This window comes from Ranitomeya variabilis, chromosome 1 (genome assembly GCF_051348905.1).
Source record: "Ranitomeya variabilis isolate aRanVar5 chromosome 1, aRanVar5.hap1, whole genome shotgun sequence".
Classification (NCBI taxonomy): Eukaryota; Metazoa; Chordata; class Amphibia; order Anura; family Dendrobatidae; genus Ranitomeya; species Ranitomeya variabilis.
The window spans coordinates 112,313,351-112,385,439 of record NC_135232.1 but is presented as its reverse complement, the minus strand read 5'-3'; positions in this window follow the sequence as shown (position 1 = coordinate 112,385,439).

The following is a 72,089-nucleotide window of genomic DNA, read 5'->3' as shown; positions in this document are numbered from 1 at the left end:
CTCGACGGAGCCTCCAACACCAACCGTCCGTGCTATGTCCAGCACGCAGGCTCTCCAGCCTGGAATGGTCACTGTGTGCTTCCAGGACGTCTGTCCCCACCTGGGACCGTCCAGCACACAGGCCACTTTGCAGTGTCCTGCCAGGACACACGGAAGTGTGTCCACCCTGACGGACACTTACCCACTAACACTCACATTCCACCATGTGCTCCACACACCTCCTTTACATAGGTGTAACCACACCCAGGTACCTGTCACATGGCTAGTCAGGTGAGCGTGACATCACCACAGGTCCTTGCACACCATATATATGCCTCAATGCATATCTCAAGGAGCACACACAGCGCCCCCTAGCTGCCACAGGGGTCGCTATACCACATATTCCCCCCCTCTGTTCAAAACCGTAGGGTTGAACACTTATCACACACCATGTTCATCATCACACCTTTGTCAAGTCTTTTCCCCGCCCCCAGCGGTCAACATGTCAACCCTGAGCTTTAGCCGACAAGTCACAACATTTTTGTAACAAGGTCTCCCACCAATGTCATGTCTGTAAGTTGGGATCGTCCACCTTCTTCCCCGGTCACGCCCAACCCAGGACCGTCAACCACAAGGGCACTCTCCGCACCAACCTCCATACCCAACAATTCATTTGCCCCAGACAACAGTCCGACTACATCACCCTTTTAGGATGCTCCGCCCCCTTTTGGGAAACCACCATTTGGCAGAACTCCACCCTTTTTTGGAAACCACCATTTGGCAGAACTCCACCCCTTTTTTTGGGAAACCACCATGTGGCGGAACTCCACCCCTTTTAACAACCATCTTTTGGAAACCATCATTTGGCGGAACTCCACCCCCCATTTTTGGAAACCGGCATTCCCCGGGTTACCGCTCCCTTTTGGGACTCCGCCCCTTTTAGGGACACCAGCTCCTTCCCTGGGGTACACCCAACAGTACCAGTTCACACAGTCCCGAGAAAAAAAACCATGTCTCTTTGGGTCGCACTGGCCCTTTAACCCCTTCACCCCCAAAGGTGGTTTGCACGTTAATGACCGGGCCAATTTTTACAATTCTGACCACTGTCCCTTTATGAGGCTATAACTCTGGAACGCTTTGACGGATCTTGGCGATTCTGACATTGTTTTCTCGTGACATATTGTACTTCATGTTAGTGGTAAAATTTATTCGATATAACTTGCGTTTATTTGTGAAAAAAATGGAAATTTGGCGAAAATTTTGAAAATTTTGCAATTTTCCAACTTTGAATTTTTATGCCCTTAAATCACAGACATATGTCACGCAAAATACTTAATAAGTAACATTTCCCACATGTCTACTTTACATCAGTACAATTTTGGAACCAAAATTTTTTTTTGTGACGGAGTTATAAGGGTTAAAAGTTGACCAGCAATTTCTCATTTTTACAACACCATTTTTTTTTAGGGACCACATCTCATTTGAAGTCATTTTGAGGGGTCTATATGATAGAAAATACTCAAGTGTGACACCATTCTAAAAACTGCACCCCTCAAGGTGCTCAAAACCACATTCAAGAAGTTTATTAACCCTTCAGGTGTTTCACAGGAATTTTTGGAATGTTTAAATAAAAATGAACATTTAACTTTTTTTCACACAAAATTTATTTCAGCTCCAATTTGTTTTATTTTACCAAGAATAACAGGAGAAAATGGACCCCCAAAGTTGTTGTACAATTTGTCCTGAGTACGCTCATACCCCATATGTGGGGGTAAACCACTGTTTGGGCGTATGGCAGAGCTCGGAAGGAAAGGAGCGCCATTTGACTTTTCAATGCAAAATTGACTGGAATTGAGATGGGACGCCATGTTGCGTTTGGAGAGCCCCTGATGTGCCTAAACACTGAAACCCCCTACAAGTGACACCATTTTGGAAAGTAGACCCCCTAAGGAACTTATCTTGATGTGTGGTGAGCACTTTGACCCACCAAGTGCTTCACAGAAGTTTATAATGCAGAGCCGTAAAAATAAAAAATCATATTTTTTCACAAAAATGATCTTTTCGCCCCAATTTTTTATTTTCCCAAGGGTAAGAGAAGAAATTGGACCCCAAAAAATGTTGTGCAATTTGTCCTGAGTATGATGATACCCCATATGTGGGTGTAAACCATTGTTTGGGCGCATGGCAGAGCTTGGAAGGGAAGGAGCGCCATTTGACTTTTCAATGCAAAATTGACTGGAATTGAGATGGGACGCCATGTTGCGTTTGGAGAGCCCCTGATGTGCCTAAACATTGAAACTCCCTACAAGTGACACTATTTTGGAAAGTAGACCCCCTAAGGAACTTATCTAGATGTGTGGTGAGCACTTTGACCCACCAAGTGCTTCACAGAAGTTTATAATGCAGAGCCGTAAAAATAAAAAATCATATTTTTTCACAAAAATGATTTTTTGCCCCCAATTTTTTATTTTCCCAAGGGTAAGAGAAGAAATTGGACCCCAAAAAATGTTGTGCAATTTGTCCTGAGTACGATGATACCCCATATGTGGGTGTAAACCATTGTTTGGGCACATGGCAGAGCTTGGAAGGGAAGGAGCGCCATTTGACTTTTCAATGCAAAATTGACTGGAATTGAGATGGGACGCCATGTTGCGTTTGGAGAGCCCCTGATGTGCCTAAACATTGAAACTCCCTACAAGTGACACCATTTTGGAAAGTAGACCCCCTAAGGAACTTATCTTGATGTGTGGTGAGCACTTTGACCCACCAAGTGCTTCACAGAAGTTTATAATGCAGAGCCGTAAAAATAAAAAAATCATATTTTTTCACAAAAATGATCTTTTCGCCCCCAATTTTTTATTTTCCCAAGGGTAAGAGAAGAAATTGGACCCCAAAAAATGTTGGCCAATTTGTCCTGAGTACGCTGATACCCCATATGTGGGTGTAAACCATTGTTTGGGCGCATGGCAGAGCTTGGAAGGGAAGGAGCGCCATTTGACTTTTCAATGCAAAATTGACTGGAATTGAGATGGGACGCCATGTTGCGTTTGGAGAGCCCCTGATGTGCCTAAACATTGAAACTCCCTACAAGTGACACCATTTTGGAAAGTAGACCCCCTAAGGAACTTATCTAGATGTGTTTTGAGAGCTTTGAACCCCCAAGTGTTTCACTACAGATTATAAGGCAGAGCCGTGAAAATAATTTTTATTTTTTTTCTCAAAAATGATTTTTTAGCCCCCAGCTTTGTATTTTTACAAGGGTAACAGAATAAATTGGACCCCAAAATTTGTTTTCCAATTTGTCCTGAGTACGCTGATACCCCATATGTGGGGGGGAACCACTGTTTGGGTGCATGACAGAGCTCGGAAGGGAAGGAGCGCCATTTGGAATGCAGCCTTAAATGGATTGGTCTGCAGGCGTCACGTTGCATTTGCAGAGCCCCTGATGTACCCAAACAGTACAAACCCTCCACAAGTGACCCCATATTGGAAACTAGACCTCTCAAGGAACTTATCTAGATGTGTTGTGAGAACTTTGAACCCCCAAGTGTTTCACTACAGTTTATAACGCAGAGCCGTGAAAATAAAACATCTTTTTTTCCCACAAAAATGATTTTTAGCCCCCCAAATTTTTATTTTCCTAAGGATAACAAGAGAACTTGGACCCCAGAAGTTGTTGTTCAATTTGTCCCGAGTACGCTGATAACACATATGTTGGGGTAAACCCCTTTTTGGGCGCACGGGAGAGCTCGGAAGGGAAGGAGCACTGTTTTACTTTTTCAACGCAGAATTGGCTGGAATTGAGATTGGACGCCATGTCGCGCTTGGAGAGCCCCTGATGTGCCTGGACAGTGGAAACTCCCCAATTCTACCTGAAACCCTAACCCAAACACACCCCTAACCCTAATCCCAACGGTAACCCTAACCACACCCCTAGCCCTGACACACCCATAATTCTAATCCCAACCCTAATCCAAACGTAAATGTAATCCAAACCCTAACCCTAACTTTAGCCCCAACCCTAACTTTAGCCCCAACCCTAACTTTACCTCCAACCCTAGCCCTAACCCTACCCCTAACCCTAAACGTGACTGAAATACGTGGCACTGAAATACGTGGCACTGAAATACGTGGCACTGAAATACGTGGCACTGAAATACGTGGCACTGAAATACGTGGCACTGAAATACGTGATACGTGGCACTGAAACACGTGGCACTGAACTACGTGATACGTGGCACTGAAATACGTGGCACTGAAATACGTGGCACTGAAATACGTGGCACTTAAATACGTGGCACTGAAATATGTGATACGTGGCACTTAAATACGTGGCACTGAAATACGTGGCACTGGAATACGTGGCACTGAAATACGTGGCACTGAAATACGTGGCACTGAAATATGTGATACGTGGCACTTAAATACGTGGCACTGAAATACGTGGCACTGGAATACGTGGCACTGAAATACGTGGCACTGAAACACGTGGCACTGAAATACGTGATACCTGGCACTGAAATACGTGGCACTGAAATACGTGGCACTGAAATACGTGGCACTGAAATACGTGGCACTGAAATACGTGGTACTAAAATATGTGGCACTGAAATACGTGATACGTGGCACTGAAATACGTGATACGTGGCACTGAAATACGTGGCACTGAAACACGTGGCACTGAAATACGTGATACGTGGCACTGAAATACGTGGCACTGAAATACGTGGCACTGAAATACGTGGTACTAAAATATGTGGCACTGAAATACGTGATACGTGGCACTGAAATACGTGATACGTGGCACTGAAATACGTGGCACTGAAACACGTGGCACTGAAATACGTGATACGTGGCACTGAAATACGTGGCACTGAAATACGTGGCACTGAAATACGTGGCACTGAAATACGTGGCACTATGTCAGAAAATGTTCATTAAACGGTTAGGGGTGAGGTTAGGGGTAGAGTTAGGGTTAGGGTTTGGATCCCTTTATCACCTTGATGGTGGTGGGTGGCTTTTCAGTGTGTTTTCTGTTTTTTTTCGATAAAAATGCATGCGTTTTTAACGCAAACAAACGCATGTGCTTAAAAACGCAAGAAAATACTGCAGGTTGTATTTCTGAAAATGAACGCATGCAGAAAAAAACCGCATGCGTTTGAAAACGCGACCAAACGCGTACAAAAAAACCGCATGCGTTTTCAATGTTAAATATAGGGAAAAAACGCATGCTTTTTTTGTGCAAAAAACGCTGCAGACAAAAACGCAAGTGTGAAACCAGCGACGCTTTTTATAGCAAAAAAGTTTTTGCGTCTCCACATTTTGAGACCTATAATTTTTCCACATTTTGCTCCACAGAGTCATGTGAGGTCTTGTTTTTTGCGGGACGAGTTGACGTTTTTATTGGTAACATTTTCGCACATGACACCGTTTTTGATCGCTTTTTATTCCGATTTTTGTGAGGCAGAATGACCAAAAACCTGCTATTCATGAATTTCTTTTGGGAGAGGCGTTTATACCGTTCCGCGTTTGGTAAAATTGATAAAGCAGTTTTATTCGTCGGGTCAGTACGATTACAGCGATATCTCATTTATATCATTTTTTTATGTTTTGGCGCTTTTATACGATAAAAACTATTTTATAGAAAAAATAATTATTTTGGTATCGCTTTATTCTCAGGACTATAACTTTTTTATTTTTTTGCTGATGATGCTGTATGGCGGCTTGTTTTTTGCGGGACAAGATGACGTTTTCAGCGGTACCATGGATATTTATATCAGTCTTTTTGATCGCGGGTTATTCCACTTTTTGTTCGGCGGTATGGTAATAAAGCGTTGTTTTTTGCCTCGTTTTTTTTTTTTTTCTTACGGTGTTTACTGAAGGGGTTAACTAGTGGGGCAGTTTTATAGGTTGGGTCGTTACGGACGCGGCGATACTAAATATGTGTACTTTTATTGTTTTGGTTTTTTTTATTTAGATAAAGAAATGTATTTATGGGAATAATATATATTTTTTTTTTATTATTTATTTAGGAATTTTTTTTTATTTTTTTTACACATGTGGAAAAAATTTTTTTTTACTTTTTTACTTTGTCCCAGGGGGGGACATCACAGATCATTGATCTGGCAGTGTGCACAGCACTCTGCCAGATCGACGATCTGCTGTGCAGGGCTGCAGGCTTACCAAGTGTCTGCTCTGAGCAGACACTCGGTAAGCCACCTCCTTCCCTGCAGGACCCGGATGCCGCGGCCATCTTGGATCCGGGACCTGCAGCCAGGAAGAAGGTAGGAGACCCTCGCAGCAACGCGATCACATCGCGTTGCTCCGGGGGTCTCAGGGAAGCCCGCAGGGAGCCCCCTCCCTGCGCGATGCTTCCCTATACCGCCGGTACACTGCGATCATGTTTGATCGCGGTGTGCCGGGGGTTAATGTGCCGGGGGCGGTCCGTGACCGCTCCTGGCACATAGTGCCGGATGTCAGCTGCGATATGCAGCTGACACCCGGCCGCGATCGGCCGCGCTCCCCCCGTGAGCGCGGCCGATCGCGTATGACGTACTATCCCGTCGGTGGTCATACGGGCCCACCCCACCTCGACGGGATAGTACGTCTGATGTCAGGAAGGGGTTAAGAGTCTGCACAGAGAAAAAAAAATGTTCTTTTTTTTTTTTAACACTTCACCTGCTCCTGCTGGCAATCACAAGCCGCTGCTGAACCTCTTGCTGCAAGTGCAGCCGCACTCCACAATGCTCTGCACGGCTCCACCGCAGACTTCGTGGACCCGCCGATCCACAGCAAGACGCTTGTCACCTTCGTAACCCCGCCGAGTTACAGCATTACAGCACAAACACATTTTGCTCACTGATCCCGATCAGTATCACACGGTTGTCAGACCGTTCGACTCCTCTGGCTTTGCCAGCACCGCCCATGTGCTTCTTAGGGAACCGTTTTGCCCGCATTCGAGCACCAATTGTAGCATAGCGCCTACTACGTGTCTTGGGGAACACTCGCTTGGCAGCAGAATCAAAGCACTCGGGCACGGTTTTCTATCAAAAACAGTCTTTTCGGTTTATTTCACATAATGTAAACCACATCCACAGGAACTTGGTAACAGTTTGAACACAGTCTGCATATATTCATCTTTACCACAGTTCATCTCTTACCCCGGTCAGTATTATACATGGTTTTCAGACCGTTACCCGTTGGCAACCTTTACGGGTTCCTGGACACCCCTTGGCCTCCGAGGTGCCCATACACAATGTCTCTCACTCTGACCCCGGTCAGTGTCACACGGTTCCTTCCCGTTACCTGTTGGTGCCGCACAGGTTTCCCGGATCCCTCTTCTCCACAGAGGTATCCATCAGACGTTTCTCACTCACACTGACTTCAGGTCAGTCCCAGGTCCTCAACACAGACCTCCCAGGTCTACGGTCTCCAGGTGCTTCCAGGACGACTCCACTCGCCGGAGCCTCCAACACCAACCGTCCGTGCTATGTCCAGCACGCAGGCTCTCCAGCCTGGAATGGTCACTGTGTGCTTCCAGGACGTCTGTCCCCACCTGGGACCATCCAGCACACAGGCCACTTTGCAGTGTCCTGCCAGGACACACGGAAGTGTGTCCACCCTGAAGGACACTTACCCACTAACACTCACATTCCACCATGTGCTCCACACACCTCCTTTACATAGGTGTAACCACACCCAGGTGTTGTGGATTCTGTTTGTGGGCTCCCTCTGGTGGTTACTGCTGGTACTGGGTGACTTTGGTGGGTTGCGGCCTTTGGTTTCCACCTGTCCATCAGAGGCTGGGTGTTTCCTATTTTACCTGGCCTTTCTGTCATTCCCTTGCCGGCTATCAATGTATTCAGATGTGCTCTGTTTGGTTCCTGCCTACCTGCTCCCAGATCTTTCAGGATAAGCTAAGTGCTGATTTTCAGTTGTTGGTTTTTTTGTCCAGCTTGCTTATTATGTCTCTATGCTAGCTGGTAGCTCTAGTGGACTGAGGTTCTCCCCATGTGCCATGAGTTGGCACATGGGTTCTTGTAATCTCAGGATGGTTTTTTGATTAGGGTTTTTTGCTGACCGCTCAGACCCCTTTTGTATCGTTCTGCTTTCTAGTTTACAGCGGGCCTCAATTTGCTGAACCTATATATATCATCTCTATGTGTGTGCCTTCCTCTCATTTCACCGTCAATACATGTGGGGGGCAACTATACCTTTTGGGGTTCATTCCTCTGGAGGCAAGTGAGGTCTTTATTTTCTCTGCAGTACTAGTTAGCTCTTAGGCTGGTGCGTGGCGTCTAGAACCAACGTAGGCACGCTCCCTGGCTATCTCTAGTTGCGTTTGTCAGGCGTAGGGCAGCGGTCAGCCCAGGTTCCATCACCCTAGAGCTCGTCCGATATTTTGTATTACTTTGCTTGTCCCTTGCTATCCCTAGCCATTGGGATTCATGACAGTATAGCCGGCCCACAAAGTGTTAATTGTTTGGGCTGAAGCAGGAGAAAAAGATGTGTTTAAGGGAAAGTGTTTTTTTTTTTTTTTTTTTTTTTTTTCGTCAGAGTTTTGCTGCCTAGCCCTTAATTGCTGTCTAGCTGCTTCTTACCTCCTCTTAACCCTTGAATGGCTCTGATATTAGCTGTTTAACATGGATGTCCAGAGTTTGGCTTCCAGCCTGAGTAATCTCGCGGCAAAAGTTCAAAACATACAGGATTTTGTTGTTCACACTCCCATGTCTGAACCTAGAATTCCTATTCCAGAGTTCTTTTTTGGAGATAGATCTACCTTCCTGAATTTCAGGAACAATTGTAAATTGTTTCTTTCTTTAAAATCTCGCTCCTCTGGAGACCCTGCTCAACAGGTCAAGATTGTAATATCTTTCCTGCGAGGCGACCCTCAGAATTGGGCATTTGCATTGGCACCAGGGGATCCTGCATTGCTCAATGTGGATGCGTTTTTTCTGGCATTGGGATTGCTCTATGAGGAACCCAACCTGGAGATTCAGGCTGAAAAGGCTTTATTAGCGCTCTCTCAGGGGTATGATGAAGCGGAAATATATTGTCAAAAATTTCGCAAATGGTCGGTGCTTACTCAGTGGAATGAGTGCGCCCTGGCTGCAAACTTCAGAAATGGTCTTTCCGAGGCCATTAAGGATATTATGGTGGGGTTCCCTATGCCTACAGGTCTGAATGAGTCGATGGCTATGGCCATTCAGATTGATCGGCGTTTACGGGAGCGCAAACCCATGCACCAGTTGGCGGTGTCTTTTGAACAGGCACCTGAGACTATGCAATGTGATAGAATTCAGTCCAGAAGTGAACGGCAAAATTATAGGCGGAAAAATGGATTGTGTTTTTATTGTGGTGATTCAGCTCATGTTATATCAGCATGCTCTAAACGCACAAAAAGGGTTGATAAATCTTTTGCCATTGGTACTCTGCAGCCTAAGTTCATTTTGTCTGTGACTCTGATTTTTTCACTGTCTTCCATTTCCGTCGATGCCTATGTGGATTCGGGCGTTGCCCTGAGTCTTATGGATTGGTCATTTGCTAAACGCTGAGGTTTTAGTCTGGAACCTCTGGAAGTTCCTATTCCTCTGAAGGGAATTGACTCTACACCATTGGCTATGAATAAACCGCAGTATTGGACACAAGTGACCATGCGCATGACTCCCGTTCATCAGGAGGTGATTCGCTTCCTTGTACTGTATAATTTACATGATGTACTAGTGCTTGGTCTGCCATGGTTACAAACTCATAATCCTGTCCTGGACTGGAAAACAATGTCTGTGTTAAGCTGGGGATGTCAGGGGGTTCATGATTATGCACCTCCGATTTCAATCGCTTCATCTACTCCTTCTGAGATCCCTGCGTTTTTGTCTGACTATAGGGATGTTTTTGAGGAGCCTAAGCTCAATTCGCTCCCTCCGCATAGAGATTGTGACTGTGCTATAGAATTGATTCCTGGCAGTAAGTTCCCTAAGGGTCGTTTATTTAACCTGTCACTGCCAGAGCATACTGCTATGCGGAATTATATTAAGGAGTCCTTGGAAAAGGGACATATTCGTCCATCTTCGTCCCCTCTGGGAGCAGGTTTTTTTTTCGTGGCAAAAAAAGATGGTTCCCTGAGGCCTTGTATAGATTATCGCCTTCTGAATAAGATTACAGTCAAGTATCAGTATCCATTGCCATTATTGACTGATTTGTTTGCTCGCATTAAGGGGGCTAGGTGGTTCACTAAGATAGATCTTCGCGGTGCGTATAATCTTGTGCGGATAAAACAGGGTGATGAGTGGAAAACCGCATTTAATACGCCTGAGGGCCATTTTGAGTATTTGGTAATGCCTTTTGGACTCTCCAATGCTCCGTCAGTCTTTCAGTCCTTTATGCACAATATTTTCCGTGAATATCTGGATAAGTTTATGATTGTGTATTTGGATGATATTTTGGTGTTTTCTGATGACTGGGAGTCTCATGTTCTACAGGTCAGGAAGGTGTTTCAGGTTCTGCGGGCCAATTCTCTGTTTGTGAAGGGCTCAAAGTGTCTCTTCGGAGTCCAGAAGATTTCTTTTTTGGGGTACATTTTTTCTCCTTCTACTATAGAGATGGATCCCGTCAAGGTTCAGGCGATTTGTGACTGGACACAGCCTACATCTGTTAAGAGCCTTCAGAAGTTCTTGGGGTTTGCTAATTTTTATCGTCGGTTCATTGCTAATTTTTCCAGTATTGTTAAACCTTTGACTGATTTGACTAAAAAGGGTGCTGATGTTGCTGATTGGTCTCCTGCGGCCGTGGAGGCCTTTCAGGAACTTAAGCGCCGGTTTTCTTCTGCTCCTGTGTTGTGTCAACCAGATGTTTCACTTCCTTTTCAGGTTGAGGTTGATGCTTCCGAGATTGGAGCGGGGGCGGTTTTGTCACAGAGAAGTTCTAATGGCTCGGTGATGAAGCCATGTGCATTCTTCTCTAGAAAATTCTCGCCCGCCGAGCGCAATTATGATGTGGGTAATCGGGAGCTTTTGGCCATGAAGTGGGCATTTGAGGAGTGGCGTCATTGGCTTGAGGGTGCTAAACATCATGTGGTGGTCTTGACTGATCACAAGAATCTCATTTACCTTGAGTCTGCCAGGCGTTTGAATCCTAGACAGGCTCGTTGGTCGTTGTTTTTTTTCTCGTTTCAATTTCGTGGTTTCATACCTGCCAGGTTCTAAGAATGTGAAGGCAGATGCTCTTTCCAGGAGTTTTGTGCCTGACTCTCCTGGAGACTCTGGGCCTACTGGTATCCTTAGGGATGGGGTAATATTGTCCGCCGTATCCCCAGACTTGCGACGTGCATTGCAGGAGTTTCAGGTGGATAAACCGGATCGTTGTCCACCAGAAAGACTGTTTGTTCCAGATGATTGGACCAGTAGAGTCATCTCCGAGGTCCATTCTTCTGTGTTGGCTGGTCATCCTGGAATATTTGGTACTAGAGACTTGGTGGCCAGGTCTTTTTGGTGGCCTTCCTTGTCTAGAGATGTGCGTACCTTTGTGCAGTCTTGTGAAGTGTGTGCTCGAGCTAAGCCTTGCTGTTCTCGGGCCAGTGGGTTGTTGTTATCCTTGCCCATCCCGAAGAGGCCTTGGACGCACATTTCCATGGATTTTATTTCTGATCTCCCGGTTTCACAGAAAATGTCCGTTATCTGGGTTGTGTGTGACCGCTTTTCTAAGATGGTTCATTTGGTGCCCTTGCCTAAGTTGCCTTCCTCCTCCGAGTTGGTCCCTTTATTTTTTCAGAACGTGGTTCGTTTGCATGGGATTCCGGAGAATATCGTTTCTGACAGGGGATCCCAGTTTGTGTCTAGATTTTGGCGGACGTTTTGTGCCAAGATGGGCATTGATTTGTCTTTCTCGTCTGCATTCCATCCTCAGACGAATGGCCAGACGGAGCGAACTAATCAGACCTTGGAAACTTATTTGAGGTGTTTTGTTTCTGCTGATCAAGATGACTGGGTTGCTTTTTTGCCACTGGCCGAATTTGCTCTTAATAATCGGGCTAGTTCTGCCACGTTGGTCTCTCCTTTTTTTTGTAATTCGGGGTTTCATCCTCGTTTTTCCTCTGGTCAGGTGGAGTCTTCGGATTGTCCTGGAGTGGACGTGGTGGTGGACAGGCTGCATCAGATTTGGAACCAGGTGGTGGACAATTTGAAGTTATCTCAGGAGAAGACTCAGCAGTTTGCTAATCGCCGTCGCCGCGTGGGTCCCCGACTTCTTGTTGGGGATTTGGTGTGGTTGTCTTCTCGTTTTGTCCCTATGAAGGTCTCTTCTCCTAAGTTCAAGCCTCGGTTCATCGGTCCTTATAGGATCTCGGAGATTCTTAACCCTGTATCTTTTCGTTTGGATCTCCCAGCATCGTTTGCTATTCATAATGTGTTCCATCGGTCGTTGTTGCGGAGGTATGAGGTGCCCGTTGTTCCTTCGGTTGAGCCTCCTGCTCCGGTGCTGGTGGAGGGAGAATTGGAGTATGTTGTTGAGAAGATCTTGGATTCTCGTGTTTCCAGACGCAAACTCCAGTATTTGGTTAAGTGGAAGGGTTATGGTCAGGAGGATAATTCCTGGGTGGTCGCCTCCGATGTTCATGCGACTGATTTGGTCCGCGCCTTCCATAGAGCTCACCCTGATCGCCCTGGGCGTTCTCGTGAGGGTTCGGTGACCCCTCCTCAAGGGGGGGGTACTGTTGTGGATTCTGTTTGTGGGCTCCCTCTGGTGGTTACTGCTGGTACTGGGTGACTTTGGTGGGTTGCGGCCTTTGGTTTCCACCTGTCCATCAGAGGCTGGGTGTTTCCTATTTTACCTGGCCTTTCTGTCATTCCCTTGCCGGCTATCAATGTATTCAGATGTGCTCTGTTTGGTTCCTGCCTACCTGCTCCCAGATCTTTCAGGATAAGCTAAGTGCTGATTTTCAGTTGTTGGTTTTTTTGTCCAGCTTGCTTATTATGTCTCTATGCTAGCTGGTAGCTCTAGTGGACTGAGGTTCTCCCCATGTGCCATGAGTTGGCACATGGGTTCTTGTAATCTCAGGATGGTTTTTTGATTAGGGTTTTTTGCTGACCGCTCAGACCCCTTTTGTATCGTTCTGCTTTCTAGTTTACAGCGGGCCTCAATTTGCTGAACCTATATATATCATCTCTATGTGTGTGCCTTCCTCTCATTTCACCGTCAATACATGTGGGGGGCAACTATACCTTTTGGGGTTCATTCCTCTGGAGGCAAGTGAGGTCTTTATTTTCTCTGCAGTACTAGTTAGCTCTTAGGCTGGTGCGTGGCGTCTAGAACCAACGTAGGCACGCTCCCTGGCTATCTCTAGTTGCGTTTGTCAGGCGTAGGGCAGCGGTTAGCCCAGGTTCCATCACCCTAGAGCTCGTCCGATATTTTGTATTACTTTGCTTGTCCCTTGCTATCCCTAGCCATTGGGATTCATGACACCCAGGTACCTGTCACATGGCTAGTCAGGTGAGCGTGACATCACCACAGGTCCTTGCACACCATATATATGCCTCAATGCATATCTCAAGGAGCACACACAGCGCCCCCTAGCTGCCCCAGGGGTCGCTATACCACAATATTTATTTACAGAAATGACAAATTAATATAAAAAACAGTAGAGAAGAGACACACAGGGAATACCAGGAACAGATACCACCACACCATGACCAGACCGCATTTTACCGCCAAATAGTAATCGAATAATACTACATACAGAGGACAAATACTGCCACACTGACCAAACCACATAATACCACCACATAGTGACCAAATAATACCACAAGCAAGGAACAAATACCACAACACCATGACCAGACCACATAGTGACACTTTATTTGAAAGTGATGCAGAACAAAAAACGTTTGGCGTGTCCGAAGAAAGGTCTGAATGATTATGCCTTGCAGCCCGCCCAACCCTATGTTGGGGTTTGGAACGAGTCCCCCATATTACTGTTGTTGGTGAGAAGCTGTTGGTGCATCTAAGCTGCAATATCATCAGCCCCAGAGGACCCCTTTAAGCAGAGTCGGCCACCGCTACCACAGCTGGCGTCACGAACATTACTACATTAGACTTTATTCCCATCCCATTTCCATTAACTCTCTTTTTGCTGGACGCCCAGGGCCACGGATCGGGTCACTGCCACCATGACCACCCCTTTCAGAACATAACGGGCCCAGTACCGAGTACCCCACGGTCCTAGCGGGCACTCCATCTCCTCACATATGCACTATATTTTCCTTTGAAAAAGAAAAGGAAAATCCAGTCCTGTTGAGCCAGACTCCAATTTTTTCTATTATCCTTAATGTGAGGCCAGAGTGAGGCCAGTGTCTGAGCACCAGGTGGATGAGCATAGAGCAGCTAGGTGAGCTAGTACCAAGTTTTTATAATTGCTACTGCTGGATGCCACCCTGGGGTGGTACCTGGCAGTTAGCTGCTGCACAAACTTGACCTCACCACTAGGTTCTCCAGTGAAGGTCAAGATAGCTGCTTAGTCACGCACATCTGGGATAAGTCTGGTCTGTGACACAATGGGTCCACGATCTACGCTCGCACTAAAAAGTCAGAGCGCAAGCGTAAGGCTGGTTTCACATTTGTGATTGTGTCAGCAGTGTTTGTGCCGCAATTTTCCGCATGTGTCGTGTATTCCTATCTTTAACATTAGGGACGCAGGTGTCTGCGATTGGTTGCGTTTTGCCATGTTTGACGACGCATGCGTCGTTTCGTCGTCTGCGGTTTGGCACGGTAAATGCTACATGTAGTAATTTTAGAGGCGTCAATTTGCCGCCTAGAAATGTATGCGGTTGTTAGTGCAGCGCCCCAGAGTCCTGGTCGTTGCAGTAACGTCGCTCTGCCGCTAAGGGGAGTGATGTTGCGTCTGATTGCACTAAGGGAGTTCACCTGACCAGGTGTCACACACTACACTTCACACTCCAGCCACCAGGGGGGGTGGTTCTATCTAGTAGGCCACTCCTCACACTGTGGTAAAACTGGGGGTTGGACAGGAAGACAGAGTGAGAAGTAACTGGGAAGAGCTAGAGAGAGGACCTGTCAGGGATGGGATCCTGGCAGACTCCTAAGAGAACAACGCAACAAGTGAGCAACGGGAATACAGCAAAGAGGCAATAGGACCAGAAGGAGTCGTTCTGAAAGATCGAGGCGCAAACAGTCGGTGGCCAGAACGCCGAGAAAGTAAGAGACTTTAAGCATTACTTCAAACCACGGCAGGACAGCCAATTATAGGTTGGCTGTCTCACTTAAACACCTAAGCAGACAACGGAGGCAGCTGTGGGAGAGGGGCGACTCTTGAGTCCCGGAAGAACTCCAGGCCTACCCCATCATATGGGTGCGTCCTAGCCATATCATCTGGGGGACGGAGAGAGAACGAACATCAGAGGCAGACAGAATCAGTTGTGAGGACTATCCCGGGGTGCTCAGCAGGGAAGGACTACAACACATAGGCGCTAGCAGGTAGACGCTGATTCTCACCTGTCAAGGGAACTCCTAATGTGCCTTTGGACCGGCCGGTCTCAGACAGCCCTGTTAACAGGGCTCTGGATTGACTATCTCGAAGCCTTCAGTAAAGAGGTAAAGAGACTGCAACCTGGTGTCCTCATTATTTACTGCGACCTGCACCGCACCACCACAACATCATCACCATCCACACCTTTCATTGGACGCCCCTCAGCAGGGTCACGGACCGGGTCTAGCCACCGTGGCAACCCCAGAACAGAGACTCAGAGGCCCGGTACCGGGTACCCCTCGGCCCTGCGGCAGTGGGGGCGCTCCATTAGCGGAAGGAATGCGGCAAAAAAACGCATTACGGTCTATGTGAACGCATGCATTCACAATTACATGCGTTTGCTTGCATTTGTGAATGCATGCATGCACCACAGGAAAACATGTCTAGACAGTGATTAGCCACCCCCCACATACAAACTGATGAATGGAGGGAGTGGGCATTGGCAGGTCAGTACACAGCAGACTAATAAGCAGACCAGATGCAGGAAAGCACCTTGGAGGAAACAAGACTCTGAACAATGTGAGTATATCAAAGCCAATGTCTTTATTTTCTATTTTCTGTCTCTATATGCCTTCATTTCTGCCATTTTTTTCTTTCTGCATGCATCAGAATGTCATCTTCCTCTTCTGAGGAGCAATGGCCTGGGCCTGCACAAGGGGAAAATGTCAGTGAAGTGAGTACTCACCTCTTCAGATTGGTAAGTATTCACTGTTACATCTACACATGTGACAATTTTTTTTCCTTTTTTTAGAGCAGTTCTTCCACTGCGGCAGAGGCTGAGCAGGAGCAGCGGGGACACATTCGGGTGGCAAGGCGGCAGCGTGTACGTATACCTGGCTGACTGTTTATTGTATCCTGACTTTACAATTCTTGAATGTTCATTTCTTTACTTTCCTCTTTCTTTACCTTTTTCTTCTTGACTCCTTTTTTTTTTTTTTACTTTCAATATTCATGCCAGTTTTCTGTCTCTGTTTTCTTTCTTTTCCTTATGTTAATGTCTCCAACATTAATGTCTTGATTTATTTTTTAGGCTCCAGAACTGGATGAGGACTTCATTGAAAATGACCTCCTAATCTCCCTGGTCCATGAGCGAGTCCCGGTGCGGGACACCCGGGTTCCGCAGCACTCGGGCAACATGACGATCCGGCGGCTATGGAATGAGGTGGCCAAAGCAATGTGGGATGGCTGGGACAATGCCCCGACTCGGGTCCGAAATGCATTTTGTAAGTATTGCAATGCAGTGTGTTGCAGCAGTGACCTCTCAAGAGTTTCTCTCATCAAACACAGTTGTGTGATCACGGTCAAAAGTGCATTGTCTAACCATTATTTATATTTTTCAACAGTGCTCAAAGTCAAAACACGTTGGCATTTGATGAAGGATCGCTTCAACAAGGACCTTCATCAAGAGAGCCGGGTTCCTAGTGGTTCTGGAGCAAGGATCCGCAAATACAAATATCACCGCATCCTTGCATTTTTGAGACCGATCCTTGCCCAGAGAACGTAAGTATTTTTTGTGGTGTAATGGGTTGTGTTGGATTGCCTAATCTGTATTTTTCTATTCCACAGGAGTTGGCGCTTTACTATTGTAAATGTTTTGCATTAATGTATTTTTTTCTTCTTTTTTCACAGCACATGGAGCAGCACTCTTGACCCTGGTTCTTTAGCAGTCCTTCATCAAACAGCAACGGACCCGTCCCAGCCTTCCAGCAGCACTGCAGCAAGTGGGCCTGCCACACAGACTGGAGACTAGGAAGCTGGTCCATCAGGTGTTCCCCTGTCCCAGTCCTCTGCCTCTTTTTTTGGGGCTCTTCCCGGCAGTTGCAGAGGGCCTCAGACAGGTCACTCATGCCCGAATTTTTGCACTTGAGCTCGGTCATTCATGATGGACTCAAGGCGTTGGGTGACCGACTGGATAGTGCCATAAATCATATGAATACACTTATCCAGGAAGTAACCAAAAGCCTTGACCAAGAGAAAGCCAACCTCCAGAGGCCAGCACATCATTTTTTCAATCAAATAGAGACGGGCATGTCGGAACACCTTACTCCTGATCTCCAGCTTAGTGTCATGCAGGCCTGCAATGCTGCTTAAGTGCAGGCTATGCAGCAGAATAGGTATTTTCAGCAGACAGTGGCGGCATATCCACCTGTGCCAACACTGTCACGCTTGACCTCAATGCCGAGCTCTGCTGCATACCACTGCACAGCCACCTCCATTCCAAGCCCTACCAGACACCACTACAGCACCACCACAATGCCGAGTGTTGTTGGACAGCCCACCGCCGCCACCATGTCAACTGCTGCTCCAGCTTGGACCTCCTCCACTGCCACCACCATGCAGCAGCAGGACTCTGGCATGGCCTTCCGCTCCACCACCACCACCACGATGCAGCAGGACCCAGGCATGGCCTTCCCCACCACCATGCAGCAGCAGGACCCTGGCATGGCCTTCCGCTCCACCACCACCACCACCACATTGCAGCAGGACCCTGGCATGGCTGTCTGCTTATGAGCACAATGGACTCTGGCATGGCTGTCCACTCTACGAGTACAATGCAGCAGCTGACCCTGACAGGTCGCCCACCATGACCAGGCCGCAACAAATGAGCCCACCGAGGCTCCCCAGACCACGTAGATCCCAAAAAGGGAAAAAAATAAAAAACAGCTTACTATCTGTATTCCTCCCCCATCACCTCCCAATGTGTCTGTAATGTCAGGTTTGTCTCACCCTTCCAGTGTGTCTCAGGCCTCTCATGTGTCAAGCCCCATTCCCGAACTCCCAGATCCCACTACTTTAATTGCCCCTTCTCCTGCCACCCCTGCGTCATCCACACTTAGCCAGGCCTCACAGCTACACATCCCTGGTTCCGTCTCTCTACCCCAAGCAGGCGCAGTTAAATTTTTTTATTGTTAAAAAATAAATAATAATGTTTTTTGCCCCCAATAATGTAATCTGTGTATTTCGCAGCCGGCAACACACACCGTGCGCCTAATAAAACACTGCGCCGCACACTTTATTTTTTTGCCAACTCATAGCTCCAGTAGTTAAGTACAACACTGCAGCTTTGTGTGTTTGTTATAGAGCTATGAGGTGGCAAAAAAAAATTTAACTTGTATTTTCTCTATAATCTCTTCAGTCTGATTAATCTGTGTCGCAGACTGAAGAGAAAATGGTGGTAATGCAAAGCAGAACTATATTCAACAGGTCATGTGTCATAAATAGTGAGTTCATGATGCACAAAACTCTGCGTCTTGAACTCATTATTTATGACACCTGACCTGGTGAGTAGAGAACTACCTTGTATAACCTCCATTTTTTCTTCAGTGTACGTAATCTATTTCACACAAACTGAAGAGACGATGGAGGTCATACAAGGCGTATCTATACTCACCTAGATGTTGTGAATTCTGCTCTTGGGCTCCCTCCGGTGGTTATAAGTGGTAGCGCTGCTGTCTTTGGATCGCTGCATTCATCAGGTGTGTCCACTTATGGCAATTCTGACTGGGCTATTTAGTCTTGCTTGACCCTTTAGTCAGTGCCAGTTGTCCATTGTTCCTGTAGGATTCACATCCCTGCCTGGTCTCTCCTGCTTTGCTGTTCATTTCAACAAAGATAAGTTCTGGCTTTGTTTTTTGCAGTCCACATGCTGTGGGCCTTATTGTTCAGTTCTTTTCCATGTTTTGTCTTGTCCAGCTTGGTCTGTTTAAGGATTTGCTCAGCCAAGCTGGTATCTCTGGAGATGCAGATATACCCTCCATATCTTTAGTTAGATGTGGAGATTTTGTATTTTCTGTGGTGGATATTTTCTAGTGTTTTAATACTGACCGCATAGTACTCTGTCCTATCCTTTCTATTTAGCTAGTAGCGGCCTCCTTTGCTAAATCCTGATTTCAGTCTGCGTATGTTATTTCCCTCTCCTCTCACAGTCAATATTTGTGGGGGGCTGTCTATCCTTTGGGGATTTTCTCTGAGGCAAGATAGTTTTCCCTTTTCTATCTCTAGGGGTATTTAGTCCTCCAGCTATGTCGAGATGTCTAGGGAGTGTTAGGTACATTCCACGGCTACTTCTAGTTGCGGTGTTAAGTTCAGGGTCTGCGGTCAGTACAGGTACCACCTTCTCCAGAGTACGTCTCATGCTGCTCCTAGGCCACCAGATCATAACACCTGGACTTGTGTCAGAAATAGTGAATTCATGAGGCTGTTATTTGTGCATCATGAATTCATTATTTATGACACCTGACTTGATGAGTGTAGATCTGCTTTGTATTATACCTCCATCGTCTCTTCAGTCTGCGTCCAATAGATACTGCAGAACAGAATCAGGACGTAATGGCATCAACTACCTTATCACTAGCAACCTAAGTAGTTTTTAGAGGAAATACATAGGAGACTCGGTCAAGATATCAAAGCACGATGTTTATTAACAAAAAATATTAGTAACATTTAAAACATAACTGGTACAGACCCAAACCCAACAGGACATTTTATACAATATTGTCTTTCCATGCCACACGTCCAATATCAGAATCAAAATAGGCAGCAAATTGGTCCCGCATGGCCAACTTCAACAGTTGACCGCAGCGGGTGATGCTGGTAATCTGGCAATGGGTTTGCAACTGGTTCATCCAGTTCAATGTTGGGTCGCTCCTTAGCCATTAGGTAATTGTGGAGAACCACACAGCCTTTGACCACCTCATCGACTGTCTCTATTTTTAGATTAATGGCTGTCCCAAGAATGCGCCATTTTGAGACTAGAATCCCAAAGGTACACTCTACTGTTCTTCGGGCCCTGGTCAGTCTGTAGTTATAAATCATTTTATTGTGGTTCAAGTCCCGACTGGAATATGGCTTCAGTAGGTTTTCACACATCTCATCCCCAACCATAAAAATGGCATCGGTGGGCCTTGAGTGTTGGGGAGAGGTCGTGACAGTGGAAAATTTAAATTTTTGCCATACACACATCGGCCCATATCAGAGTTCTTGAAAGTCTGTGAGTCATTGCCAAGGCCAAAAGCTCCAATGTCCACAGCGATGAAGTGACAGTCCGCATCTGCTATTGCCATGAGCACAACAGAAAAATATTTTTTGTAGTTAAAGTACTCCGATCCAGTTCTGGCGGGTTTGATAATGCATATGTGCTTTCCATCCACCGCTCCCAAACAGTTGGGGAAATCACGCACTCCAGAATTCTTCTGCAATTTCCATCCACATGTCCTCCATGGGTAGGGGTATAAATTCATCTCGAAGAACGTTCCACAAAGCCCGACATGTCTCCGCAATTATTCCAGACAGGGTGGAAATTCCAAGCCGGTACTGAAAGTGGAGGGATGATAAGCTCTCTCCGGTTGCCAGAAATCTGAAATAAAATGAAAAAATAAAATTACAATCAATTCCATTTATGGTGGTGTTTAGCTAAAGCCATAAAGGAAAATACAAATAATACATGGCAGACCAACAATAATTATGCCAGCCATTTGTTTAGTATTATTACGTATCTTAATGCATCCAGGAGACGTTCCTCTGCTAGAATCGCTCTACGGAGCTGGGTGTCCTGTCTCTGGATGGCTCCTTGGACACGACCAAGCAAATTCCGAAAAGAGTCTTGAGACATCCTGGTATATTCCGGGAACTTGTCCGGGTTGGCATTAAAGGGAACCTGTCACCTGAATTTGGCGGGACCAGTTTTGGGTCATATGGGTGGGGTTTTCGGGTGTTTGATTCACCCTTTCCTTACCCGCTGGCTGCATGCTGGCCGCAATATTGGATTGAAGTTCATTCTCTGTCCTCCGGAGTACACGCATGCGCAAGGCAATATTACCCAATAACTGATTACCCAATAACAATATGACCCAAAACTGGTCCCGCCAAATTCAGGTGACAGGTTCCCTTTAAGTTCACCATGTAGTGTGTGATAGGCTCCACGGCTCTCCCGGAGTTCAATAATGGGGTGTCTCCAAAAACGCCTACACCGTGTCCTTCTCTGTCGTTCTCTATTTCTTTGTTGCTCCCAAGCAAACGCACAGGCAAGAAACAGCTTGATACTTAAATCCAGGTTGAAATAAAAGCTCTCCATGTGAAGATCCATCATGACACAGGATACAGTAGCAAACTGTTAAGATTTCAGCAGTCCAAGGGTCTATATATAGATATCCCATAATACACGCCCTCTGTAGTCCCATTGGCGGTGTCTGTTTAGCTAGATTTTTCTCCTGTTAAATTTTCCACCATGCGCACGGAAAACGCAAACGCATGCAAAATGCATAAAAAGCATGTAAACGCCGTGTTTTTTTAACCGCATTCGTTACCTTATGCGTCTAAAAAATGCTGCGTTTGTACGCATTTGCATGTGGTTTTTCGTGCGTTTGAGGTTGCGGATTAAACGCTGCTGATTGTAACGCAAATGTGAAACTAGCCTAACACAGAGATTTTAAAAAAAATATAACAAACAGACCAAAATGTGACACATCACTGTACTCTGAGGCTCTGCTTCTACATCATGCTGCTCTCAGATATGGTAGCAAAACTCGATGACATATTCCCTTTAACAATAAGCCTATGCCATATACCGCTTAATTGTAAAGTGCTGAGGAATATGTTGGTGGTAGATAAATAAAATTATTATTTATTTATAATAAGATCTATGAAGCAGACCCATGTGGTTGGTATAATTTGGAACCAGTAATGTATTCTTTTGTAAAGAAGCAAGATAAGGCAGTGGAGAGTGGAGACATCAATCATGACTTCTACAAGCCTACAGAAGAGTTCACATGCTGAGGTCCACTGTGTCCATACTAATCTGGCAGAAAGCATCTATAGCTCACTACTCACACCAGAGAATAAAATCACATTGTTTCTTTGTGGTAATCCATCACTTTGCATTTTTTGCATTTGTCTTTAAATCATGAAATTATATGAATATTCACATTACTACTGTATATTACTGTACCACTAGTCTGGTTTTGCAAATGTAGCATGAAATAAATAAAGCAGAATATTATCCTTATTCTGAAAGATAATAAAATATCAGGAGCACAAGCTTCTATAATGTGTTTGTTATTAATTTGAACACTTACATTTTATTTTTTTTCCTATTAAAGCAACTTTTTGGCTTCAGTCACAACCGAAAACCTCAAACCAGAAACCAGAGTGGATCCAAAACAATGGTGGAATCAAAACCAAAAGCAAATCACAAGGGTTGTAAAATGTGGACGCATAACTTTCTGGGACCTCCATTTAGCAAGAAATGTGTCCTGGTGTAATGTAATGGAATACTTACAGTAATTCATTCCAATACATTTGGCATAATAAAACTGACAGCTGATACGCAGAGCAGTAATGGAAGAATGAATGAAGACTTGTGCTCTATACTCCTAGTGAAATTTGAGGATGCATTCACATGGTCTCATGTAGTTTTATTCTGGTCCGCTATTATTTGTGGCTTTACCCTGTGTATTATTCACATAGCATCACAGCTGACATTTAATAAGATTTTGATTGCAGCAGTTGTAGGGACATATTCTATCTGAAGTGTTGCCCAGCGCTGCTTCTTTCTTGTAGCAGATCTGTACACTATTGCGGGTCTACCTCATAGCTCATACTACGGTTCACATTCTTTTATTTCCTGTTCATGTTATTTCCTACATAATGAGTAAACCCATATGAAACCATAAACTTATACTGTGTGTAATAACAGCTATGTTAATAATGGTGAGTTAGGTAGAAAAATATATTTATAGATGGGTATTAGAATGGGATATTCATTAAAAAAAAGAAATTGATCACATTTTATTTTAGAGGGCATCATTGTTTAGAAACTTACCTGGCCACTATCCAGGGGAAACTATAGGACCACATCTGATGAACAGAGCTTGGTGGCACACACATGGTACCACTAATAGACACAGACAGAAAAGGGCCGCTGTGCAAAGACAGTATTTGGATCCTTTCCAGTCCAATAACTCATCATAATGCACATTTCCTATAGAGAGAAATGGTCCGTCCTGGATACCCTGAAGAAGCAATATGCGAAACAAGCTTAAGGGCAATAAGGAGTGTGAAGTGATACATCTATTATAGGAAAGCTCCGAAATTGAGCTATACACTCACTGGCCACTTTATTAGGTACACCATGCTAGTAACGGGTTGGACCCCTTTTGCCTTCAGAACTGCCTCAATTCTTCGTGGCATAGATTCAACAAGGTGCTGGAAGCATTCCTCAGAGATTTTGGTCCATATTGACATGATGGCATCACACAGTTGCCGCAGATTTGTCGGCTGCACATCCCTGATGCGAATCTCCCGTTCCACCACATCCCAAAGATTTCATGTTGTTTACGCCAAATTCTGACCCTACCATCCGAATGTCGCAGCAGAAATCGAGACTCATCAGACCAAGCAACGTTTTTCCAATCTTCTACTGTCCAATTTCGATGAGCTTGTGCAAATTGTAGCCTCAGTTTCCTGTTCTTAGCTGAAAGGAGTGGTACCCGGTGTGGTCTTCTGCTGCTGTAGCCCATCTGCCTCAAAGTTCGACGCACTGTGCGTTCAGAGATGCTCTTAGGCCTACCTTGGTTGTAACGGGTGGCGATTTGAGTCACTGTTGCCTTTCTATCAGCTCGAACCAGTCTGCCCATTCTCCTCTGACCTCTGGCATCAACAAGGCATTTCCGCCCACAGAACTGCCGCTCACTGGATTTTTTTTCTTTTTCGGACCATTCTCTGTAAACCCTAGAGATGGTTGTGCGTGAAAATCCCAGTAGATCAGCAGTTTCTGAAATACTCAGACCAGCCCTTCTGGCACCAACAACCATGCCACGTTCAAAGGCACTCAAATCACCTTTCTTCCCCATACTGATGCTCGGTTTGAACTGCAGGAGATTGTCTTGACCATGTCTACATGCCTAAATGCACTGAGTTGCCGCCATGTGATTGGCTGATTAGAAATTAAGTGTTAACAAGAAGTTGGACAGGTGTACCTAATAAAGTGGCCAGTGAGTGTATACTACAATAGATTGTATCAGGAAATTGTGTACAGTAGCCACGTTTGTGTTATTCTGCAATACCTCACATGCTTGCTATTCTATTGCGTGATTTGGGTGCAATATAGTGTCATCTTTAAAATATGAATACACTGACATTGTGCACTACTCTTCTACTTGATCCCTGTTTGTCACTGTAGTTTGAATGTGTTCTGAATAAAAGTTGTTTTATATGGTAGTTTTGTGGTGGATTACAAATTCTCTCTTTTTTTTAAACGTAGTAATAGTTTTGGAGATCCCACTGATGATTGTAAATTATTAAGGTAGGACTATGCACTCTTCAAATGCTCCTAACTAGAGATGAGTGGTTTAATCCACAGAGGATCGATTTCAAGACTAATTTCCTGTTCCATGTGAATTCAAACACTTGAGCGCAAGAGCTTTGAAAGTTGTAAAATATTTCCAAATGAGAAGCTACAGAAAAAATTCCAACTTTTGGTGTTTTTATGCCACTTTAGATCAGTTCCAATGAAATGGGAGGAGCAAGGGCAGGATGGGGCATGGCCACGTTCACCTGTCCGATTCATGAAAAGTGATGATGCCTGAAATGCTACTCCAATCCCTGACTGTAGTAACATTTCTGGCGCTGCACATACAGGCACTTTGCACTTGGAAATAGTGTGGAATTCATTAAGTAGCGTGCATCTCAATGCATTTGGTGCCTCTTCTGCTTCATCAAGACTGTTGTAGCATGCGCTATGCCAGTCCAGATGAATCGGCCGCATGGAGATACTTTTCATGAAGTGGGCAAAGAAAAAAAACTTGTCTGGGAACATTTTACACATTCCTGAAGCATCAGAGAGCAGGCTAATGATGTTTTGTGTTGTCATTTGGGCTTCCCCATAATGCTCTTTAACTGTGGCATCACATGGTCAACCCCAGCCTTTCCAGTGGTTTATCAGACCTTGTCTCCCTGTAGCTTCCTATATGTCCTTAGCATCCCTGGGATTAGAGACTAGCATGTCCCAGTGGGACACAGCTGGGCACAGGACATGCAGTTTGCACGGCAGAGTTGGATTCCATCTCCAGATTCAGCGAGATGGCAAAATCATTTACTGAAGTTGAGAAAGTCCATTATACTTCATTTGGCTTTGAATTGTATACTTGTTGGGGTCTAATTACCAAAGGCCTGATTTTTGTGTTTCCTTCTACACCCTTACCATGAGCTTTGAGCCATTTACCCACTTTTTACATAAAAGTAGTTTCTCGCCCAAGTTTTCCAACCATATAGCAAAGAGCAAACGACCAAACAGGTAATGTCTTCAAAAGCCTCTTAATATCTACATGATCTGCAGGAGTATTGGTCTCTCTAAAAAGAAAAAAAAAACATGAAAGCTGCTCCCAAAAAGAAATCATAGACACCCAGTATATAATAATAGTACGATTATCTTTATTTTACTCTGTTCTATATTTTGTATTTCTATTTCTTGCTGGCATTACAGAACCTCCAGTGAAAGCACAACAAAGTCTTCTACACCACGAAAGGTTCCGTCTGAACGCAACTACTCCACTGGTAATGCAAGATACATGTCCATTGCATTTTATGCTATTATAATGTACCCATGTGACCAGGCCATTGAATGTATGGACAACACCCATGGGAGAAATCAATGTTTTAATTGTTTCAGTCTTGGTGATTCCTCTGTATATGGCTTCACTATATATTTGTGAAAACTAGAAGGTTTTCTATCCTATGTCTCCCATGGGCGCCAAATCTAGATCTGATTTCAGATGGCTTAATGAGAAACAAGCTTCTGTCAACATTGTTTAAGGAACATGATTAATTGGCACAAGGAGAGTGGCTGTGCAAAGCCTGTCCTTATTACCGAGGCTTGAGAAGCATGGATCAGTGAGTTGGATTCGTAAGCACACTCTCAGTCGTGTGACTAGTCTGAAATGAGAAAATAAATTCCCCTAATCCTCAAATCCAGCAAATAGGCAATTACGAGGCACGGCTCCATGCGCTTGTTCAAATTTCAAGTTGGGGATTAACTTTGTTTTTACCTCCACGTTATTTTGTAAGAAATGCCACGTTTAACCAGTTTCTGTAGCAGCAGTAGAGAAGACTGACAATATTGATTATATAAAATGTCTTTTTTATGCTTTTTCTTTGTAGCTTTTATAAAGAAAGTCCTGTGATTAATACAAGAAATGGTGGCTTAGGATGAAGATAATAAAATTATAAATTTCACGTTTCCTACTTAATTTAGGTAGATTCAATTATACATTTTATATCTGGTTATGCCTATCTTCTTCATGTTCATGTATATACAATTAATTGCATCCAAAGAAAAGTTGCTACAAAAATGTCTCTAAATTGCAATCTTTATTAATGTATAAAGAGTACGAAGGAAAAAAATAAAGAAAAAAGCAAACCAATAGAAAAGCTATTTATAATAAACTTACATAATGTGAGCTTAGAGCCCTGCCAGTGTGTAGTCTGGCATCCCAACGTGTGTTTCACTCAGCTTCATCAGGGGGCGTGACACTAGCAGGGCTCTAAACTCACATTATGTAAGTTTGTTATAAATAGCTTTTCTATTGGTTTGTATGCAACCCTCTGTGGACTACACCATAACAATGTGCCTTAATGTGTTTATGTTCTTTCCTGTATTATAATATAATATGCTCTTTAGCCCCTCAGTGTTGTTTCTTAAGCTCTTTATTGAGCTACTCTGCTTTTTTGTTTATTTCTTTCTATGTAATTTTTATACATTAATAAAGATTGTTATTTAGAGACACTTTTGTAGCACCTCTTCATTGGTTTTAATTGCATGGTATGAAGGTCCAGCATTTGGAATGAAGTGGTAGTTCCAGCTCCTTAAAATTCAAAGTCTTTATTTTCAAAGTTAAAACTTCATAGTCATCAAAGAATCCTTGTACATCATGGATGCATAGGCAGAAAAAAAGAAAGGTATAAGCAACGCGTTTCGATCAAATAAGATCTTTATCACAGCTTAATCCTACATCTACCTTCTAGTTCTTATAAGGTGTTCCATCTACTCTTAGGGTACCGTCACACATTGAAATTTTCATCGCTGCGACGGCACGATCCGTGACGTCGCAGCGATCGTATGAATATCGCTCCAGCGTCGTAGACTGCGGTCACACGTTGCAATCACGGCGCTGGAGTGATGCCGAAGTCCCCGGGTAACCAGGGTAAACATCGGGTAACTAAGCGCAGGGCCGCGCTTAGTAACCCGATGTTTACCCTGGTTACCAGCGTAAACGTAAAAAAACAAACAGTACATACTCACCCGTCGGTGTCCTTCAGGTCCCTTGCCGTCTGCTTCCTGCTCTGAGTGCAGCCGTACAGTGAGCAGAGCGCAGCACCGCTGTGATCTGCTCTCACTTTCCGGCCGGCACTCAGAGCAGGAAGCAGACGGCAAGGGACCTGAAGGACACCGACGGGTAAGCATGTACGGTTTGTTTTTTTACGTTTACGCTTGTAACCAGGGTAAACATCGGGTTACTAAGCGCGGCCCTGCGCTTAGTTACCCGATGTTTACCCTGGTTACAAGCGAAGACATCGCTGGATCGCTGTCACACACAACGATCCAGCGATGTCAGCGGGTGATCAAGCGACGAAAGAAAGTTCCATACGATCTGCTACGACGTACGATTCTCAGCAGGATCCCTGATCGCTGCTGCGTGTCAGACACTGCGATATCGTAACGATATCGCTAGAACGTCACGAATCGTAACGTCGTAGCGATGGAAATTTCAATGTGTGACGGTACCCTTACACAGCTGATTTGATCACCTGGTATTAATTACAGAGTCTGCACCTACCAAAATTTCACAGAAAAATTACAAATCTTTAAAACATCATAATACATATAAATGACATAATACATACAACTATTTACAAATAATGGTACAATAATAATGGTACAATAATAACCAGAGAGGCATTTTGGATTTATAATCTAGAAACAAGATATCCAAATGGCCTGAATAGGAGAAATGAATTAATGTACCATTATTTGTAAAGAGTAGATGGAACACCTTATAAGAACTAGAAGGTAGATGTAGGATTAAGCTGTGATAAAGATCGTAGGCCGGTTTCACATTTGCGGTTGTGTCCGCAGCGTTTCTTCCGCAATTATCCGCATGCGTTGTGTTTTCCTATATTTAACATTAGGGACGCATGAGTCTGCGATAGGTTGCGTTTTGCCTCGTTTGACGATGCATGCGTCGTTTCGTCGTCTGCAACATGTAGTAATTTTAGAGGCGTCAATTTGCCGCCTAGAAACATATGTGGTTGTTAGCGCAAGGAGTGCGGCAAAAAAACGCATTACTATCTATGGGAACGCATGCGTACACTTGTCTTTGCGTACGCATGCGTTTGATGCGCTTGCGTACTTCGGACTGCGCATGCCCATTAAAAACACACCCTCCTGGAAATATCAAACGCATGTGCATAAAAAGTGCAAACACATGTAAAAACGCATGCAAACGCTGCGTTTTTTTACCATCATGCGTAAGCTGATGTGGATAAAAAATGCTGCGCTATCAGGCGTTTGCATGCGTTTTTGCATTTTTTTTGCGGTTGCGGATGATACGCTGCGGATTCTAACGCAAATGTGAAAGTAGCCGTAGTTAATCGAAACACGTTGCTTATACCTTTCTTTTTCGCTGCCTATGCATCCATGATGTACAAGGATTCTTTGATGACTATGAAGTTTTAACTTGGAAAATAAAGACTTTGAATTTTAAGGAGCTGGAACTACCACTTCATTCCATATATTGTATCCACTGTACGTCAGGTCAGGACGAGTTCCGCGCACCTGTGGTATCGGTGAGCTGGCAGAGGCTTAGGCTACTTTCACACTAGCGTTTTTCTGCAGACGTCCAAATGCGTCGTTTTGTGGAAAAAACGCATCCTGCAAAATGTCCTGCAGGATGCGTTTTTTCCCCATAGATTTGTATTGGCGACGCATTGCGATGGATTGTCATACGTCGTGTACATTGTACGACGGATGCGTCGAAAATTGGCGACAGTTCGTCGGGGAAAAAACTTTGATTGTAAAGTTTTTTGTCTCCGCCTAAAAAACGTGTCGCAACGCATCCTGCGGCATGCGTCGTTGGCTACAATGGAAGCCTATGGATGCAGGATCCGTCGAGACACTTCGTACGACGCAATGCAGCACTGCAATACGTTGTTTTTTTAAACTGAGCATGCTCAGAAGCAGGATTTTGTAGCCAATTGGCCAGACACCCCCAAATCTATATAAACCTGGCCTGGGCCTTCAACCCCGCATATGCCAGCAAGAAGACAAAGAGAGAAGACTGCCAGCAAGCATCTGCCCAGCATGGAAGACTCAGGCCTGCCAGGAAGACTCCGGCCTACAAAAAAGACTCCAGCCTGCCAGCTAGACTCCTGCCACACCCAGACTCCAGCCTGCCAGCTAGACTCCTGCCACACCCAGACTCCAGCCACCATAGAGCCAGTGTGAGTATTGCCATTTTTGTGTGCGTCTGTGTGCATGTCTGTGTGTGCATTTGCATTTGTGTCTGTATGACGTACTGACCACAGCAAGAGCTTAAAACCTGAATATAACCAGAGGCCTGCCATCGTCCTGCAACAGCCAGTGCCCTGCTAGAGTCCAGATCCACCCTGAGGCCAGCCACTGTGAAGACATCCAGCTCCAGCCGGAGGACTGCCAGCCTTTTTTACGTGTGTATGTGTGCGTGTGTGTATGCATCTTGTGTTTGGGTCCGCCTGTGTGCTTTTGTGCATCAGTGTGTGTTTGCATAAAGCCTATGTGCTCTTGTGTGTGTGTGCATCTGTGTATTTTCATACGGCTGTGTGCTTTTGTATGTATGCCTTCACCTGCCTGCCCCTTATGCCTTCGCTAATCTTATGCCTGTTCATGTGTTATGCTTGTGTTAAGCCTGCGCCTGTGTGCTTTCAGGCATGTTTGTGTGCGTCTTGGTGATTGCATGTGCATGCGTCCATGCCTTTTAGTTAATTCCCTTTTTCTGATGTATTTACCAAGTATAGTGGTCTGTGCAGCATGTGGTTTCAATGTGTGAGCGTGTGTCTTGCATTTTTTTTTGTTTCCCTTTAAAATTGTTTTTCTTTTTTTTAAATAGGATGTATTTTTACCAAGTATAGTGGTCTGTGCAGCATGTGGTTTCAATGTGTGAGCGTGTGTCTTGTGTGTGGTTTTTTTTTCTATTTAAAATTGTTTTATCTTTTTTTATTACTGTTGAAACCACCCAGTTGATATACTTGTATTTAAAATAAAGAGCATTTTAGCTCCTTTGTTATGTTTTAACCAAAAAAAAAGGAAATAAAAAATAAAATAATAAAATGTTTAATAACAAATGTCCGTAGTATCATTTCAGAAAGGAAAATGTAAAAATGGTGTATGTACAAATGGTAACACATGCAATACAGAGTTGGTTGAGGGCTTATTTTTTAATAAAGGTAATACTTTAAAGTTTTTTTGGGGGAGGTGAATTTTTCAAGGGATTTTTGGAAATAAAATATGTGGTAAATATCTTTTAACATGGTGGGTTCACATTTCAATTTAATTTTTTTTTTTTTTTGGGACATGGAAATGGTTAGGTGCATCGGGTGTATTTGTTTTTGGGTTTGGGTGTTCACCTTCCTGAACATTGCTCACATCATTTTAGCAGGGTGGTTATCGTTAAACATTACCTAGTTCGGGGGGTTGTCTAACTATAAATTCATTATACTTACAGATACACCAGGTACCAAAACAATCCTACAGGGACCACCAAAACCCACCCAGACGTGCCCACATCAGGAAATTTTTCTAAGTAAGTTTTGAAGACCCTAAATCTGCGACTTCAATGTGTATAGCAGGTTGCAAGTGTCTTTTTACTTACAGAGCCACCAGGGACCACAGCCACCTGCCATCCCACCGGGACCACAGCCACCTGCCATCCCACCGGGACCACAGCCACCTGCCATCCCACCGGGACCACAGCCACCAGCCATACCACAGGGACCACATCTGGAATTTTTTCTAAGTAAGTTTTGAAGACCCTAAATCTGCGACTTCAATGTGTATAGCAGATTGCAAGTGTCTTTTTACTTACAGAGCCACCAGGGACCACAGCCACCTGCCATCCCACTGGGACCACAGCCATCTGCCATCCCACCGGGACCACAGACACCTGCCATACCACAGGGACCACCCAGTGATCCCACAGCCACAATGTCCTCTTCTGACAGCCCTCCTCCACAGCAACAGCGTGTATCGGTAAGTTAACCAAAAAATTTTAAACATTTTTTTTTTTACATTTTTGTTAATCACTACATGCATTAATTATGTTTAAACAGGAAGCTGAATCAGATGAGGAGCTATCAGAAGGGGACGAGATGGGTGGAGAGATGCAAGTTGCGGAGGAACCAAGTGTAAGTAGTGGCGAAACAGTTGCTTCACACATCACACTGCACCAAACACAAAACAGATCTTCATACATAACTAAACACATAAAACATGCGTACATTATAGATAATTATTTTCCTTTTTTTCAGTCTCCTGCTGCTGCACATTCACAACATCGTGAAGGTTCTCCCAGCCGCTCCCAGAGTCGGCGTAATCGTCGCCGCGGTTGGCCATCAGTTAGTTGTAATTTTTTTGGGATTCTATTGGTACTTTTGTGTTTCAGTGTACTAATTTTCTTTTTATTCTTCTTTATTTTCACAGTCTTCACAGCGTGCTCCCGCCGAAGACCTTGACGACACCATAGATGTGGACTGCCTCATTGAGGAGGTTCGCGAGCGGGAGCCGCTGTGGAACATGGCTGACCGCAGGCATGCTGATACCCATGTCACCCATCGGCTCTGGGAGGAAGTATGCCACAACGTTTTGCCAAGGTGGGAGGACCTTCATCCACAGCAGCAGAGTAAAGAATGTAAGTATTCACTTTTCAGTGATGTTTTGAGCTGAATGTAATGTATTGTATTTAGCAATTTTTTTTTCTTTTCATTCTTGTCTTCACAGGTGGAAAGGTTAGGAAGCGGTGGCGGTCACTGAGGGATCGCTTCAAGAGGGAGTTTAACCTGGAGATGCAGGCCCCGAGTGGCTCAGCAGGAAGGAGAAGGACTAAATACAAGTATGGCATGGCCCCCCTCCTTCCTCAGGCAAACCATGCTGAGTAGAGTGTAAGTATTCTACAGCCCACTAAATAACCATGTTAACCTGTCTAACTTTGTTTGGTTTCAGTCAGGGCTTTTTCCTATCAATATATTAATTGTTTTTGTTTTTTCTTTCACAGCACCTTCTCCAGCCATCGGGCGCCTGCATCTACCTCGGCGCCCTCTGGAGCGATCTCTCAAGATTCCGCCACCGAGGGCCACGTCGGTAGGCCCCACACCTCTGACCCCTCATCTGACCCCTCTGTCCCCTCCACTTCAGCCGCCCCAAGTACTGGAGCATCATTGCAGCCTTCCTTACTTGAATCTGATGCTCAACAGTTAGCGTTCCCTTTACCCCACCCCTCTGATCCTGCCACCTCTAGACCACCATTAGGTTTGTGGCGGCAGCGACAGAGGGGTCAGGAAAGGAGCTATGCTCCTGAGTTCTTACAACTGAATGCAGCCTTCCAAAGCTCTTTCAAAATTTTGGGAGAGCAAGTGACTGCTGGTTTCAACATGGTGCAATCACGCATCAGTGAAACCAGCCGTGAAACCAGCAGTCGCTTGGATAGGCTACATTCAGATGTAAGTCAATCTCCAGCCAACCTTTTGTTCCAATCCATGCTCAGGAGCATGGAAAAGCTTTCTTTTGAGCAACAGATGCGGGTAATGAATAGCTGCAATGATGCTCTACTTAAGGCCCTGTCCGAATCCCAAACTACCCCCACACCTCCCCACACAGCCACTACATTTCCACCCCAGGCCCCACACCAGGCCCCATTTCCACACCATGCCCCACCCCAGGCCCCATTTCAACACCAGGCCCCATTTCCACACCAGGCCCCCCATTACCAAACCCATTCCCAATACACACGGCAATCCCAATACCCAAGCCAGTCCCAATACCCAAGCCAGTCCCATTACCCAAACCAGTCCCAATTCCCATCCCGGCCCCCAAACCAAATGTCTTCCCCACTGTTTTCTTCCTTGCCCATTAAGTATTCCACCTACCCCAACACCACCCCCCTCTGGTCAGCCTCCTGCTTTTACCCCCCCTTCCACTGCACCCCAACCAAGTAGGCTTTCCCCACCTATTGACGTGGTCCAACCTTCCAGCCCCTCATCCGCTCGTATCTCCACCCCACACTTTGAAGACTTATTAAAAAAAATGTGTTGTATTGAAAAAATGTTACAGTTTTTGACAAGTTAATAAAAAAACAAAGTTGAAAAGAACAGAAAAATATATATATTTTTATTACCAAAAACAAAATGATTTTTTTTTTAAAAAAATTTCAAATAAAATTCAGTTTGATTTAAACTCTACTCTTTGTGTCTGTACATTCATTTAGGTAATATGGTAACTAAAAAAAAGGTCAAAAAAATATTAACACCACACGTTTAAAGGTATAACATATTGGGTTTATTACCAAGAAAACCACACTTTTGGAATCTTTTTTTTTTGGGGGGGAAACACAATTTGTACATAAACATACATCCATGAAACATGGAATAAACATTTCACACAATGGTGTCTTGCCATGGAACCCGCCCAACAGGTGACACAAAATACTCCGCAAAGTGGTCCCTCATTCTGGTAACAGAACCTGTGGACCGAACAGAGCTGCTGCGGTAATCCCACAAGGTTGTCTCCAATTCTTCTTCATCAACGGAAACAGGCTCCTTGGACAGTATAAAGTTATGGAGCACCACACAGGCCTTAAAGAGACTCTGTCACCTGAATTTGGAGGGAACAATTTTCAGCCATAGAGGCGGGGTTTTTCGGGTGTTTGATTCACCCTTTCCTTACCCGCTGGCTGCATGCTGGCTGCAATATTGGATTGAAGTTCATTCTCTGTCCTCCATAGTACATGCCTGCACAAGGCAATCTTGCCTTACGCAGGCGTGTACTATGTACTCAGAGCCTGTTCCTGCCGGTTTAGCAATCCTGATGTGTTTACCGTCGACGGCACCAACACAATTTGGGAAATGGCACATTTGCTCAAACTGTTCGGCACTTGTCAGCCAGATGTTCATTGTTGGTTAGGGGATATACTCCTGCTGTAAAGTATCCCAGATAGCCCGACAGGTATCTTTCAGTATTCCGGAAATTGTAGAAATGCCAAGCCGGAATTGATAATGGAGTGAAGTCAGGGATTCACCCGTAGCAAGGAAACTGTGGGAAAAAAAAAATATGTTAGAAAAAATTGCACAGACCAACAACATTTTAAATTTTTTTGTTTCATGGTAAAGTTTCAATAAATGGCGCTGTGGAAATTTTTGTTCTGACGGGACGCACAATAAAAACTGCATGAAACAGGTGTAAAACAGTGTAATGACCACAAGCAATAAAAAAAAAAATTGCATGCTGCATAAAATGCAACGCAATGTTTCAGTGCAGTATTTTCTGTAGTATGTTATATGATATTACATATGAGCAATGACATAATAAAAAGGCAGTGGAATGGCCACAAACAATATAAAATTAACATGCTGCATAAAATGCAACGCAATGTTTCAGCGCAGTATTTTCTGCAGTATGTTATATCACATTAAATATAAAAAATGACATAAAAAAAGAGGCTTACCGCAGTGTAACCATCAGCCGCTCCGCCGGTGTGATGGCAAGCTTCATCCGTGTGTCCTGCCTTTGGATGACATCCCCAAGTTTTTCCAGCAAATAATCAAAATGTTCCTTCCTCATCCATACATAATTGAAAAATTTGTCTGGGTTGTGCCGCAACTCCAGGTAGAGAGTTGACTGGACACCCCTGGTCATCCGCAGTTCATTTATCGGATGTATCTATAGTCGTCTCCGTCGACGTTGCTACAGAAGAATCCTCCGTCTTTCTGCTGCCGCCTCCTTCTCCCACACTATAATATCCAGGCGATTTGTCTCAATTATCACATCAGTTACCACACTTGCAATCCTACCAAGTACTCCTTCCATCTCTGCCACTAAACTAAAACCCTCAAAGATGGGCTGGAAAAACAGTCAGTATATAGTTTTCCCTATTTTATAGTAGCCAATCACATTTGGATGCAACGGATGGTAAAAACGGATGCAACGCATACAGTATTTCGACGGAACCGTTTAGCGGATTTGCGACGGAGCCGTCGAAATGCTGTATGCATAGCATCCGTTTTTCACTATTTTTGACGCATCCATTCTTTACACAAAACGACGCATTTGGACATCTGCAGAAAAACGCTAGTGTGAAAGTAGCCTTAGCCTCTTTTTCTTTTGTTTTATTATACTATGAAGGTCCAGCTGTTACATAGACTTTAGGACTTTAGCTGATCTTAAGTCTTGTGCTGATTGGAGATGTCTAGAGTCCTTATGATTTAGTGTCTCCTTTCTCTCTTGCATCTATCTATTTCATGTCTAGTATCTGATAACTAGTATTTTAATATCCAGTACATGATGTCCAGTGGTGCCCTCTATCAATAGCCAACTCAGGAAGTCTGAGCAAAGGTGCCACTTCTAAACTTCTGATGTAAAATAAAAGGAGTGCCATCTCAGGTGGTCATTACTTGTGACAGAATGGAAGATGGCAAAGACTCAGTTATGGTTCCTCACATAGTAATCAGCATACTGCATATGCAGAGTCTGCAAATCTGTCATAGGTAAATTAATTTATTTTCCAAACTGCCTTAATATTGTAGGTCAGTGTATACATGGATTAAGCTAAGACAAATATCAGAGAGAATATTCGTAGGGCAGCTGGATTTAAATCCCACCAGAGACAACATCTGCAAGGAGTTTGTATGTTCTCCTTGTGTTTGCATGAGTTTCCTCTGGGTTCTCCAGCACCCCCTCAATCCAAAGAAACACTGGTAGGAAATTTAGGTTGTAAGCCCCTATGGGGACAGTGATGATGATGTCTGTAAAGTGCTGTAGAGTATGATGGCACAATATAAGTTGAATAAAATAATAGGTGGACACCACCAAGAAATTGTAGAATAACAGGAACGAGGAAAGGGGGAAAAAGGAAATAAATATTTACTTTTATTAATTTATTAGCTAATATGTTTTAAAAACCATTAAAGTCACATACATCCAAATGAGGATGTATACTGAGTCACAGATGAATGAGTTGTGTAATTGCAGCGCCCCAGAGTCCTGGTCGCTGCAGTAACGTCGCTCTGCCACTAAGGGGAGTGATGTTCCGTCTGATTGCACTAAAGGAGTTCACCTGACCAGGTAACACACACACACTACACTTCACACTCCGGCCACCAGGGGGAGTGGTTCTATCTAGTAGGCCACTCCTCACACTCTGGTAAAACTGGGGGTTGGACAGGAAGACAGAGAGAAGTAACAGGGAAGAGCTAGAGAGAGGACCTGTCAGGGATGGGATCCTGACAGATTCCTAAGAAAGGACAAAAAGTGAGAAAACGGGAATACAGCAAAGAGGCGATAGGACCAGAAGGAGTCGTGCTGTAAGATCGAGGCAACATCCTTCTGCGGCGCAAACAGTCGGTGGCCGGAACGCCGAGCAAGTAAGAGACTCTAAGCATTACTGCAAACCATGGCAGGATAGCCAATTATAGGTTGGCTGTCTCACCCAAATCACCTAAGCAGACAACGGAGGCAGCTGTGGGAGAGGGGCGACTCTAGGGTCCCGGAAGAACTCAAGGCCTACCCCGTCATACGGGTGCGTCCTAACCATATCATCTGGGGGATGGAGAGAACGAGCATCAGAGACAGACAGAATCAGTTGTGAGGACTATCCCGGGGTGCTCAGCAGGGAAGGACTACAACACACAGGCGCTAGAAGGTAGACGCTGATTCCCACCTGTTAAGGGGACTCCTGATGTGCCTTCGGACCGGCCGGTCTCAGACAGCCCTGTTAATAGTGCTCTGGATTGAGTACCTCGAGACCTTCAGTAAAGAGGTAAAGAGACTGCAACTCTGTGTCCTCGTTATTCATCGCACCCCACACCCCAACATCATCACGTTCTATCTTCGCTGGACGCCCCTCAGCAGGGTCACGGACCGGGCCTAGCCACCGTGACAACCCCAGAACTGAGACGCAGTGGCCCGGTACCTGGTGCCCCTCGGCCCTGCGGCAGTGGGGGCGCTCCATAATTATCACAACTGTGATCCACTAAAGTCCAGATATAGGTTGCAGAAATATAATTATTTGTAATAGGATCCCTGACTATTGTCCCTTATTAATTATAGGTCAGCTTTCATAGAATCCATATTGAATTAGGGTCATGAATTTTACAAGAATTATCAAATATCTGCGTGTCTTAGAATTTGAATAACTAAATGGCATACTGCAGTAGAATCAAATTCGATAGGCATTGCTATGTATTGCCTGTGTATTTTTATATTATCAATTTTATCATAGAGATAGATCAATTTAATCTACATCCAGCTGGTATAAGATGTAAATTGCACAGTAAGTCTAATGCAGTATGTCTATGTTACACACATACTCAGTATGTCTGTGATAATTAGTTAACAACAACTCAGCCATGACAGCCTCACTTGGATGTATGTGAATTTAATGATTTTTTAAACATAATATCTAATAAACTAATAAAAGTAAATTTTTATTCACATGCCATTTTTCTCTTTCCCCTTTCCTACTATTTTATAAGTTAAATAAATAAATAAATAAATGAACTCTTAAAACATTCAAAATTAAAACAATACAAAAAATGCATCAATGTAATGCCTTCTAAACCATCTTTACCTTTATGGGAAACTCACCTCCAAGAAATGCTGAATGTCTGTTTCCCAAACCACCTAATTCTACCTCCACTATCTCTATCTGTCCTTATTGCTATACTACAATTTTTGGTCATAGGTGATTTGATACATTGTACTCCATAGCATGCCTGTTTCTTTCTACCATATACTGCTCTCCTGTTACAATCACAGTAGACACCCAAATCGTCTCCTCCTTACATTTATTTTAATTGGTTGCATTAACTTCCGCTCTCCATCTGATTGACTGGTCTGTGGGCGTTGTTATTCCGCATGTCTTAGCCCAGTATCCATAGCGCGCTCTCCCTGTCTTCTGCTTTCAATGCCCGTAAGCTCACACTGGAAACTGGACTGTGACGTGTGGAGAAACACCACCCACAATCAATCAACTGGAGTGCGTACAACTGGGTCACACCTCGGTGATGTTAGAAAGTCCGGAAGTTGACATGACATCAGCGGATGGCAGTGGCGGCTGCAGCCGAGCGTCACATGATTGGGACTGAGTGAGCAGTGATAGGAACAATTGGTATTTGCAAAAATATTTATTTTACATTGTAGTGGACCACCTCTTTAACCCACAGTTGGCCAGAGCCTATATGCAGTCTGGGACGAAGGGCTCCTTCTTTATGAAAGGGTTACATGTGAGTGCACTTGGAATTCTTATACCTTTATGTGAATATTTTTGAGATTTATATATAATTTATAGTGCTAAGAAAGCATTAGGTGTTATAAGTGACATACTGCATTGTTGTTTTTTTATAGGCTAAGTCCTGTCAACTTACTAGTTGGTTCCGACCCTCCTATAGATGCAGGCTTTACCTTGATATTAGCCAGAGGTAAGTGTTCACACTAGGCAGTCAGGTCAGGGACCCATCCGATCCATGAGATTACCTTGACGTTTGGTGGATGGGCTCACATTTTTTGGCCACATTTTGTGCTAAGCATCTCATGTGTTTTTTCATAGATTTCATGAGCCATTATGTTATTCTCATTTCATGTATCGCACATTCCCTTGCTTTAGTACAGTTGAGTGCAGCCATTCATCTATTTGCTATGTAAGTTGTTTTTTGGTTATGCACCAGTTCAGACTAGTTTGCTGTTCAGTCAGTTTACCATTATTTGCGACTTACTAGGTGGAGTCTAACGCACCAAATAATCTGCCCTTACAAGCTTCAGACATGGAAATCTGGTATTACATAAATACAATGCGCTGAGCTGGCAGCCGAAACTAATCTATAGTCTATAAGGCCAGTCTCACGCGTCCAGATAATTCCGGTACCGGAAAAATCAGTACCGGAGTTATCAGTGTCCGTGTGTCCGTGAGCTCACGTAGGCCATCCATGTGGCACACGTGCGGCAGCCGTGTGCCGCCTGGGTACCACACAGACCATGCAGGAGACAGCGCTAGAGATAAGCGCTGTCCCCTGCATCTGGTGCTGAAGCCGCCATTTATATCTTCTCTCCAGCAGCGTTCGCTGGAGAGAAGATATGAAAAATCCTTTTTTTTTTTTTTTTCCCGTGTTTAAAATAAAGATCCCTATCCCCACCCCCTGTGCGCCCGGCCGCCGGCATTAAAATACTCACCCGCCTCCCTCGAAGTGTCCTCTCCGCCCCGCAGCTTTTCCTGTATGAGCGGTCACGTGGTGCCGCCCATTACAGTTATGAATATGCGGCTCCACCCCTATGCGAGGTGGAGCCGCATATTCATCAACTGTAATGGGCGGCACCACGTTGGGGGGACAGCGCTTACTGTAGCGCTGTCTCCTGCACAGCACACGGACTGCACACGGACAACATCCGTGTGCGGTACGTGTTTTACACGGACCCATTGACTTTAATGGGTCCGTGTAATCCGTGCGCTCCCACGAACACTGACATGTCTCCATGTTTTGCACGCGGACACACGGTCCGCAAAAACACGCTGACGTGTGCAGAGATACATTGATTTGAATGTCTACGTGAGTCAGTGTCTCCGGTACGTGAGGAAACTGTCACCTCACGTACCGGAGCCACTGACGTGTGAAACCGGCCTAATACAGTTTTAGTTGTACTACTACAGTGGGGCAAAAAAGTATTTAGTCAGTCAGCAATAGTGCAAGTTCCACCACTTAAATAGATGAGAGGCGTCTGTAATTTACATCCCGCGCTAGTGGGTTGCTTTTGCCTTTGCCGGTTCCTGAGAGGCCTTGGATGCATATTTCTATGGATTTTATTTCAGATCTTCCGGTTTCCCAGAGGATGTCGGTTACAGTGGGGCAAAAAAGTATTAAGTCATTCAGCAATAGTGCAAGTTCCACCACTTAAAAAGATGAGAGGCGTCTGTAATTTACATCATAGGTAGACCTCAACTATGGGAGACAAACTGAGAACAAAAAATCCAGAAAATCACATTGTCTGTTTTTTTATCATTTTATTTGCATTTTATGGTGGAAAATAAGTATTTGGTCAGAAACAAAATTTCATCTCAATACTTTGTAATATATCCTTTGTTGACAATGACAGAGGTCAAACGTTTTCTGTAAGTCTTCACAAGGTTGCCACACACTGTTGTTGGTATTTTGGCCCATTCCTCCATGCAGATCTCCTCTAGAGCAGTGATGTTTTTGGCTTTTCGCTTGGCAACACGGACTTTCAACTCCCTCCAAAGGTTTTCTATAGGGTTGAGATCTGGAGACAGGCTAGGCCACTCCAGGACCTTGAAATGCTTCTTACGAAGCCACTCCTTCGTTGCCCTGGCGGTGTGCTTTGGATCATTGTCATGTTGAAAGACCCAGCCACGTTTCATCTTCAATGCCCTTGCTGATGGAAGGAGGTTTGCACTCAAAATCTCACGATACATGGCCCCATTCATTCTTTCATGTACCCGGATCAGTCGTCCTGGCCCCTTTGCAGAGAAACAGCCCCAAAGCATGATGTTTCCACCACCATGCTTTACAGTAGGTATGGTGTTTGATGGATGCAACTCAGTATTCTTTTTCCTCCAAACACGACAAGTTGTGTTTCTACCAAACCGTTCCAGTTTGGTTTCATCAGACCATAGGACATTCTCCCAAAACTCCTCTGGATCATCCAAATGCTCTCTAGCAAACTTCAGACGGGCCCGGACATGTACTGGCTTAAGCAGTGTGACACGTCTGGCACTGCAGGATCTGAGTCCATGGTGGCGTAGTGTGTTACTTATGGTAGGCCTTGTTACATTGGTCCCAGCTCTCTGCAGTTCATTCACTAGGTCCCCCCGCGTGGTTCTGGGATTTTTGCTCACCGTTCTTGTGATCATTCTGACCCCACGGGGTGGGATTTTGCGTGGAGCCCCAGATCGAGGGAGATTATCAGTGGTCTTGTATGTCTTCCATTTTCTAATTATTGCTCCCACTGTTGATTTCTTCACTCCAAGCTGGTTGGCTATTGCAGATTCAGTCTTCCCAGCCTGGTGCAGGGCTACAATTTTGTTTCTGGTGTCCTTTGACAGCTCTTTGGTCTTCACCATAGTGGAGTTTGGAGTCAAACTGTTTGAGGGTGTGCACAGGTATCTTTTTATACTGATAACAAGTTTAAACAGGTACCATTACTACAGGTAATGAGTGGAGGAAAGAGGAGACTCTTAAAGAAGAAGTTACAGGTCTGTGAGAGCCAGAAATCTTGATTGTTTGTTTCTGACCAAATACTTATTTTCCACCATAATATGCAAATAAAATGATAAAAAAACAGACAATGTGATTTTCTGGATTTTTTTTTCTCAGTTTGTCTTCCATAGTTGAGGTCTACCTATGATGTAAATTACAGACGCCTCTCATCTTTTTAAGTGGTGGAACTTGCACTATTGCTGACTGACTAAATACTTTTTTGCCCCACTGTATATAACAAAGCAAGTCAAGGTAAGTCGGGTACTTTTTTCTTTTTTTAAAGGCTTCTGTTTAGTCTTCATCATATAAAATGCAGCATAGAAGAGCAGTCCAAAGCGTGAAATTGGACACACATTTCTTTTCTAAACTTACAAAGTCGGCCTGTTTTACTTCTTTTCAAAGAGGCCAGAGAAATCCCAAGTTTTCTATCGCCAGCTTGTTACAGCTTTGATGATGAATAACAAGTTTCTACATTAAAACTTTTTACCTCTGAACTTTTCTTCTTGTTGCTCCTAATAAGAGCTGTCTAAGGAAAAGTGATAGCAAAGGAAAAATGACCCAACAGCTGAAATAGAAATCTCTAAGATGAAGGAAAATTACACATAGAACAAATTACTGAAATGTCTCACTAGAATTCACTTTATTCTTTTCCGGTCATGATAATAGAAAGAGTTCCTAATATAGATAATACGACATTTGATGTCTAACCTTTCCCAGCTGGCATCAAACCCAGTCATTCTGGGCTATATTTGTGCTACAGAGAATATGGCAAGAAAGTGCCCATAAACTTATATCAAAGTCCTAAAGAGTAGTCACCTACACTTTTCTTTACTAAAGGATCTTGCAAAATAATATCCAGTGCAGTATATATATATATTTTACATCTGAACCAATAGCAGATATATAACTCTAAAGGCATACAGTTATATATCTCTGTACATTATATATAAAACAAAATTTAGAATAATGTTTCAGGATTGCCTTTTTAAGCACATTTACAAGTGCTAACCAAGGACCCTGCTATTGTTGATAGCCAGCCATGATAAAGCTGACAGCTTAGGGTTGCTCCTTGCAACTGTCACTTTTGCCATGCTGGTCATCAAAAATACAGGGAAACCCACGCCATATATATTTTTTTAATTAATTTAGTTACAGCACAGGTGCCAGCTGATGAATACTCCCATCAGCCATTGCCTACACTCACTGTTATCAGCGATACCAGCTGCAGGCTTATGGGAGTAGTACACACATCAGCCATTTGGAGTAGAATTCAATTCCACTTGAAAAAATTCACCCATCATGAATTATTATTATTACAAATATTGGTGCCTGGCTACGACTTTCAACACCAGGCTGTATCAATTGATTTTTCTTTATTTAGCTAGAGTAAAAGAATTCACTACAGACCACAGCTCGGCATCAGACCTGGAAAGTTTGGGGTTGGTGGAACGTGTTAAAGCAGTTAAAATAGCTAATTGAAAGAACATTCCCAAAGTGTTGAACCAGAAAGCAGGAGTCAGATTCCAGCCAAATATTTATGGAGAAGTTATATTGGTAAATAATGAATTTTGCCCGGCCACACTTCATACTCACCCTGTCTGTGTACTCGTGAGCCCACATTTCACACTTCGAACATGCTGAATTGATCTTCTTTGTATCACATAAACAGATAATTTACTACTTTCATACAACTGCACTGTCAATTGGGACTTGCTGGAAAATCAAATTGTTCATTTAACGTGTAATCAGTGAGGCAGCCTGCACCAATGTATAGTCCATAATATACATCTCCATCAGGTTGTCAATACAAATACAAATTGTTCCACAACATCAAACGATATCATGTTTTAAAAAAACAAAATGTGCCATTTATATGTGGATTGTTTTGGTTATATGCTGTGTCAGATAGATGAGTGCCATTCCAGTCACAGTAGACCCTACCGAGGAAAAAAATGTAAGAAAATGACATCTGAATTACACTTTTATTATGAATTATTTTCTTTAGATTTTTTTCTGCCTTCTTTTTGGAACAGGTCTTATAAAAGATCAACTAAATAATCAGTTTTCACTTTAGCCATTATAGCACACAATAAATTGACATTTTTTGGTATATTTAGCAGACGAAGAGTAAATATGTTTTTCATTAATTTTTTACATGTTTTAGATCCTTTACTTCTGAGCGGATTGGTGGGTGTCCTGAGACCCCCATTAATTTCTCAAAAGACCTTTAAGATGTGCACAGCTCCTGCCTGAGTGTAACACTGCAGACTACAAAAGCAATAGAAAGGCATAGGCTTTTACACTTCTAAGAAATATTTCAAAAGATGGGGCTCTCAGGACCCGGACCACCACCAACCTACTCATAAATAACCCCTTCACGACCTTAGATGTATCCATATGATCAGGTTGCAAAGTACTTCCCAACCTTGGACGTTTGGATACATCCTGGCGATTTTGCGCATGCAGAAGCTGTGGCCACGTGATCGCCGCTGGGTGTTCAGCTGACATCACACCTAGCACTCATTGCCAGGAGCGTTGACCGCACCACTCCCTGCAGATTAAACCCCTAAATGCTGTGATTGATATTGATCTCAACATTTAAAAAGCAGGGAGAGGGAAAGGGCTCCCTCCGATCGCTGATTGGTGTCCCCATGACATTATCGTGAGGGGATGATTGTTGTCATTCTTGCCATTATTCCCCTTATTTTTATTCTCCATTTCTATTATGATATATTTTTCATTTTTTTTTAAATGTCGTTTAAAAATAAAAAAATTAACATCTCTTTTCTTTTTTCTGAAATAAAATTTAAATAAAATGCAATTATCTATTTTTAATATTTATAATGATGTGCCTAGATATTAAAACTATGATGACCATATGTTGCCCATTTATCAATCCAATTACCAGCTCCTACTCTACCAAAATAATCATATGGTATGCAAAAGTGCCTACATCAAGTGGATTAAGGGAATTATATTACCAGGTGCTTGGAGGAAAAGGGCAGAGTAACAACCTATATAGCAGTGTTCAGCACCTAGGTGTACAGACACCCTGAGGAAGGGGAGCCTTGTACTCCCTGAAACGCATCAGATTGCTTTTTGATCCTTCTCAGCCGCCGTACTTTTTGTGATGTCACACGCCGTCTCTAAGCACTGGGTACCTACTGGGTATCCAGGGACGCTACCGGCCGGAGTGCTCCTGGTTGTACAGAGCAGATTCCTGTGCCACAGAGAAACGTAACTTTTCAACTTGCCACACTCTGCATCCATTCACTCCCAGTCGGTAAACCGGTCCATTCTACCAGCAGCGCGGAAAGAAACAGTGTAAACTCATCTTGTTAGTAATATCAGTTGGCACTTGTTATACCAGCTTTCCACTTTGTATGTTTTATTCATCTAGCATTTGTACCATTGTTTTTTTTGGTATAAACAAATTAAAGCCATTTTCCCTAGTTTGTTAGCACGACAGATCACTACTTAATTACCCAATTGTTTTTTCTCTAAAATAATTTTTATTGTGTAAAAGCACCCAAAGAATAAAGCTTCCTTAGCATTCTTACTACATGTGGAATGCTATAAAAAAACAATTCTCCTGAATTGCTGTTTATTGCTCATTCTGCCTCCCAAAAATCGGAGTAGAAAGCATTCAAAAAATGTTATGTGCCCAAAAATGATACCAATAAACATAGCAACTCTTCCCACAAAAAAACAGCGCTCACATGATTCTGTCGACAGAAATATGGAAAAGTTATCTCTTAAAATATGGTGATGCAAAACTAGTTTTTTGCTTTTTTAAAAAAACATATTTTAGTGCGTGACAGCAGCAAAATATAAAAAATGATATAAATCTGGTATCGCGGTTATCGCACTGACCTGATGGGTAAAGTCGTCTAACCACATATAACGCATGAGGAAAAAGTAAATGAAAGCAATTCTTGACCTGCTGTTGATTTTTAATTCTGCCTCTCAAAGATCACAGTAAAGCTCAGCACACATTAATACTGTGCTGTATGCTGAGCTCTTACACCTGGGTTTCCACGTAAATCTCTGAAAATACGTGATTCAGAAGGAACCCTCAGCAGAAGATTCCCTATAATGAGGCAGATGGAATCACTTTGGAAGCAGTCTGGCCTGTGATCTGGCGGTGTCCATCTTTTAGGCGTGCATAAATCTGCAGTCGGTCCCAGTTTTGTGCACTTCTGAAAAGGAGGATACCATTGAACAAAGGCCAGTGCCTCAAAAATAGTTCCTAAATACAATGAAGGAAATAAGTATTTGATCCCTTGCTGATTTTGTATGTTTGCCCACTTACAAAGACATGAACGATCTATAATTTTAAGGTTAGGTTAATTTTAACATTGAGAGATAGAATATCAAAAATCAAATCCAGAAAATCACATTGTATAAATTATATAAATTTATTTGCATTTTGCAGTGAGAAATAAGTATTTAATTCCCTACCAACCATTCAGAGTTCTGGCTCCTACAGACCAGTTAGACGCTCCTAATCAACTTGTTACCTGCAACTTTCCACTGTTAGGCACAGCAAGGGCTCTCCAAACATAGCATGGCGTCTGCTAATGATTCTAGATAATTTTGCTTTTAAAAAGTCTAAAGGTGCTCTTTCCTTTCTGAGCCCTGCCTTGCGCCCAAACAATAGTTTTCACCCCACAAATGGGGTATTGACATACTCAGGAGAAATTGCACAACAAATTATATGGTGCAATTTTTCCTGTTACCAATATGAAAATAAAAAAAATCAGGGCAAAAGGTATACATTTTTGTGGAAAAAAACTAGATTTTTTTATTTTCACGGCTCAACATTATACATTTCTGTGAAGCACCTGGGGATTCAAGGTGATCACCACACATGTAGATAAGATAGTTGAGGGAAACTTGTATATGAAAATTAGGGTGCACCTATGATGTAAACAATGCTTAAAGGTAGGGAATAACTCACCATCAGGGTGCTACACCTTGTATAGAAAACAAGGTACATGCTAAGGGAAGAGAAAGACCAATACCAAAAATGGTGTGCACACCTGATATGATATAATCAAAACTCCTGACGAATCTGTTACTGAACAGCGATACGGATAGGGTCTCCTCCCCACACCCCTGGCCCTTGTGTCTTCATGCGTACTATGGCATTTTGTGGTGGTCTGGAGCAATCTCTGAGCATATGAGGTAGTACCATCTACAGAGAGCACGCTGCATATTGCTTTGCTTGCATTTTTGCAACACTACTGGAGCGCCCGCCAGGATCGTGGGTGTTGTGAATTTACCTTTTGGCTCCCTCTAGTGGTTACTAGTGATTTGACTCTGGGTATGTCATTCATCCCTTGTATGCTCACCTGGGTCGTTAGGTCAGGGGTGTTGCTATATAAGCTCCCTGGACCTTCAGTTCAATGCCTGGCAACGTTGTAATCAGAGCTAATCTGTTGTGCTCTTGTCTACTGATCCTGGTTCCTGCTAAATTAAGCTAAGTCTGCTTTCTTGCTTTTTGCTATTTGTTTTTGTTTGCATTTTTGTCCAGCTTGTACATAATCTGTATCCTAACCTTGCTGGAAGCTCTAGGGAGGCTGGAGTTCTCCCCCCGGGCCGTTAGACGGTTCGGGGGTTCTTGTATCTCCAGTGTGGAATTTTGTTAGGGTTTTTGTTGACCATATAAGTTATCTTACTACATTCTGCTATTAGTAAGTGGGCCTCTCTTTGCTAAACCTAGTTCATCTCTGTGTTTGTCATTTCCTCTTACCTCACCGTTATTATTTGTGGGGGGCTTGTATCCGACTTTTGGGGTCTATTCTCTGGAGGCAAGAGAGGTCTTTGTTTTCCTCTTCTAGGGGTAGTTAGTCCTCCGGCTGGCGCGAGACATCTAGCGACCAACGTAGGCATGTTCCCCGGCTACTTCTAGTGTTGGCGTTAGGAGTAGTTATATGGTCAACCCAGTTACCACTGCCCTATGAGCTGGATTTTTGTACGTCGCAGACTTACTTGTTCCTCTGAGACCCTCGCCATTGGGGTCATAACACGTGGGGTACTCGTTACCAGGCCGGCTCTGTTCTTCATCTCCCGTAACATATCTTTGGCACATTGATAGTGAGCTGGGGGTACAGGCCAGTACCTCTCTTTAATGGGCGGATGATCTCCAGTGGGGATATGATGTTGACCCATTTTATCCGCCCAAAGTTTAGTGAGTATTTGCTGAATACCCCCTCATACTCATGGACCACCCGGTAGGCCCGATGTTTTTGGTGAGAAGGAGTGGAATCAGTGCCTACATGTAACTGTTGACACCAATCCTCCAACTGTCCTGCAGAGCCATTGTCCTCCGCCTGGTCGGACGAGACCAATGGTTCTGTTGCTTGTATTGCATTGTTACTGACAGTAAACAATTTAGCGAGGGTGGCATACCTGGGTAAATGGACCTCTTTCTCACCACAATTCAGGATGCGTACTGCTACCCTCCTCTTGTGGACATCAACTACCCCTCTGGCTGTCAGGATGGTGGGCCTACTATCAGAATACACGGGTTCTACCAGGGCCTGGTAGTCTTGACTCCTGAGGCCTATTGCTGCTCAACACCAGATTAACATTTCACGTCTGGGGGGTATTGCAATGGGGATTGGGTCACTCACTGTGACACTGCCAACTTCTCCACCAGATAGTTCTACCTGTTGCCTCTGCATCAGTGCTTTGATCTCCTTCTCCAGGACACGCTGCTCACTGGAACCAGCAGTTTCGGCAACCTGCTGCAACAACAAAATAACCTCACCAAGACAGTTTTCTATTACATTAGTACCCAAGGTCATCATTGGGTTACATTCTCACTGATCAATATCTACAATTACCAGACCTTGGGCTTTCAACTCTACCCACCCCACCTTATTGGTTACCTCCTTGTACCCTACTTGTGGCAAAGGCTGACCATTGCTGGTTACTATTGTCAAATAACTATCTGGGCCACGGGAAATATCTGAGTCAGCCCAGTACCATTTATAAAGAATATATGGCACAGTCATCACCTGAGAGCCGATGTCCAGTAAAGAATTCATCGGGATGCCGTTAATCACAATTGGGAGGACCGGTCGTCCTCTGACGTACTTGGCTCGCCAGTTTTGTGGGCCTGGTCATCTTACTCCTGGGGGTTGGCCCTCTGCTGCAGGGTTGCTCTTTTAATTGCAGAATCTTGCGATGTGTCCTGCCTTGCTGCAGCGGCGACAAATGGGTCGTCTGTTCTGATTGTAGCGGTTGTAATCTCTGCCTCTGGTCGGTGGGATCCTCTTCTGCCATCTCCACGGGACGTCATCTGGACTAGAAGCCAGCTGGATCTTCTCCTTTGGGGACTCTTGCAGGGACTGCTCGGTTTTGGCTAGTGCAGCTACGCTTTTGTTCAGCTCCTGGACCTGGAGACGCTGTTCTGCAGAGGGTCATTATCCAGGGTCTGCGCGTCGGCTTCCACGAGGGCCTGTGGAAAGGATGCCGCTTCTTGGTGGTATGTAATTGACGGGCGCCTAGGGGGCACTGTGCGGCTGGAATTTGGTTCATGCAGCATCCGAATGGCCCTATCTTTAAAGTGTGCAAAGTCTAGGTGAGGGTTTTGCAGGGCCAGGATACGTCGCTGTGTCTTGTGGGTGCTGGACTGGAGTCCCTCAATAAACTGCTCCTTTAACAATCTGTCCCCATCTTGCATGTTGTCAGGGTCAACTTGCTTAATGGTCTGCAGTGCCTTCTGGAGATTAAGGGCATAGTCTCGAATACTGTCCTGCACCCTTTGTTTACATCCAAAGAATCTCATTTTTATTTATTTGTGTCTGCCGCCGGGTTCTGCTATACTATGGGGGCTGCAGCTGAGCCTGCCACTGAATCTTGCGGCGCCATGGGGGCTGTAGCTGCCGCCGGCGTTGCATCTCCACCCGGGCTGGACATGTTCCTTCTCCCCCCTAGTTAACCTCAGCCAGGCCCCATGTTCTGTTACCGGTGTGAGTGGCTGCTCCACCGGCGATCTGGACAGTGCTCCTTCCAGTTCTCAAGCCCAGGGCCTTCTTACTTTCATCCGTACACTGCAGAGCACGAAGCGCAGCTTCCTTTTGCGCTCTTTTCTCAGGCTCTGCCCATGAAGACACACCTCCTCTGTTCCTCGTGTCCACGCGGCACAGCAATGGCAGCTATCACTCAGTGTAACAAAATCTATGGCACACAGCACCCGGCAATGACGGGGTTCATATCCTGTTCGTGACGCCAAGTTGGAGCACCCGCCATGACCGTGGGGTACTCTGGGGTTCTTAAAGGGGTGGTCACGGTGGTAGTGACCCGGTTTGTGGCCCTGGGTGTCCAGTGAAAAGAGGATTAACTGAAATGGGAATAAAGTCTAATATAGTATGTTCGTGACGCCTCCTGTGGTATTCGGCCAGGGGTGGCTGACGCTGCTTAAAAGGGTCCTCTGGTGCCAATGGTTTGGCAGTTTAGATAGTATAGCTCCCCACAGGTAGAGCTTGGTCCCCCAGGGCTCCCGGTGTAGTTGGTAAGAGGGATGATTAACGGTGGGGTGCAGGACTGAGGATGCAGGAATTAATTGTAGGACACAGGGATAGCACTTTCCTTTACCTTTAATCTCAGGCTGAAGGTGCAGTCCAGGGCACAGATAACAGGTGATGGTGGGGTCCGGGCAGCCTGGAAACAGCTTGGCATCCCCTTAGCCAGGTGGGTTTGGAGGCCTTCCCTCTGCGCTGTATATCTGACCCTTGCTGCCTGAAGCTCTGCACGAGTTCTCTCAGTGTCTGTATTCTCAACCTGTATGGTTGACACCTTGAAACTTTCATGGGCACTGTCCTTTCTCCGGCAGCCCCAGGCTCCTCACTTGCTGTGGTACCTGCAGGTGTTGGATGGGACAGGAGACTTGCAATCTCTTGCCCTCCAGGTTCAGTGGCTGGGTCTGCAATTCCCACACCACCACGGACCCCAGTGTCTGGTCTCTTGGTGCTTTTCTCTGGGGTGAGCCCAGTTGCAGCTCCAGACCCCTTACTTCTGTCCTTTGCCTCCTCTCCTCTCACTGTCCCTCACACAGACTCACTAACAGACTGACTAACCCCTCCCCCAGACCAGAATTTATAGGGAAGTTCCCCAGAAATTGGGTTTCGATATTCCCCTTCTGGTCTGGAGTCAGGACTGTGTTGCATGTCAGTATTACCTGATTAAGGGATCCCTCCTTGTCTCCAGGCATGACATTAACTCCCCCGTGAGGAAGGCAATACCATTGTGGCATCCGGACTCCTGGGGTGCCACACTACCTTTTTCTTGCAGATCATCTATCCTATGCACCATGATGCCCTTCTCCTGCTCTGTTTCTGCATCCATTTGGCCTGTATGATCTTATGCTGTGTGACTCCACTCCTTGCCACTCTCTGTTCTGAAGAAGGCCGAAATGTCAATTTTTTGCAATAGAGTTGTTACTGCATGAAATAAATTATTGTTGTATTATTATCTGGAGTGCCAAATTTCTTATGCTATATATCTTGGAGTGGATTCCTATCTGAGCACCCTGTCCTGAATCCCCAATGGCTAGGGATAGCACAGGACAAGCAAAGTACAAATAGATAACGGACGAGCTCTAGGGTGATGGGACCTGGGCTGACCGCTGCCCTACGCCTGACAAACGCAACTAGAGATAGCCAGGGAGCGTGCCTACGTTGGTTCTAGACGCCACGCACCAGCCTAAGAGCTAACTAGTACTGCAGAGAAAATAAAGACCTCACTTGCCTCCAGAGGAATGAACCCCAAAAGATATAGTTGCCCCCTCACATGTATTGACGGTGAAATGAGAGGAAGGCACACACATAGAGATGATATATATAGTTTTAGCAAATTGAGGCCCGCTGTAAACTAGAAAGCAGAACGATACAAAAGGGGACTGAGCGGTCAGCAAAAAACCCTAATCAAAAAAACCATCCTGAGATTACAAGAACCCATGTGCCAACTCATGGCACATGGGGAGAACCTCAGTCCACTAGAGCTACCAGCTAGCATAGAGACATAATCAGCAAGCTGGACAAAAAAACCAAACAACTGAAAGTCAGCACTTAGCTTATCCTGAAAGATCTGGGAGCAGGTAGGCAGGAACCAAACAGAGCACATCTGAATACATTGATAGCCGGCAAGGGAATGACAGAAAGGCCAGGTAAAATAGGAAACACCCAGCCTCTGATGGACAGGTGGAAACCAAAGGCCGCAACCCACCAAAGTCACCCAGTACCAGCAGTAACCACCAGAGGGAGCCCACAAACAGAATCCACAACAGTACCCCCCCCTTGAGGAGGGGTCACCGAACCCTCACGAGAACCCCCAGGGCGATCAGGGTGAGCTCTATGGAAGGTGCGGACCAAATCAGTCGCATGAACATCGGAGGCGACCACCCAGGAATTATCCTCCTGACCATAACCCTTCCACTTAACCAAATACTGGAGTTTGCGTCTGGAAACACGAGAATCCAAGATCTTCTCAACAACATACTCCAATTCTCCCTCCACCAGCACCGGAGCAGGAGGCTCAACCGAAGGAACAACGGGCACCTCATACCTCCGCAACAATAACCGATGGAACACATTATGAATAGCAAACGATGCTGGGAGATCCAAACGAAAAGATACAGGGTTAAGAATCTCCGAGATCCTATAAGGACCGATGAACCGAGGCTTGAACTTAGGAGAAGAGACCTTCATAGGGACAAAACGAGAAGACAACCACACCAAATCCCCAACAAGAAGTCGGGGACCCACGCGGCGACGGCGATTAGCAAACTGCTGAGTCTTCTCCTGAGATAACTTCAAATTGTCCACCACCTGATTCCAAATCTGATGTAGCCTGTCCACCACCACGTCCACTCCAGGACAATCCGAAGACTCCACCTGACCAGAGGAAGAACGAGGATGAAACCCCGAATTACAAAAAAAAGGAGAGACCAACGTGGCAGAACTAGCCCGATTATTAAGAGCAAATTCGGCCAGTGGCAAAAAAGCAACCCAGTCATCTTGATCAGCAGAAACAAAACACCTCAAATAAGTTTCCAAGGTCTGATTAGTTCGCTCCGTCTGGCCATTCGTCTGAGGATGGAATGCAGACGAGAAAGACAAATCAATGCCCATCTTGGCACAAAATGCCCGCCAAAATCTAGACACAAACTGGGATCCCCTGTCAGAAACGATATTCTCCGGAATCCCATGCAAACGGACCACGTTCTGAAAAAATAAAGGGACCAACTCAGAGGAGGAGGGCAACTTAGGCAAAGGCACCAAATGAACCATCTTAGAAAAGCGGTCACACACAACCCAGATAACGGACATTTTCTGTGAAACCGGAAGATCAGAAATAAAATCCATGGAAATGTGCGTCCAAGGCCTCTTCGGGATGGGCAAGGATAACAACAACCCACTGGCCCGAGAACAGCAAGGCTTAGCTCGAGCACACACTTCACAAGACTGCACAAAGGTACGCACATCCCTAGACAAGGAAGGCCACCAAAAAGACCTGGCCACCAAGTCTCTAGTACCAAATATTCCAGGATGACCAGCCAACACAGAAGAATGGACCTCGGAGATGACTCTACTGGTCCAATCATCCGGAACAAACAGTCTTTCTGGTGGACAACGATCCGGTTTATCCACCTGAAACTCCTGCAATGCACGTCGCAAGTCTGGGGATACGGCGGACAATATTACCCCATCCCTAAGGATACCAGTAGGCCCAGAGTCTCCAGGAGAGTCAGGCACAAAACTCCTGGAAAGAGCATCTGCCTTCACATTCTTTGAACCTGGCAGGTATGAAACCACGAAATTGAAACGAGAAAAAAACAACGACCAACGAGCCTGTCTAGGATTCAAACGCCTGGCAGACTCAAGGTAAATGAGATTCTTGTGATCAGTCAAGACCACCACACGATGTTTAGCACCCTCAAGCCAATGACGCCACTCCTCAAATGCCCACTTCATGGCCAAAAGCTCCCGATTACCCACATCATAATTGCGCTCGGCGGGCGAGAATTTTCTAGAGAAGAATGCACATGGCTTCATCACCGAGCCATTAGAACTTCTCTGTGACAAAACCACCCCCGCTCCAATCTCGGAAGCATCAACCTCAACCTGAAAAGGAAGTGAAACATCTGGTTGACACAACACAGGAGCAGAAGAAAACCGGCGCTTAAGTTCCCGAAAGGCCTCCACGGCCGCAGGAGACCAATCAGCAACATCAGCACCCTTTTTAGTCAAATCAGTCAAAGGTTTGACAATACTGGAAAAATTAGCAATGAACCGACGATAAAAATTAGCAAACCCCAAGAACTTCTGAAGGCTCTTAACAGATGTAGGTTGTGTCCAGTCACAAATAGCCTGAACCTTGACGGGATCCATCTCAATAGTAGAAGGAGAAAAAATGTACCCCAAAAAAGAAATCTTCTGGACTCCGAAGAGACACTTTGAACCCTTCACAAACAGAGAATTGGCCCGCAGAACCTGAAACACCTTCCTGACCTGTAGAACATGAGACTCCCAGTCATCAGAAAACACCAAAATATCATCCAAATAAACAATCATAAACTTATCCAGATATTCACGGAAAATATTGTGCATAAAGGACTGAAAGACTGACGGAGCATTGGAGAGTCCAAAAGGCATTACCAAATACTCAAAATGGCCCTCAGGCGTATTAAATGCGGTTTTCCACTCATCACCCTGTTTTATCCGCACCAGATTATACGCACCGCGAAGATCTATCTTAGTGAACCACCTAGCCCCCTTAATGCGAGCAAACAAATCAGTTAATAATGGCAATGGATACTGGTATTTGACTGTAATCTTATTCAGAAGGCGATAATCTATACAAGGCCTCAGGGAACCATCCTTTTTTGCCACGAAAAAGAAACCTGCTCCCAGAGGGGACGAAGATGGACGAATATGTCCCTTTTCCAAGGACTCCTTAATATAATTCCGCATAGCAGTATGCTCTGGCAGTAACAGATTAAATAAACGACCCTTAGGGAACTTACTGCCAGGAATCAATTCTATAGCACAGTCACACTCTCTATGAGGAGGGAGCGAATTGAGCTTAGGCTCCTCAAAAACATCCCTATAGTCAGACAAAAACGCAGGGATCTCAGAAGGAGTAGATGAAGCGATTGAAATCGGAGGTGCATCATCATGAACCCCCTGACATCCCCAGCTTAACACAGACATTGTTTTCCAGTCCAGGACAGGATTATGAGTTTGTAACCATGGCAGACCAAGCACTAGTACATCATGTAAATTATACAGTACAAGGAAGCGAATCACCTCCTGATGAACGGGAGTCATGCGCATGGTCACTTGTGTCCAATACTGCGGTTTATTCATAGCCAATGGTGTAGAGTCAATTCCCTTCAGAGGAATAGGAACTTCCAGAGGCTCCAGACTAAAACCGCAGAGTTTAGCAAATGACCAATCCATAAGACTCAGGGCAGCGCCCGAATCCACATAGGCATCGACGGAAATGGAAGACAGTGAAAAAATCAGAGTCACAGACAAAATGAACTTAGGCTGCAGAGTACCAATGGCAAAAGATTTATCAACCCTTTTTGTGCGTTTAGAGCATGCTGATATAACATGAGCTGAATCACCACAATAAAAACACAATCCATTTTTCCGCCTATAATTTTGCCGTTCACTTCTGGACTGAATTCTATCACATTGCATAGTCTCAGGTGCCTGTTCAGAAGACACCGCCAACTGGTGCACGGGTTTGCGCTCCCGTAAACGCCAATCAATCTGAATGGCCATAGCCATAGGCTCATTCAGACCTGTAGGCGTAGGGAACCCCACCATAATATCCTTAATGGCCTCAGAAAGACCATTTCTGAAGTTTGCAGCCAGGGCGCACTCATTCCACTGAGTAAGCACCGACCATTTCCGAAATTTTTGACAATATATTTCCGCTTCATCATGCCCCTGAGAGAGGGCTAATAAAGCCTTTTCAGCCTGAATCTCTAGGTTAGGTTCCTCATAGAGCAATCCCAATGCCAGAAAAAACACATCCACACTGAGCAATGCAGGATCCCCTGGTGCCAATGCAAATGCCCAATTCTGAGGGTCGCCCCGCAGGAAAGATATTACAATCTTGACCTGTTGAGCAGGGTCTTCAGAGGAGCGAGATTTTAAAGAAAGAAACAATTTACAATTGTTCCTGAAATTCAGGAAGGTAGATCTATCTCCAGAAAAGAACTCTGGAATAGGAATTCTAGGTTCAGACATGGGAGTGTGAACAACAAAATCCTGTATGTTTTGAAATTTTGCCGCGAGATTACTCAGGCTGGAAGCCAAACTCTGGACATCCATGTTAAACAGCTAAGATCAGAGCCATTCAAGGGTTAAGAGGAGGTAAGAAGCAGCTAGACAGCAATTAAGGGCTAGGCAGCAAAACTCTGAAGGGAAAAAAAAAAAAAAATTCCCTTAAACACTTCTTTTTCTCCTGCTTCAGCCCAAACAATTAACACTTTGTGGGCCGGCTATACTGTCCTGAATCCCCAATGGCTAGGGATAGCACAGGACAAGCAAAGTACAAATAGATAACGGACGAGCTCTAGGGTGATGGGACCTGGGCTGACCGCTGCCCTACGCCTGACAAACGCAACTAGAGATAGCCAGGGAGCGTGCCTACGTTGGTTCTAGACGCCACGCACCAGCCTAGGAGCTAACTAGTACTGCAGAGAAAATAAAGACCTCACTTGCCTCCAGAGGAATGAACCCCAAAAGATATAGTTGCCCCCTCACATGTATTGACGGTGAAATGAGAGGAAGGCACACACATAGAGATGATATATATAGTTTTAGCAAATTGAGGCCCGCTGTAAACTAGAAAGCAGAACGATACAAAAGGGGACTGAGCGGTCAGCAAAAAACCCTAATCAAAAAAACCATCCTGAGATTACAAGAACCCATGTGCCAACTCATGGCACATGGGGAGAACCTCAGTCCACTAGAGCTACCAGCTAGCATAGAGACATAATCAGCAAGCTGGACAAAAAAACCAAACAACTGAAAGTCAGCACTTAGCTTATCCTGAAAGATCTGGGAGCAGGTAGGCAGGAACCAAACAGAGCACATCTGAATACATTGATAGCCGGCAAGGGAATGACAGAAAGGCCAGGTAAAATAGGAAACACCCAGCCTCTGATGGACAGGTGGAAACCAAAGGCCGCAACCCACCAAAGTCACCCAGTACCAGCAGTAACCACCAGAGGGAGCCCACAAACAGAATCCACAACAGCACCCATAATTAATGGGTGTGCCGCATATGCTTCTTTCATAGGGGTGCAATTTAGTCGGTTGCTAAAATGAAGCCAGTTTGCAGAACCCGTGAGATGCAGGGTCCTGTTTGTTTAATTTGCTACATGCAGTGATGCTGTCAGGTTCAAGAGCAGTAAACAATATGGCCACTGCTGTCTGTGTTGAGGAGAGCCATAAGATCAAATACTTAATTTACCTCAACACATAAGGTAATTGAGGGAAGCAACCTATAACATGTATTGTTTAACCTTACATAAGTTTTCCTCAGACAAAGTAAGACACTTAAGATGGCTGCCATCTCCTGTACCAGAGCCATGTGCTCTGGTATCCAAGATGAACAATGAAGACACTGAAGATGGCCGCCATTTCCTGTATCAGCAGACCGTGTGGTCTGGTATCCAAGATGACGCCCACTCTGATGACCTCATGGATCCACCCACAGCGACGCCCACTCTGATGACCTCACGGACCAACCCACCCTGATGACCTCATGGATCCGCCCATGGACTTGCTCATGCCCAACCCACTAACCAATGGAATACATCCGATCACTCCCATTTTAGAGCTAACCGAGCCCCCTTACAGGAGATATATAACATTGTGTTTTCACTAATAAAAGCCCTTCTTGGAGCTGAGCCACACATTGATCAAGGAGAGTTACAGCTGACTGTGTCTGGTGTATTTCTTTAGTGCACATGATCAATATATCCATTAGGCCAGGAGTAGGCAACTAGAGAATTGAACATTTATATTAATTGTTCAACCCTAATATTTGGCCGCCCAACCTGGGGCCAGCAGAGGAGAGCCCTGAACCCTGTAAAACCGGCGGGTGGAACGGCTGGATGCACTGAGTACCCCGAATCTGGAGACTGATCACCTCTTTAACAGAACACGGTAAGTCTGCTGATTTTTTATAATCTGTAGTCTTTACCTGTGTCTTTCGGGGTATCCTGTGCAGATTGCCTGACCGTGTCCGGTTTTCTTGGTATCTGTAAGACGGCAGAAAGGGTATCTCCGCTGCTGGTCATTTAATTGCAAGAACCGTCACATGTTTTAGTTGCCTACTGCCTGTTACATGTTGTGAAGAGGGGAGATGAATAGTAGTTAGAAAAAAGTGTTTACAGAGGGCTAGAGGCAAGTGATAAAACAGGAAAAACGGGTTTTTACACTGGTAGTTAGGAGAAGCATTGTGTTTGGAACAGGACAGGTTTCTAGGAAGCAAGTGTTTACAGAAAGAAAAGCATGTGGTAGGACGGGAAAAACAAGTTTGTTTTTTTTTTTAGGGAAGGAAAGCAAGCAAGTGTAGAAAAATAATTTTTGTCTGTGGTATACGGTTGTCGCCTGTGATAAGATTTTCAGTTCTGTACAAGAGAGACTAGGACCTGGAGTGAATTGACTCGGCCTAGGAAGGCCCGGTAAAGCTTGGAGCGAATTGGCTCAGTTCGGGCATAATAAATTGTGTAGCGGCTCATTGAAACTTGGAGCGAGTTGGCTCAGTTCGAGCCAATTAAATTTATAGTTTTTCTTTTTTTTTTGCCCCGTGACATCGAGTGAGTTGACTCTGCACGGGGACCGGTAAGTTAGGGAGCAATTTGACAAAGTAGGGAAGAATTGGTTTGTAAAGTACGGAGCACGGAAGTCAGACAGGGACCACGTGACAAGAAGCAATAGGAACTGGGTACTGCAGACTCAGTTCCCTTTAGAATCTCAGGTTTGAGTCATCTCCCCCATCTTATTGTTTGTTTGGTGTTTGTTATCTTGATAGATAGGTATATATACTGTATATCTATAGAAAGATGGAGAAATTAATGCAGTTCTGCCGTATGGACACTAAGCCAAATTCAGATGGCAAGTTAGACTCATGCACATTAGTGGAAATTGTGTGGAATGCCAGAAGGGGGGATGGTTACAGCCCCTGGAGTGGAAGCTTGTCTTGAAAGAAAGAAAAGGTATCCTAGAAGATAATGGATTGTTGTCTATTGCTAGGGCAGGAGAAAGAGTCTCTGAAAGTCTATATATAAAAAAAAAAAAAAAAAAGGAAATTGGGTAGAAGAGAAAAGGAATAGAAAGAATAGAGTTTTGAGTTGTGTATTACAAAACCATTTTGTTAATGGCGAATGTGTTAAATGTGATAGCAGCCAAAATGGTGGCCCAGAGCCATGTGCTAAATGTGATGGCGGCCATCTTGTTGGTGGTAAATACAATTCTGATGGCGGCCATCTTGTTGGTGGTAAATACAATTCTGACGGCAGCCATTTTGTTGGTGGTAAATATAATTCTGATGGCGGCCATCTTGTTGGTGGTAAATATAATTCTGATGGCGGCCATCTTGTTGGTGGTAAATATAATTCTGATGACGGCCATCTTGTTGGTGGTAAATATAATTCTGATGGCGGCCATCTTGTTGGTGGTAAATATAATTCTGACGGCGGCCATGTTGTGGATGGCGAATGTGCTGCTCCTGGTGTTGAACATCTCAGATTAAGGCTACACGCCACATCACCAAATCCTTGTTACCCAGTAATGACCACTAACGGCCAATACTATATTCCTTCGGGAAGTGAACAGGCTTTACCCATGTTTCCTATCTCAGTTGTTTCCAATGGGGCACCAACCCTTTCCCCTATCACTCCTGTTGTGAATCCAGCAGTCCTCCCACCTGGATCGTCCCCAGCACCTACCCTTTCTACTGTCACTTCCACTGCCAATTTAGCCGCACGCCCACATGAGATGCTCCAAGCAGCGGCCTCTCCTTCCAATGCTTCCACAACAGCACTCTCATGCAGTCTACCTAACCCTATACCTGGTACCTCACAGGCTGTCTCGCAGCCAAGTGCACACCTGTATGGGACGGTGGCAACTGTAACAAGGGGGGCTCAATCTGGGAGGGGGATACCAATAGCACAGGAAGCACAAAGGGGAGGGAATGTTGGCAACCTATTTTTGAAAAAGAACTTCCTGAGGGACCCTTGTTAGTGGTGGGAAAGGGTGACATGACATAACAATGGAGACAGACGCTATTGTTAATGCTGCCAATTCTCGGTTAGAGCACAATGGAGGTGTAGCTAGAGCTATAGTAGAAGCAGGAGGGGAGACTATTCAAGCTGACAGTCAAATCATTGTTGAGTCACGTGGTCAGATAGCTGTTGGGGACTTAGCGGTGACTAAAGCTGGCAATCTCCTGTGTAGAATGATCATACACACTGTGACCCCTACTTATGACCCTATTCATCCAGATGTTAGTGCTCAACAACTTCGTGCAGCAATAACTCGCATTAATGAGGACAGGACTGTTAAAGCTTTTAAGACTACCTGCGTCACCTGGAGCCCATACCATGATACTGGAGCTGCCCAAATAGAGCCCCTCATTCCAGGACTGTTACCTCCTCCGGCTCCTCATACACAAGGGACTACATCTGCACTCCCGGTGCCATCTCTACTCCCGCCTCAGGTGCCACCGCCAACAGTGCCAATGCTCATGTCTGAGGAGCCCACCGTCTGTGTCAAGTTTACACCCCGGCACGCTGCTACTCTGTTGAACCAAGTTCTAGATCCAGAAAAACAGCCGATGCCTTTCTACAGGAGCATGACGAGACATGGGACTCTGGTGTTGAGTTCTGCCAAGAACCTAAGACAAGGGCCTCGGATGAGTTGGCTGACCTATCAATTATTATTGTCGCAAAAGGTTTCCAGATGCCTCAAAGCTGATGCAGCCATTGTATGATGACCTCAAGACGTCAGCGTTTCCACTATGAACAAAATCCGTGGAAGCTTTCTACGGTCTTAAACAGGCCATACAGTCTGCACCAGCTCTTGGAATCCCAAATCCTGATATCATCTGAGGACATCCAGTTCTCTTAATGGCTCCACACGACATAATTGCTATTGTTGGAACCTAAACATCTGTTGGTGCAGCATCATATGAGACTCCAATGTTGACTCTTGGTTCCGGATAATGTCACTCTTGTCCGCTGCAGCATCTTCAAACTGTCCACGCTGCTTCCTCTTTCCAGGGGGGATGTGGATGATACTGATGCTCTCGGAGAAGATGCCTCTACACACTCAGAGGATCATGACTGTCTTGAACAAATGCATGAAGAAGTAGCCTCCCAGAAAAACGTGTCTGAAGACCCACTCCCACATGCTGACGTGACGTTCTTCACTGATGGTTCCAGATTTGCAGATGAAACAGGAAGATTCCATACGGGATATGCCATGGTTACACATGACCAGATCATCTCAGCTGGATCGCTACCACCGCACATGTCTGCACAAGAAGCGGAACTTAAAGCTTTGATGCTGGCTTGTCAGGAAGCGACGGAGAAGGTGGTCAACATGTACACGGATTCAAGATACGCTTTTGGAGTGGCTCATGACTTCGGCAGTATCTGGGCAGCCAGAGGATACCTAACGTCCAGTGGAACTCCTGTAAAACATGCTGCTACCATGCAAGAACTTGTGGTCACTCTGGATCTACCTTCAGAGGTTGAAGTGATCAAGATCAAAGCTCACGGGAGATTGGATTCTCCAGAAGCAAGGGGGAACTTCTTTGCTGACAAAACAGCAAAAAACCTACGCTGCGGATCCATTTAGGAAAGAAAAAGCAGCGGTGTACGTGTCACAAGACACTGAAGAAGGGGCTAAAGCCTCTCTTATGAGGATTATCCATCTACATCAAGACAAGACATCAGATGATGAAAATAAGTCATGGCAAGTAGGAGGAGCTAAAAAAGGATGAAGATGGAGTCTGGAGGGTGAACACAAAGGTCTACCCCATAATCTGTACCCCTCAGTGACAAAATGGGCACACGGTATCACCCACAGAGGCAAGAATCAGATGAATGACCTAATTTGGAAGATTTATATGGCACCTGGGATCTCTACTGTCACCCAAAATTATTTCAAGTCCTGCCTTGTGTGTGCAACATGCAATCCAGCACCGCCTCGGAAAGTTACTCAGAAACATTTGGCTAAACCACTCTATCCCTTTCAGAGAATTCAGATTGATCACATTCAAATGCCAAAAGTAGGGAAGTACGAGTATGTACTGGTAGTGACTGACATGTTCTCAGGATGGCCCGAAGCCTATCCAGTAACCAACATGACTGCCAGAGTGACTGTTAAGAGACTGATGACTGAAGTAGTCTGCAGATATGGGGTCCCAGAGGTAATTGAGAGTGACCAAGTACCCGCATTCATTGCAGCACTGTCTAAGGAACTATGAACATTGGTTATTTGGGTTTACATACTCCATATCAACCCCAGAGCAGTGGGAAAGTAGGAAGACTGAATGGCACCTTCAAAAATAAAATACTGAAAGCCAGTCAGGAGGTCAGACTTCCTTGGACAGACATTTTGCCCGTTGCCTTATACTCAGTTATAAACACTCCAAGGGGTCCCACCAAACTCACACCATACGAGATTCTTTTTGGGGGGCCTCCGAGGTTGGGTCAATATTTTCCACAACAGCTAGCCTTGGGAAGTGATACTCTTGTAAATTATGCAATTGTTGTTACTAAAGAACTGTCAGTAACACATGTACGAGTTTTATCATCCATTCCAGGTCCAGATTCCAGTGACGGTACCCATGCTTTCCAACCTGGTGACTACATGCTGGTAAAGAAGTTCATCAGAAAAGACATGCCTGGAGTCGAGATTTAAGGGTCCCTACCAAGTGCTCCTGACTACTCCTACTTCAGTCAGGGTTGCTGAGCGCCTCCTGGATCCATCTCTCACATTGTAAACTTGTTAGACAGTTAGGGACAGAGTAGGATCTGACCTGCTTGTCAAAGTCCAGCTACAAAGGGAGGTTTTCCACAAGGGAAAACTTGTCTCAAACTGGTGAAAACTCCAATCCCCCTCCCGGGCAAGACGGTCAGATCTAGGATGTGTACATCAGGGTTAGTCACATGTGTATTTTAAGGAACCATGGAGATGGGAGATTGGAGAGTAATAGACCCAACAGGTAGGGAAGTCCCGAGGACATGGGTAACGCGCTCCGATATACTTCCGCAGTATACCCATAATTGGTCACACATTCTCTGGTGTCTATAGCATCCATATTGTCATGAAGCTTCTGATGTCATAATAACACTTAACATCGATGGGTTAGGGAACCACGGTGGGATCAAGATAAAAGAAAAGGTTAATAAAGTATTTAGGGGGGACTGTTGAGGAGAGCCATAAGATCAAATACTTAATTAACCTCAACACATAAGGTAATTGAGGGAAGCAACCTATAACATGTATTGTTTAACCTTACATAAGTTTTCCTCAGACAAAGTAAGACACTTAAGATGGCTGCCATCTCCTGTACCAGAGCCATGTGCTCTGGTATCCAAGATGAACAATGAAGACACTGAAGATGGCCGCCATTTCCTGTATCAGCAGACCGTGTGGTCTGGTATCCAAGATGACGCCCACTCTGATGACCTCATGGATCCACCCACAGCGACGCCCACTCTGATGACCTCACGGACCAACCCACCCTGATGACCTCATGGATCCGCCCATGGACTTGCTCATGCCCAACCCACTAACCAATGGAATACATCCGATCACTCCCATTTTAGAGCTAACCGAGCCCCCTTACAGGAGATATATAACATTGTGTTTTCACTAATAAAAGCCCTTCTTGGAGCTGAGCCACACATTGATCAAGGAGAGTTACAGCTGACTGTGTCTGGTGTATTTCTTTAGTGCACATGATCAATATATCCATTAGGCCAGGAGTAGGCAACTAGAGAATTGAACATTTATATTAATTGTTCAACCCTAATATTTGTACTCTAACAGCGCAGCTCAGATTTCTGTGTTAAATAAGTCTACTAAACAAATCTGTGCACAGATTGAGTATTTGTAGCTAATGTTTCTGTAGAAAAAAACAGTATTGTCAGGAAAAACACTATGTAAAATATGTGCATTTTTTATGCGCTTTTGCGTGTGTTTTTGATGCATTTTTTTCTGATTCGTTTGAATGTGTGAAAAATGCTGCAAAGACGCTGAAAGAATAGACATGTGGCTGATTTGAAAAAATGCTTTGATGATTCAAGTCCAGAAGGACAAATTAAGCAGCAAGTGCAGGAGATTTCAAAAACCTCATTCACTTTGCTGGTATTGTAAAACACTCAGAAAAAAGTGGCAACAAGTGTGAACAAACCCTAATGTAGCTAGGGGAAGACAATGTATTCAGCAATACTGTGCTAAATTGCTAATGAGGACCTGGACTAGAGGAAAGAAGTATTGTATGTATGTGTCTGAAAATGCCCTCTAACTGAAATTAACATTATAATGAACCAGTGATTGGCGAACAGAACATGATTTATGGACATCTTTAGTTTTCTTTGGACAAACTTCATTAAGAAATCTCATATTGGCAATTAAAAAGACAATTATTTCCACTTTATTGTCTTACTCATTGTGACACAGTTAATTGGAAGATAGATTAAAGTTGTTAATATCCTTATTATCAATGCTACATTCATTGTTCTTCAGGGAATAAAAACTTCTATGTCTACTTTCATGAGAATCATATGACTTCATATATAACCATCATCTATCTATATATATAATTGTCTAAGGGTTTTTCCGTCTGTCTGTCTTTCTGTCTGTCTGTCTGTCTGTCTGTCCTGGAAATCCTGCGTCTCTGATTGGTCGAGGCCGCCAGGCCAGTGATGGGCACAGCATGGCGACGATGATGTCATAATGAAAATCCCGTGTCTCTGATTGGTCGAGGCCGCCAGGCCTCGACCAATCAGCGACGGGCACAGTATCGACGTAGATGTCATAATGGTTGCCATGGCGACGATGATGTCATAAAGGTTGCCTCGACCAATCAGCAACGGGCTCAGTCTGCCGTGAATTCTGGAATCATCATTGTCAATATACTACGGGGACATGCATATTCTAGAATACCCGATGCATTAGAATCGGGCCACAGTCTAGTCTATATATATAATTGTCTAAGGGTTTTTCCGTCTGTCTGTCTGTCTGTCTGTCTTTCTGTCTGTCTGTCCTGGAAATCCCGCGTCTCTGATTGGTCGTGGCCGCCAGGCCTCGACCAATCAGAGACGGGCACAGCATGGCGACGATGATGTCATAATGGAAATCCCGCATCTCTGATTGGTCGAGGCCGCCAGGCCTCGACCAATCAGCGACGGGCACAGAATCGACGTAGATGTCATAATGGTTGCCATGGCGACGATGATGTCATAAAGGTTGCCTCGACCAATCAGCGACGGGCACAGTCTGCCGCGAATTCTGGAATCATCATTGTCCATATACTACGGGGACATGCATATTCTAGAATACCCGATGCTTTAGAATCGGGCCACAGTCTAGAGGGCCGCCTGGGCCTCGACCAATCAGCGACGGGCATAGCATGGCGACGATGATGTCATAATGGAAATCCCACGTCTCTGATTGGTCAAGGCCGCTAGGCCTCGACCAATCAGCGACGGGCACAGTATCGACGTGGATGTCATAATGGTTGCCATGGCGATGATGATGTCAAAAAGGTTGCCTCGACCAATCAGCGACGGGCACAGTCGGAATCATCATTGTCCATATACTACGGGGACATGCATATTCTAGAATACCCGATGCATTAGAATCGGGCCACAGTCTAGTCTATATATATAATTGTCTAAGGGATTTTCCGTCTGTCTGTCTGTCCCGTTTATTCATTTGCTGATTGGTCGAGGCCGCCAGGCCTCGACCAATCAGCGACGGGCACAGTATGGCGACGATGATGTCATAATGGAAATCCCGCGTCTCTGATTGCCTCGACCAATCAGCGACGGGCACAGTCTGCCGCGAATTCGCCTCGACCAATCAGCGACGGGCACAGTATCGACGTAGATGTCATAATGGTTGCCATGGCGACGATGATGTCAAAAAGGTTGCCTCGACCAATCAGCGACGGGCACAGTCTGTCTGTCTGTCTGTCCTGGAAATCCCGCGTCTCTGATTGGTTGAGGCCGCCAGGCCTCGACCAATCAGCGACGAGCACAGCATGGCGACGATGATGTCATAAAGGTTGCCTCGACCAATCAGCGACGGGCACAGTCTGCCGCGAATTCGCCTCGACCAATCAGCGACGGGCACAGTATCGACGTAGATGTCATAATGGTTGCCATGGTGACGATGATGTCATAAAGGTTGCCTCGACCAATCAGCAACGGGCACAGTCTGCCGCAAATTCTGGGATCATCATTGTCCATATACTACGGGGACATGCATATTCTAGAATACCCGATGCATTAGAATCGGGCCACAATCTAGTAATTCTATAAATCTCCTACTGAGGATCAACAATATCATCACCATGCAAAGACATGCAGGGTTGCTGTATGGGAGACACAGGATGGAGCCGAGGGGGAAAGTAAATTATAGTTTATTTTTTTATACCAAAATATGTCTGATAGCAGAAGATTGGTGAAAGAAGACAAACCCTTTAAATATAATAGTTTGAACTTCCTTAAATGGAGTCTCTCACATGCAAAACTCAAATTAAACTATTTATACATTCATGTAGGGAACTTAGCCCCTATAACAATCATAAGTGTAGTGTATAGTGTAGATTTTACTTATTTTGTTTTACATATGTGAGCAGGTTGCAAGATGCAGTGATGGACAGGAGGCAGAGCAAGGGTTAACAAGTTTACTAAAGAGGGGAATACTCCACCCAGGGAGGCAAAAGGTTAAACAGGTGATTAAACATTTCAAATGGCAAAGGATATTGTGAGTTGAAGAACAACGGTTCAGATAACGGCAGTTCTGATGAAAGTCAGTGGCTCCTAAGTCCATGAAGTGAATAGCGCCGACAACGGCTGGCATGGTGTCTTATCCAATGGGGTCCTGTGGGCAACAATGCCCCATCTTCTAGTGGCAGAGGTCAGTATCCGGTACCTTACGCTGAGCCCCTAGTCCATGACCATACAGTATGCGGCCGGAGCAAACAAGGCCGCAGCACAATCAGAGTCTCCCGTGGGCGGGGAACTAAAGTCTATCCAGTACTCGGTTCTCTCTTTGCGGCATGTGCGCTGTACTCACAGTCATGAAGCACACGGAACCTCGATCTTTGTCAGCTACTAGGCGCGCTGCACTTTTCTCTCTATGCTGTGTGCTGCCTGTTCCCGTCAAGACTGAAGCGCAGATAACCACTGGTGCGCTGCTTCTCCAGTGGGGTACAGCAGATCACGGTCAGACAACGAGGGCAGCAGTGAACAGTCCTGAACTCTGCCCTGGTTCTTAGGCTGGCGTGCGGCACTTAGCTGTATAGGGCTCCCGGCTCTTTCCTTATTACTGTGGTGGGCTCCAGCAGCGTCCTGGCATTGGATCGGCTGCATGTCGTTGCGACCTGGCTGTGCACCCCTTGGAGCCTGCTGCGCACTCATCTTGCCTCTGTCACCGCCGGTGGGAAACTGCCGGATGCTGAGCGCGCTTTCACTTATTACCGCACCCCCAGTTTCCGAGTCAGAGCCCCGGTCCAGTCCTTTTTGCCTTCCCCGGGAAACAAAGGACGCAGCCTCAGCAGTTCCAGAACCAGCTCAATACAGGTACTTGCAGCCTGGTCTACCTCTTTACACATGCAAACAATTTTATTGGACATGTAAACCCGTGGTGTGACCAAAGGCTCAGAGCACTGTTCCACCCCCTCAAGTGCAATCCTCTATACCTCCATTTTATAGATATTGACAGTGCACGCTTTGTTGTGCTACCTGTATTGAAAGTTCAGCCCTGCACACTGACACTGCAGGAGCTGAAAGCAGACACAGTGTATAATAATTGCTGCACACAGGATAACAAACTAGCGGGTGACTGAAGCCTACAGGTGAGAAAAATGAGCTTGCACACAAGGACACTGCGGGGGATGAGGACACACACAGTGTCAGGCTAGTTTCACAATAGCATTTGGCAGGACTGCGGATGGCAGCCTTCTTCCTCCATTAAGCCCCGCCCACTGCGGCACCTCTTCCTTCAGCTCCGCCTACATCTACATGCATCCTGCGTACCCTATCTTTAATATTGGGTACGCAGGCCATGCGGGTGTATGCGGATGCCTCCGCATGCGTCGTTTTGATGCTGCGCCGACTGCAACAAAACGCAACATGTTGCGTTAGATGCAGTCCAGCACAGTGTCAAAACGACGCATGCGGAGGCATCTGCATACACCCGCATGGCCTGCGTACCCAATATTAAAGATAGGGTATGCAGGACACATGCAGACGTAGGCGGAGCTGAAGGAAGAGGTGTGGCAGTGGGCAGGGCTTAATGGAGGAAGAAGGCTGCCATCCGCAGTCCTGACGAATGCTAGTGTGAAATGAGAGGATGAGAGTGCACCTGTTCTCACTGACACTGTGTGTGCACTGGCTCCTGCATTGTCAGTGAGTGCAGGGCTAATGAGTCCATTCAGGTGTGGAAGATTGTAATTAAGAGGTCGGAATGGTGCACAGATACCTTGGCCATAACAAGAGTGCACTAAGGACCCTGCATTTTAATTTTTCTTTTATGTAAAACAAGATAAAATCTACAGCACCAATATGATTTTTATAGCGGCTAAGTCCCCTATAAACATGGTTTAATTTGAGTTTTGGGGGTGACAGAGCCCTTTTAAAGTCAGCAAATGATGCATTGACAGTAAAGATATTAACAACACGTATTTATCAACCAATTAATTAAAGTCACAATGAACAAATCAATAAAGCCGAAACCATTATCTTTTTAATTGGCACTTTGAGTTATTTTGAATGCAAATGGGAATGAAAATGAGATATTAACTGCTAATTATTTTCCAGAGCATCCAATTATTCATAAATGTATTGCACTTAGCATTGTATTGCAGATTTATACTCATAAGGCATTTTTCTAGCTATAGGAGTTGCTTATGTATAACATACTAAGAGTTTTACGTCTTTTACAGGTTTTAAAAACATTAATTTGATTTAATTTTTCAACTCCTGGAAAAACATGTTAAGGTACCGTCACACTAAACGATATCGCTAGCGATCCGTGACGTTGCAGCGTCCTGGATAGCGATATCGTTTAGTGTGACACGCAGCAGCGATCAGGATCCTGCTGTGATATCGCTGGTCGTTGAACAAAGTTCAGAACTTTATTTGGTCGTCAGACCGGCGTGTATCATCGTGTTTGACACCAAAAGCAACGATACCAGCGATGTTTTACACTGGTAACCAGGGTAAACATCGGGTTGCTAAGCGCAGGGCTGCGCTTAGTAACCTGATGTTTACCCTGGTTACCAGTGTAAAATGTAAAAAAAACAAACTACATACTCACCCTCGCGTCCCCCGGCGTCCGCTTCCCACACTGACTGAGCGCCGTAAAGTGAAAGTGAAAGTACAGCACAGCGGTGACGTCACCGCTCTGCTGTTAGGGCCGGCGCTCAGTCAGTGCAGGAAGCGGACGCCGGGGGACGCGAATGTAAGTATGGACTGTTTTTTTTACATTTTACGCTGGTAACCAGGGTAAACATCGGGTTACTAAGCGCGGCCCTGCGCTTAGTAACCCGATGTTTACCCTGGTTACCCGGGGACCTCGGCATCGTTGGTCGCTGGAGAGCGGTCTGTGTGACAGCTCTCCAGCGATCAAACAGCGACGCTGCAGCGATCGGCATCGTTGTCGCTATCGCTGCAGCGTCGCTTAATGTGAAGGTACCTTTAGAAAGTTAACGCTTTATAGCTTGGGATCATGCAGTTCCAAGAGCGGTGCTGGGCACTTTAACCCCTCAACCCTTTACCCTTATCCGCCATGCATGTGCTTTACATATAAAGTCTTTCAGGCTCCATTACAGAGCTGATTATAATGCATTTTTCATATCTTATACACTATATAAACTCCCAAAAGGAGGAAAAGTATCTATGTCTGGGAGAAGAAATTAACTCTGCCTTCACTTACAATTTGGTGTGGCGCGTTCCCATAGGAAGTTCCATGTGGGGCCTGTCCTTGTGAGGACAGGAGGTATACAGGGTAGATAGTGCATTCTGAGCCCTGCCCCTATTCTACAACCCCGGACCCTATTCCTGCAGCTGGAAGCATATGATTGTCCGTCATCTTTGGTGAGATCAATCCAAATCTTAATTCTGAGCACTGGTTCACCTGAGCACTTTTAATGTTCTTGTTTGTGTCCTGTTTTTTGGGTTTGCAATATTTTATACCTATTATTAAAAGTTATGTTTTAATAGTGGATATCCTCCACAGCTGAATCTATGAGCTATGGTCCTCATGCTGATCTGCATGAGAATCTGCTTCGAGAGCTTATTTTAAATTAAAGGAGGTGTTTCCAGTGTGAGATAAGCAGGGCTGCCACCAGGAATTTCAGGGCCTTATACTGGCAGCATTTTGGGGTCTCCTTTAGACTCTGCTGAGGCTCTACCACAGCCCCGCCTCCACCCCTCAAATCTTCCACAGTCCCACTGTCCTCACTTTGAAAAACTCCAGTTCTGCATCACGTCCTCACTAATCACACATTAACAGTTCCCATCACCAGATCGCATACATAGCCATTAGATTTTGTTTTGGCCCAAAAAAATGTTAAGCCACTACCATGACAAGTTAGACTCTTTTCTTTTTTATTGGTTTACACATTTTCACTCCAGTGCTTCTGAATTTTTTCTGTGCTTCCACCTCCACATTTGGAGATTTTTAGCCCTGTCTGTTTTAATTATTTCTTTTAATTATGCATTAATAAAATAGATTTTTATTGATTATATTTTGTTAGAATCTCTTTTTGTCTGGTAGCACTCAGGCCACTTACAGACATTTGTTGATGTATAGAAAATTGAAGTGTCTAACAGTTTATTTTGGACATGTTGGTATTATCATGTGTCTCCATCCTGCCCCATCTGTCTCCATCTTGCCCCATGATCCTGCACCATGGGTCTCAATCCTGCCTGCTATTTCTGCCCCATCTGTCTCCATCCTGCTCCATGATTCTGCACCATGTGTCTCCATCCTGTCCCATGTTCCTGCCCCATCAATCTCCATCCTGCCCCATGTGTCCCATGATGCTCCCCAATCTGCGTACATATTGCGGTTTGCTGCTTTCAATTAAAAAACAAACACTTTCTCCTTGCCTGGTCGTGGTCCAGTGTCATTGTGTCCTCCTACCATTTGAAGCATGGACTCGCCGGCATATGACAGTGACGTCATAGACTCGCGATGTGTGAGCTGATGTCAGCTGCTAGCCTGTGAATGGCTTGAGGCTTTTAACTATTGCCGTGTGCACCGGCAGAATCCTCCTGCCCCTGGGGCCTGGTGAGCATAGAGGGGCCTGATCTGAGCCGTCTCTGCTCACCAGGCTCCATACGCCACTAAGGGCAGTGATGCCCTGATAGCAGCCCTGAAGACAAGTAACTAACACAGAACATTAGAAATAAACTGTCACAGCTCTACTGTATTACAACACTATTGTTATTTCCCACGAATGAGACATTTTACAGACTGTCCTGTACATTTTACATGCTGTATTGCAGTCTCTCATATTGTTTATTGTTTCTATGTGTTCCTGTGTTTTGCATAGCCGAAATCCTCCCTTTCCATGAAGTTTGTCCCTTCTGTCTCCCTCTGCGGGGTGTCATGTTACTTCCTTCTTCTTCTCCCTGTGTCTCAGTCTCCATCTTGGCTTCATTAGAGGTACATGTGCTTTCAGCCTGTCTGAAGAAAGTCTTTTTTACCTGCTGCTGTCTGTATGCATTCAACAAGGATTCTTAAAGAAATCAAAGTCTCTTCTGGATTCTTCATAACATGTG